This window comes from Microtus oregoni, unplaced genomic scaffold, assembly GCF_018167655.1.
Source record: "Microtus oregoni isolate MIOR12 unplaced genomic scaffold, Mior012 000024F_ref0000369, whole genome shotgun sequence".
Classification (NCBI taxonomy): domain Eukaryota; kingdom Metazoa; phylum Chordata; class Mammalia; order Rodentia; family Cricetidae; genus Microtus; species Microtus oregoni.
The window spans coordinates 26,078,561-26,150,649 of record NW_024543083.1 but is presented as its reverse complement, the minus strand read 5'-3'; positions in this window follow the sequence as shown (position 1 = coordinate 26,150,649).

The window sequence follows — 72,089 nt, the reverse complement described above, 5'->3', positions numbered from 1 at the left end:
TCTGCCTCCATGTATGTCTGCATGCCAGAAGAGGGCGCCAGATCTCATTACAGATGGTTGTGAGCCACCATGTGGTTGCTGGGAATGGAACTCAGGACCTCTGGAAGAGCAGCCAGTGCCCTTAACCACTGAGCCATCTCTCCAGCCCTAAAGATTTTTTACATTGTTGTCAGAGACTATTCTTACTTTCTCAGCCACCCAGACCGAAATAATCATAGAAACTATGTTAACTGAAAGACTTCTTGGCCTATTAACTCATGCATATTTCTAGCTAGCTCTTATATCTTAAATTAACTACTTTTCTATTAATTTGTGTGTATCACCACAAGGTTTTGCCCTACCAGTAAGGTTCTGTTAGGCATCAAGCATCTGTCTCCTGTAGTAGCTACATGGCTTCTCTCTGACTCTGCCTACTCTCTCTTTCTCTATCTGCTTGGAATTCCCACCTTGCCCTATTCTGAGCTGCAATAAGCCCAAAACAGATTCTTTATTAACCAATGGTATTCACAGCATACAAAGGGGAATCCCACATCATTACATATCCTAGATGCTACTAATTGGAAGCTTGACTTCATAGCTTTAATATTTAAATTGAGGAAGGTCAACTTTAAAAATTTAATTTACAGGATTTTTAATATTTTATAGCTTTATACATTTTAAAGATTAAGACATTTTTAAATTTCTAAATTTACAATTTAAGTTTTTATGTTTACCCCCTTGTGTTGGTTAATATTATTAATTGATTATCAACTTGGTACAGTCTAGAGGCCCCAAGGAAAAGAGCCTCTGGCACACTTATGGATTTTTGTAGATTGGGTTAATAGACATAGCAAGACCCACTCTCAATGTGAGTAGCCCAATCCCAAGGGCTCAGTCCCAGCAACATCCCTCACTATCTTCTTCCTGACCACCTCAAGCTTCCACAGTCAGGGCTTCTCTGCCATGGTAAACTGTACTGTTGAACTCTGAGCAAGATAAGCCCTTTCTCCATTAAGCTGCTTTTGTTGGGGTTTATTTTTAACACAGTAAAAGGAAAAGTAGCTAATTCATACCATAACTGTTGTTCTTCTATGTTTTGAGCTAAATTTTGTTTACACTTTACAGTAAATAAGAAGAAACATTTCAATTTTTTTCAGCACCTTATTGAGAAGAATGTTCTTCCTCACTAAATTACTGTTTTAATATCACTGAAAATCAGTTGACCATGTACATAGGTCCTCTTTCTTGGGATGGTATTTTTTTTATTAACATTAGAATAAATATTGGGCACAGTTTTTTTTTAATTTCCTTAACAACTAAATGAACATTTTATTTCATAATGTTAATATAGGAGTAACTTGAAAACCCAGATTCCTAATTGATATGACATTAATAATTATAATATTTGAAGAGATTAACGTTATATTTTCAGATAGAAATAAGACAGGAGAGTAGAACTGCCTGGGCATTCCTAGTGTCTCCTTTCAGCTGCCTTTCCTTATCCCTGAGGGACTACCTAATGGAACTGAAGTGTCACTCACACCTGAAAAAAGTGACCTTTTGCCTGACACCTGAAAAGTGAGATTGCACCAATGAAACATGTCGAAGGCCGTCCTGGTCGAAAGGATAGAAAGCATGAAGGCTTGTGGTTCCTATTGGCCTGATAGGCTTTGTGGTAGAATAATGAAGGGTAGGACAGAGCATGGCATGAAGAGGCTAGTAAGATCAAGGGGGGGGTCTGACTGCAATAGTCGCATACTGCAGGAAAAGTGAAGAACAAGGGCTTGCCCTGGCTAGTGTAGGATTTACTACATGGATAAAGCTAGCTTTGAACTCACGGAGGTATGCCTGCTTGTACGGCAAGCACATTGTTCACTACCCTGTCTCCCTACTCCTATGGTTTATGAAATCTAGTCCCACTGTGTAGTCGGAGTTGGTCTCTAACTATTAATCCTCCTGCCTCCACCTCCCATGCCACAGAGAGCACCAGGATGCCAAGAAAGCATCACTGGAAATGGGTTCCTGCCTGCATCAAGGGGAAGATTCTAAAGGGCACATTGAAGACCCACTTCGCTACAAATTAAGGAGGTAGTCCAAGCTTAGATTTAGACTAACTTGATTGGTAGATAAAAAGGAACCATCTAACCAAGGGGATGCCTTGATATTATGGAGGATGTAAGATGAACTCAGGACTATCTTTAGCAGAGAGAATGCTAAAGCCTGAACTATAAATGTTAGGCGATACCAGATCACTTTGGAAGCTATTATAATAATGTAGATTGAAGTAATTCTGATGCAAATTAAAATGTACGGAGTTAAACTAAGTTCTCTGTGCATAAGAAAAACAGTCCCCCTTGCTGTCATGACCTATTGAGGCAATTCTGATAGATATCATCAGCTGGACTATTTATAAACATGAATAATTCATTTATCACAGCTCGAGGTACAAGGAACTCCAAGATTAAGGCAAATGCATCGTCTAGAGAATGCCTCCTTCCTGGGTCAGAGACAGCTTCTCTGTGCATCATTATATGGCTAGAGAAATATGGGAGTCCTCAGGGTCACCCCAATAATTATATTAGTTATTGATGGTGTTCCATCACCCAGTCATCTCCCAGGGTCTCGTTCTTAGACTATCATCTTGCGGTTAGAATTTCAACATTTGAAGTCCGGAGGATATGAACACTGAGGTCACAGTGCTGGAGAATTGAAACATAAGAAAAACTTTTTAAAAATTTTTTTTCTTAATGATCTTTAAGTATTTTCCATTTTTAATCACTGACCATGAAAAAGTTGTATGCTCATCTCTCGTGGTTTGGGTGTCTACAACTTTCCATGGCATGCACTTTGAAGAAAGATAGCTTTTTAAAAATGGTTATTCATTTTTGTTTTGTTCATGAGTATTTTGCCTGCAAGTGTGACTATGTAGCCCAGGGGTGCGAAGTCGCTGTGGAGGCCACTGTGGCCCTGGAACAGTGGAGTGAGAGATGTTTGTGGAGGTGCTGGGAACTAAAGGTGGCTCCTCTCTAAGAGCAGTCAGTGCTCCCAACCCAGGAGTCATCCCTCCAACTGCCGGGTTTTGTTTTTCAAAGTTTCGTTACCAGTATATTGTCCTGGCCTCCCTGCAGCTCTCCTGTCCTTGTGATCCCCACTGAAAGAGTTCAAATGAGCCTCACAGAGCACAGGGCAGCAGGCAGAATTTATGAGAGAGGAGCAGGAGACACTCTCAAGGGTGAGAACGAAGTGGCCAAAGCGACTATTGCAGACAAAAACTCTCACAGGATGGCAGTGGGTGGTTCCTAAAAGGAATCATTACAACAGGAAATACTCTCGTGGGTGAGAACGATAATGACCAAAGAGACCACTGTGCTTGCCAGCCTATGTGTTTCTATAGGCATTATACCTTTTGTGGGAGTTTCAGAAGCAGACAGCTTTTCTTGGGAGATGCGTTTCTGTACAGGTGGCTCTCAGGCCCATTTGGATTAGGACTTCATGCTATGCTCAGAGGAAGAGGTAATGGTGTGAGCTTGTTCTTTATCAGAAAGCCTCTGGGCTAATAGTGATGGTTGAATCTTTTTGGCAGTTTAGGAGGGTCAGCAATAGGACTCGGAGCCCATTCTTTGGACCAGTGATCCAAGTCCTGAGGTTTCAATTCCTAATTTTGCAAGGAACTCGCTCCGAGGAAGGTGCCTCTCCTCAATGCCTTTCAAGCCTGCTAACTAGTGACTAACATTTGTAATTGACATATAATATCTATATATTCTCAGGACATCTCTGCAAGGGGTAGTGGCCAGGTCAGTGGAGCTGGTATAACCACCATTTGTTTGGGAGAGGCATGTAAAACAGTCTGTCTAAATCACTATTTTGAATTGCACACTTCACCGAGGTAAATGTGCCTTACTTCTATTTCCAGGCAAATCTAGAAGAGTGCCCAGCACGTAGTGACAAGCTGGAAATGCCAGCTGGGTAAAAATATTTAAAGATCAGAAAAGTCATCTTGACTCTGAAAAGGGTACTAGAAAATGGAAGGTGACTCACTGTGCCAAAGCATCCTGAGATGCTTCTTTGGTGGCTTGCACAAACACAAAGAAATCATCACCTTCCGTTCCTCAAATTCCCGAAGCTAAAGAGGTGCTAGAGATCCTGAGTGCCTCAGCCGAAAAGGAAAAGCTGCACTTGGTAATGGAGGACAGATGCTGAACACATCTGCTTTGTGAGTAGCCCAGCAGATGTGTTATATTTATCTGGACTACATCTGATTCAGATCACCAGGCAACAAATATTTATTCAAACTCTCTCTTTATTTAGAAGACAGTCGAGTCATGTCGGTAAGAGCGCTACCGCCAGGGTAGTGTATTAAACTACAAATGATCTCTATCACTATCTTAACGCTAAGTGATAGTTTATCATCGTGAATCACTCTTACCGAAATAATGGTGTTCGGAAAATGATCCTTTGTGCTTTGTTGACTTCAGCTGGCATCCCTGAAATGAACCACCTCTGGTGAAATCTGACACGGCAGGACCTGATGCTGGAGTGGCGCATGTTGCGCTCTGAAGGTTTCAGGCCATTTGCTCTGGTGTGCATCCATGTAGGCTATGTAAAGATGCTGTTCTGCATAGTTTATTTTGTCTCTCGGCCATAGAGCACTAAACCCTGGACATTGCTGTGTACTATAGGCTTTGAATTCCATGCCCATGGACCACAGCCAGCATCACACACAAAAACTAATGACCGATTGTTATCTTAGCCCCGTAGCTTGCATTTCCTTTGATAAGACTCTCCCAGCAAAGAGGTGGATCAGAACGTACAGGATTAATTAAGGTCAAATCCCAATGAAACGTGTAATCTATTTTTCTTAAGGAAAGAAGTTGTAGGAACCACAGGGTGAATTTTATAAACTAAAACCCAATTTTTAAAATGTTTAATTAAACTTAAAAGTTAATTTCATTCAATTAAAGAGACAGACACGGCATAATTTAAAATGTGCAGGTGTATAGTCAAACAGGAAACGTTCACCGTTTCTGTGAACGACTGTGATTTATATTGGGGATGAACCAACCCAAACATCTAACAGTCCAGGCATGTCTAAAACTATGATGACTAAGTTTATTAACATCTAACCCTAAAAATTAGTCTCTGGGAAACTGTTCAGTTTGGGTCTAGTAGTGTACCATTCTTCAAAGATGTGAGTTTCAATGGGAAAAGGTTGAAGAAGTCACCCTGTGGCTCAATGAACTCATTATTCCTGTTTCAAGGCTTTGTAAAACTGTCATTCTCAGATAATGAATCATAAACAATGAAAATAGTTTACTGAGTTCCTGAATATCTTATAAAGCAGGTTCTTTGGGGGCAGGAAGGGAGAGGGATCAGGTCATTTTTTGGTAATTGTAGGCGGCGTAATAACCAGGCTAGTTTAATATGAAACAGCAAATTATAATGAAGGGATAGCTTACAACACCAGGGATCCAGCAATGAGCAGGAGATACAAAAAAGAGAGTAGCGGGGCTCACGCCCACCAAATTTATATGTAAACATTAGCCCGAGGCAAACACGCCCTCTAAGGGGCTAGGCTAATCCCTACAGGTAATAATCCCCTGTTAAATTTTCCTATCGTATCATATAATGAGAAATGTTGCCTTATTGCTCCAGCTAAGACTTCAAGTACTGCATTGAGCAGGTATGGAGAGAGAGGACAGCTTTTTCTTGTTTCTCATTTTAGTAGAATTTCTTTGACTTTCTCTCCATTTATGTTGATGTTGGCTATGAGCTTTTTGTAAACTGCCTTTATTATGTTGAGGTATGTCCCTTGTATCCCTAATCTAAGATGTTTATCATAAAGGGTATTAGGTGTCCAAAGAGTGTTCTGCATCTAATGAGATGATCATTCAGTACTTGACTTTAAGTTTCTTTATAAGATGGATTACATTTATCAATTTACATATTCTGAACCATCTCTACATCTCTGTACTGGCTGGTTTTGTGTGTCAACTTGATTCAAGCTAGAGTCATCAGAGGAAGGAGCTTCAGATGAGAAAATGCTTCCTTGAGATCCAACCGTAAGGCTTTTTCTCATTTAGTGGTCAATAGAGGAGGGCCCAGCTCATGGTGGGTAGTGTCATCATCCCTGGGTTGCTAGTCCTGGGTTCTGTAAGAAGGTAAGCTGAGAAAGCCATATAAAGCAAGCCAGTAAAGAGCACCCCTCCATGGCCTCTGCATCAGCTCCTGTTTCCAATATTCTGCCCTGTTTGAGTTTCTGTTCTGCCTTCCTTCAGAGATGAACAGCCATGCTGAGGTGTAAGCTTCATAAACCCTTTCCTCCCCAACTGCATTTTGGTCATGGTATCTTAGTCACAGCAATAGAAACCCTGACTAAGACAGTCTCAGAGATGAATCCTACTCACTGAACATAGACACATAATCTTAGCTACTCAGGACCCATATTTCCCAACATTGGCATTGCAGGGATGATTATATACCTCTGCAGGGAAACTGGAGTACAGATAAGTTCAAAGAAAAATGACAAAGAAGTTCAATGGCCATTCCATTTGTCAGAATGTTTTGTCTGTAACTACTGTCTAACACTATAGTTAGCTGGAAATCTGTAAACCTAAATTGTGTGATGGTAAATGTAATCCTAAATTAAGATGACAGTAATCATATCAATAATACAAAATGATCTGAACAACTGATAGCTTTTTCTTCCACTCCACGTATGATTTTTAATTGAATTTGTAAGTTTCTAGAGATGTGGGAAGCTGAGAAAACCATCTAATGTTTCTGAGCTTCCGTTCCTTCCCCTGTGGAATGACAATCCCAGCAACTATCTGCAAAGATGTCTTTGCTAATCTCAAATCAGAGAGGCATAGCTTTCCCACGTTCTCCACACCACCCAGAAAAACTGAATAGTCTCAGTATCTATCCCCTACATATATACTAGACATACACATCAGAAGCAAGTAACCAACTCCCTTAAATATAGTCCTAGAATCTAACAGAAACCATGTTATAAGATCAAGTTTTTAAAAATAAATAGTATTAAGTATCCAAATCATCTATTCAGTCCCTAGTACCAACTTCCGCACGTTTTGTGGTCATAATAAGAGCTGTTGTCCTCACCCTTTGTTCACCACCAGCAGAAACTACCTCCTTAACCTGTGATCCAGAATAAATCTCCTTGTCTTTCCCTTGCTTTCATCAGATTTTCTGTGGTCATAGTGTCTGAGCAACCATCAATGCCCAAGTGTTCCTCTACTGGCCTACCGTCAGCGCATCCCTGCACCTCTCCTCCCGCCACTCACAAGCCTGTGCATTTGAGAGGGGATGTATCAATCTCTTCTCTTGCTCAAACCAAATTCTTGATAGAGGCAGCATAAAGGAAGAGGGATTTATGCCCTCTCCTGGCTCAGATAATATGACATCATGGCAGGGAAGATGCGATTTCTGATATTCCATCTGAGAATGATTGGGATTTGGAACTGTAAGACGAGATAAAGCTTTCAGTCCTTTATTTGCTCTGTCTGGTGTTTTGTCACAGCATATGATGGGTTAATATATGAGCAGTCCTCTGTTGGCCCACAGCCCTCTCATGCTACCTTCCGCGTCCACCCACCCCATTTGTTTGCTCTTCTTACACCACCAACGCCGTCAAGAAACAGAGAGAACCTGGGCCATAAGCAGTCACCATGATGACACTCAAGGCTCATCTTCCAGCAACCCACTTCTTCCAGCAAAACCCCACATACTAAAGGTCTTACAACCTTTAAAACCAATTCCACCAGCCAGGGACCAAGTATCCAAACATAAGAGCAGCCCAGACACTTCCCATTCAAACCATATCAGAGAGGAAAAACCTACATGCCAACCGATGTTGAAGGGGAAAAATCTCAGATTAGAATGTTTACATTGTTAATATATTTTCATATAAAGTATACTGAATAGAATTATTAAGTCTCAGAAGTACAAATGGATGGACTTTGAGTAGGAAACAGATAAGAAGACACATACCACTTAAGTAGGCATTTCAGTTCTCTATAAAGTAGACATTAAGAAAAATAAATGCCTGTCCTCTAACAAGGGTAGTAATAACAAGGGATCCCATCATTTTAACTGGAATTTGGGACTTTATGTTGCACAAACAGATGAGAAATGTCAAATAAAGTTCAAGGGCAAGTTATGCAAATGGAAAATTAATGGCTTTATTTTTCTCTGTTAGGCATCATTTCCTAAGTGCTGGAAGCAAAGTGTGTGTTTAAACCACATTTAGATTTATCTTTGACATCTTTCTAAAGAAAAATAGGAATTAAAATGCAATTTATGTATACTGTATTCTTGTACTTCATACTCTTTCCATTTGTTTAGCACTAATGTAGAGAGAGCTATTTTTTAAGAAAATGTCAAAGAGAACAAATTACTCAAAATGGTACTGTTGGTTCTTAGTAGGCCATTTTACTTTATGGTAGTGTAATGGATTCCCTAAATATTAGGACATATTTTTAACAATTTTTCAAGCTAATTTTCATGACTCATGATAAGAAAACTGAATGATTAGGAGAAACATACTGGAAAAAAAAGGAGAAACACTACACTTCTGTACCAACCAGCCCTTTCTCCGGGGCAACTTTAAATCTAAGTCAAGCCACAAATGAATTGAGACTGCTAGCCTCATGTTGTCCTTTGGAAAACTATGTATATCACAAACTCTGAATACATTCTGACATAGTTGGCAGCCACTCTTTGAAATAGGCTCTGAATCAACTGAGCATAGAAACTCAATTTGCCCAAGGATATACTGGCCTTTAAGCCAGTTTTCTCGGGTCGAACAGTGGAGAAATCTTCCAACATCTATAATTTTATGTATACTACAACTGTGCCAACCTTGGTTTCAGTCATAAGCTGCCCTTAAAATGATTATCTATACTGCTTAGGTACAGAAGTATAATAAATGTGCTTTTAAGCTTACTTGAACACATATTTTTAGAGGGCTGATTTCACTACATAGTTTCTGTTATTTCTCCCAGAAGATTGTTGGGTTTTTTTTCCCCGTTATCTCTCCAGCAGCCCTGGTCATGCAGAATACCACCTGCTGCTCACACAGCCCTGTGACAGCCACTGCAGGTTGCTAATGGTAACACGTCCCCGGTAAACTGATGGCTCCCGATGTCTGATCTCGCCCAAGGGTGCAAAGGGTCTGTTCAGAGAAGGCATGATAAAGCTACTTAGGAATAGTGAGACCCAAATTAGGAATAAGTAGATGTGTAAGCAATTATCCATGGACACATACTACCCTAAAATAATTGGAACCACTGTGCACATAGCTTAAAACTCCCTGATGCCTGCTATCAACTTATATCTTCACTTCTATGCTGGCTCTGTACAAATATTGGGGAAAAAAGCAAGAACACACTGTACATAGGCAGTAATTTTATATTAATACACTTTATTATTCTCTGATTTAGAAGTGATTTTGGAGCATGTCATTCAGAAATTTACCTTTAGAGAACTTCAATGTTAATTTATAAAACATACTAAAGCATAAGTACATATAAACATATATTGTCCATGCATTTGTAAGTGTAAATGTATACATACATACATATGTATATTGGGAGAGATTTGGGGACTATTGCCAGGATCTCAGAAATGGTCTACACACGTTTTGCCACTCAAATACCCATCAATTAATCCTCTGTTTGCTTCAAATATTTTCTCTGTGTTTACTTACTTTTTCTCTTGCTGTGATAAACACTATGACCAAGGCAACGTATAGAAGGAAGAGCTTATTGGCATTTATGGGTCCAGAGAGAAAAGGGCCTGCCTCCATCGCAGTGTAGAAAGATGGCAGTGGGCAGGCATGGTGGCGGGAGCTGGAAGCTGAGAGCTCACATTTAAACCATGAACAGGAAGCAGGGAGAGTAGACTGGAAATGGCTTGAGTATTAGGGTTCTCAAAGGTTTGTGTCTTCAGTGACACAATCCCTCCAACAAACCCACTGTTTCTAAACCTCCACAAGTAGTGCCACAGAATAGGTGCCAAGTTTAAGTGAGAATATGGGGGGTATCTCATTCAAACCTCCATGTTCTATTCCCTGGTCCCCAGAGTCTCACAGTCAAATCATCATGGGAAATGCATTCAGTTCAACTTCAAAAGTCCCCATTGACTTTCACACCAAGACATCTGAAGAGCAAAGGTACACTGTCTCTATGGGCTGGCTTTTGGCTGTTTTATTTTGGTTTGTTTTTTCATAATTTTTTTTTATTTCAGATATTCTAAAATGTTAACTGTGAAATTTTCAATGACCTTAAATGAGTGAGAAAACTAGCTAGCCAGGCTTACTACTGCTCAAGTTTATTTTATATTTTATCATAGTGACCCGCTAATATTGGTCACATAAATTTAAAATTTTATGCCCACCATCTTCAGTAGATGTCAGTGAAGACAGTACATTATCACTCAGAGTTAACAAAAGAAAGGGAGAGAGGACGTGTTCAAAGAAGGAAGGAAGAAAAGAGGAAGGAAGGAAGACCAGTATACCACAACCAGCCTGTGGACGGGTGTAGTTATGGCCATTAGAGTAATTCTCTTATCACCAGCAATGTCCACTGAGCTCTGGGAGGGGCTGCTCCAATGGCCTTGTGTATCCCTAATACGAATTAGACATAAGCAAGGGACTTAAATTGCTCATACTGTATCTTAAGTTATTCTAATTTCCTTTCCCACTCCGATTTTAATGTATCCAAATCATCTTTATGTTATACATGAAGTTTGAAAATGTCAGCCAAAATCCAAATTCCAGAATTTTATTAACAGCAAATAGTTGAGTCACGCACGTCGTTGTGAGAGCAGCAGAGCTCTATGTGTTCTCCAGGGCCTTTGCCTACAGGGATCCATCAGACAGTTAAGTACAACAGGTGCTCACCCATGGGCAGTCCTGGTTTGGGTAATGTTTCTCTCACCTGCAGTGGGTGGCAAACTGGGAAAGTTTGTTTCCTAGCTGAATGGATTAAGGGAAGGGGTTTGCTTTGCATCCATAAAGCATGCTGTGCTGGTGTCAAACACAATATAGCTATACAGTCGAGAAGCTCTTCGTATTATCTCGTAAGTGATAACACAAACCTGCATAAGTTGCATGGCACGATGACACCCCCCCCCCTTTGTAATACCACAAATCAAGGACTTGTCTCCTGCCTCCAAAGTAAAGCTTACAGTTACAGCTAACTGTGTATAGGACACTCAAGCCATACTTAAAATAAAAAGAGCTCTGTTCTTCTCAGGATTTTGGCATTCAAATGCCAGTACTCAAATACCAAACTCCTTATCAGCATGTAGACTGAAGGAAAGGAAATAAAATAAAATAAATGGTACATTAAAATTATTCAACTCCATCTACCTGGATTTACCTAGTCATTAATGGGGTGTGTGTACACTGAAGAGCCCTCCTTTCTCAAGCAGACAGCAGTGATACACATTTTACTCCAACCTGGGATTGCTAATGTGTCTTAAGATTTCCCAGAAAGCAATATTTATGCTGTTGAATGCCTTGATGTGTACTGTGAACTGGGTTTCTTTGAATACATTTTAGAATTGATTTCTTCTGAAGATACAGCATGTTACCACCGTAGCAAGGGAAATAATTAGATTTGGTCATAGTGCTTATCCAGAAGCGAACCCAACTCTTCAGTGACTATAAACAAATAAAGTTCAGAATAATGATAGATTTCAGAAAAACGAGCGATACATTAAAATGAAACAATGGCTATTTAAACCTAAAGATGCTCCTCGTTGCTGGATTTGGTGTTCTAAATTCCCCCTTCCTCCTCTGTCATCCTTTCTCTTTCTTTTAATCTGCTGTATAATGCTTCAGAACCAGTGCCCGCCTGCAGCGATATTTTGTTTTTATTAAATTTCAAACCCCGAATTTGCTCAACAGAACAAAGAAAACTATTTTGAAACTTTGATCATATCACCAAGTTTCCACTCTAGAAGGGCTATAAATTCTGCAGGCCAAATTCGGTCCCTTATTCTCTAAGAAAAGGTAGTCATTTGAATTCTGGGGGAATTGGGATTTTTGGGTGTCTGAGAAGTATCTAGGCCTTACTTTCAAATAATGAGCTGGAAAAGTGTATGGCCCAAAGTTAAGTCCTCCAATGAACTGTATATATGAAAGCCAAGCCTCCGTCTTCAAAGGCACCTCGCAGTGGGCAGAACGCTAAGATGAAAGGCTGAGGAAGAGAGAGAATGAAAGCTTAAACGTGTTTATTGTATAAGTAGGTGCAAAGTTTTTTTTTTTTTTAAAAGATCATTTTAGGATTTCACAAGGAATTTCTAAAGAGTTTTGTGTTTTATGAGTTAATAATTTGATTTGGGGTGATTTGCCCAGCTCTCTCTCCTGTTACAGTTTATAATTGTTTTATACTCTGTAATAGAAAAAGTTACCAAATCCAAGAAAACTAGAAAAAAGCTGACCTCTCCAGAAACAGTCTATGAATTGATTCAGACTAATGCCATGACCTTTTGATTTTTTGAGGTTTCTCCTAAAAGGCCTCCAAGGAGTAAAGCGCATGATATAGTCTTTGGGGGGGGGGGGGGTGGGAATAGACTGGTTAAAACCTTTGACAGAATAGTTTCAGAAAATACAAGCACACCTCACCTTGGGTGGTAGCCATGGAGGATCTGTTCCAACCGCACCCAGACACAGGCACTCAGCCAATGTCTAACCCATAGACAAGTTGATGTAGGATGTCAGAAAAATGGGTGATAATTTTACCAAGTTTGTTAGAGTTTCCGTCTCCAGGAACATGTCTGTTTATCTAGATATTCTGTGTTTGGGGGATTTGCGCTGGGACGAGTTTTTTCATATATGTACTGTTTGAAGGCAAGTCTCATCGTGTTCTTGCACTTCCTGTACTGGAGCATGGCACCTTTGTGACCCTGCCATCCCACATCAGTTATGTTCTTCCCTCCCACCCCCACCCACCCTGCAACACATCAAACTCCTTGAAAAAAGTAGGAGGAAAAGTGGCTGCTCTGACATCCTCCCATGATTGTGCTGATGATGTTGTCTTCTTCTCATCTGTATTGTGTTACTTGTTTACTGTACACACTCTGCTGAGCGTTGCCAACATATGACAAGCACCAGCAGGGAGTCGGCTGGAAAACCTGCCTTTGCCACAGGTGAGAGCGTAAACATAGATTCAGGGACAAACATTAACAAAACAAACATGGAAATTAAGATGGAAAGGGAAAGAGAGTGTAGAGTAAGGCATTGGTTGGTTGGGTATCTTGAGTCTCCTATTTGGACTACCAGACTCTAGATGGGCAACGTTCAATACAACAACTGTAGGAATGGCTTCAGTCTTTTGTGTGACTATTTGAGGTCTTTGAACTCATGAAACGTAAGAATAGTGGCACTTAGAAAGCTGACAAACTCTATAAAACTTAAGAATAAAATTCTCAGGTTGGGGAAATAGTTCAGCTGGTTAGTGCTTGTCTTATCACCATGAAGATCAAACTTCAGCCCCTAGGACCCAGATCAAAATGCCAGGAACCAGACATAGGAGACACATGATTACAGCCCATGCAATGAGGAGACAGAACTTGGGGTTCCCTGGCAAGCAGCGCTAGCCTAATTGGTATATTCTGGCCCAATGAGACAACCTCTCTCCAAAGTTTATGGTCTTCCTAAGGATAACAACCAAAATTGTCCTCTGACCTCCATGAACTACATGCACCTGTATATACACATATATATGAACATACAGCCATAAATACACATTAAAAATGAACTAAAACAAAATTCTCAGATTAATAATCTTATTTTCTATCCAATGTTCTTAGTCACAAAGGGAGTTGTGAAATTTAATTGCAAGCCTATGAAAAGAAACTCACTTACATAGCTAAGCAGGTCACAATGCAGAGAAATATCCATGTCCTTCTTTGCTTATTCCTATAACAGTGCCATTCCTTCCTTGTATAAAATAAGTGACTAGCAACAGCTAACACACATACTGTTGGCAGAAGTTTCTGTCCCACCAGAAGTTCCCACACTGAGGCAAAATATTAATTACAAATGTTCACCCAATAATTCAGGCTTATTGCTAACTAGCTCTTACATTTTAAGTTCACTCATATCCTTTATTTACCCTCTGCCACATGAAGGTACCTTTATTAACATGGCACATTCATCTCCTGCTCCCTCTGCATCTGCCTGGCAACTCACAACTCTGCCCTTCTTCCCAGCGTTCTCCTTTTTGACTCTCCTGCCTACCTTATTCTATTCAGCTATGGTCCAGTCGCTTCTTTATTAAACCAATTACAGTAACATATATTCATACAGTGTAAAGAAACATTCCATAGCAACATACTATCTATATTTAAATGTCTTTGGTTATCAAAAATGTCATTGCATGGTTAATTTGTTGAGTTGGGGTCAATAAATGTCTAACAGTCCATTCTTTTTTACCATGTCTTTCCTAAGGTTTAAAAACCTAGCCTTTTAAATGATATTTATTTGTTTATGAGATTCAAAACATGAATCAAGGCATGGAATTCCATTCACAGGCGTGCCGTCTTACTCCTCGTCATCTCATTGGTTGTATCATATAGAGGGATGGGAAGATTGATTGGTGTATTCACGCGATGTCTGCTAATCTATCCATTATCAAGATCCTTGTTCTTTTACCTCAAAATCCTAGTATCCTTAGTTGATAGCTGGCTGAGTCCAACATTCCATTAGGGCTGGCAAAAGAGTGATTTTATAAAGCTATCTTTTCTTTGATGACTCATCTAAATGCCGCCTATCAATTTGTCTGTAAGTCACAACCATGACACTCTTCTCCTAGACAACAAGAATGGCTACAATGATTTCTGACACCAAATGAAGTCACAGACCATGTAGACATCACAGAATTCACAAAAGCCTCGAGGCAAGATATTGAGCAAGATGAGTTATGGAGACTTCCTTAACAGTTATCAAAACAATGTCTGTGTCATTAGTTTTTTCCTGGTGTAGATGAAAAGAACAAGATCATACCTGGTGGCGAGTCTGTCCTGAGATATTTGGTCCTCACCCATATGGTGCACTATTTTTCTTCTCTTAATATTACGAAGTTGTCCTCCGAGCTCTCTACAGATTTCCTCTATTAGATTACATCGCAAAGCCACACAGCTAATGTTGAGCCGGTTTCTTGCTTTATATAAAAGTTGAGCTGGCAGAAAGATGAAAATTCCTTTCAAGCCCTGGTGTCTTCTGTCTTCCCCCAAATCAAGTCGATCCAGGAGAATTAAATGTGAGCTGAAATAAGCTTATCCCCTGGAAGGCCCCAGGGCAGATGTAAGGTTCCATCAAGAATTAGTAAAGGCTCAGAGAATGAAATAAATACTTGTTTCAAATATAATTTGGGGGACATTGTGGACTAACACCAACCTAATCTGGGAGAGAACAGAAACAAGTTCATCTTTCAAATACACAAGACTCTTTTCTACACTAGCTAGGAAATTGGCTCCTACCCACTAAACACAGAAGTAGCAAATGTGGTCTCTACCTGACCAATGGAGACTTCTCTTTGAGTCACCTCTGCTACCTTGAGACTGTCTGAGGAATGCAACCAAGCATCTCTCTGTTTCCCACTGAGTAAGGGCTAAAGAATAAATCCTCCTTCTCACTTCCTTGTGTCTCTGCCTCTCTCCTTTACCCCCTTTACCATATAAACCTTTTCTTAAAAAATGTCTTACATTTCAACACTGTTATTTTTTTAAAATGGGATTTTTATATGAAGGCTTTTTTCCACACTCATTGTTTCCATTTATTTTTCTTTTCTAGAAGCTAAAAACTGCAGAAGTGGTTTGGATACCCATGAATTTGCATTCACTTCATCGCATTTGTGAGAGAGGGTACTAGCTTTGGTGCCAGGGAGGATGAGGTTATGGTCATAGCTATTTCTCCAGTTTGCATTGGTCTCCCCTCTCCAAACTCCAGATTTCTCTTCAGTAAAATTAAGCTTATATTTACCTTTTGGAGTTAAGTGATGCATGGAAAATACTTGAATCAGTACCTGTAGGAGAGAGGATACTCGATAAATGACTCCATAGTAGCAGCTACTATTGTTAGAAAGAACCCAGTTACTAGAACTAAATAAACTCTATAAATTTGAAATTTTTACATGAAGCAAATACAGCCTTTGAATAAGTTCCACCTGTCCCATACTCATGCATGCGTGAGAGGTCATTTCCCTATTTGTTCTAACGTCTCTTTGCATTTTGCTACCTGGGACTGTACTGTGGGCTGATGAGGTAGGTGTCTCTGGGTAGGGTCAAAAGAAACAGTTTCAAACCTCCCAAACACTTCCCTATTGCCTAGCACAAATTCCAACCTCTAATGTAATGTATTGTAATGTAATGTAATGTATCCAAGCCAATATCTCTGGGAAGTAGAATAAGACATCTTTGTAGACAGAAGTTTCTATTCCACCCAGTCCCACAGCTGTTCAGTCCCAAAGAAAAACACAGAGACTTACATTAATTATAAACTGTTTGGCCTATTAGCTCAGGTTTATTATTAACTAGCTCTTACAACTTAATATTAACCCATAATTCTTATTTATGTTTAGCCATGCATCTTGGTACCTTTTCTCAGTAAGGCATTTTCATCTTGCTTCCTCTGTAGCTGGATGACCACTAAATCTCTGGTATTCCTCTTCCCAGAATTCTCCTAGTCTGGTTGCCTTAACCTATACTGCCTGGTTACTGACCAAACAGTGTTTTATTAAACCAATATGAGTGACAAATCTTTACAGACTATTATCCCATAGCATCTTTCCTTTTTTTCTTTTCAAAACAAGACCATGAATCTAATCTTCTTTGTTTAGCTTTTTTCCTGATCATTGTCCATAATAACTTGTAACCAACACACTAAACAAAGACAAAGATCCATAATCATCTATCAGCTTTGATCATGGAGATGCTGAGAGAGCTGTGCTTCTTCGGTTTTGCAACCAGGCTCAGCTCTAGACATGGATATCAACTATTTAACTACTTTGGGCTGTTTGGCCTGTTCTCTACAGGCCCTTCCCTAATTTGATCTAATTTTGGCTCTGTTGTGAGTCCCAAACTCATCACATAGACAGGCAATGTCCCTTCCACCTGTCACTCCCTTCACCAGGATGATTGAAGGAGCCTACACTATAGACTTCTGGACTCCAGCACATTGGTATAAACATTGCTATAGGCTGAATGACTTCTTTATGGATTGCTTTGACTTCTCTGTTTCTCAATGCATAACCAATATAAGACTTTTAGTTAATACACTATATAGAACCCAGTCTCAGTGGTAGAAGCCAGTTACACCCAATCTGTACAGTATTTGGGCTTGTGAGTCTAGATGTGTCCCAGACGAACCAGTAGCTCCTCATGATGATTTATAGTTAGCATTAAGTTGGCACGATCTAAGGTCATCTAGCAGACAAACCCCTTGGCATGGCTGTGAGAAAGTGTCTAGAGTAGGTCACTTGAGATAGGAAGATATTGTCTTGCTTCCTGTTCTCGTGATAAAATGCCCAGCCAAAAGCAAGTTGAGGGCAAAAAGGTTTAATTTGACCCACAGTTCAAAGCTGAAGATTATAGTTCATGATGGCAGAGGAGCCACAGAAGCAGGAGCTTAAGGCAGATGGTGATGTGACATCCACAGTGAACAGCAGAAGGCGTGGGTGCTTATTTCACTTTCTCCAATTTTTCATTTTTAAGGTTGTTTTTTTTTATTTTACATATCAACCACAGCACTCCCTTCCTCCCCTCCTTCTTCTCTCCTCTTCCCTATCCAATCCTCAGAAAGGGTAAGGCCTCCCCTGGGGAGGCAACAAAGCCTGGCACATTAGGTTGAGGTAGGACCAAGCCTCTGCATCAAGGCTAAGCAAAGCTTCACCATAGGGAATGGGCTCCAAAAATTGAATTATTACCATTGTGTGTGTATCTGTGTGTGTACACATGCATGCATGCACATGTTTGCATTTATGTGATGGTGGAGTATGCATGCCACAATGCTTTTGTAGAAATAAGAAGCCAAGTCTAAAGACTAAACTCTCTCTTTCTACCTTTAAGAGGTTCTAAAAATGAAACTTAAGCCACCAGCTTTCACAGCAAGAACCTCTATATAATGTCTCATCACAGTTCAAGAAAGTATTTTGTATCTCTTCAATATTTTATAGCTATGTAATTGGGATGCCTGGTTTAACTCCTCTTGTTATCATGTGTTATCAGTCAAAGTTTAAGGCACCTAAGTCTCTGGGCTCTATTGGTCACTTTTATTGCCATTCTACCCAAAATACCCGGCAAAAGCCATGTAGGAAAGAAAGCATTTGTTTTCCTCAATATTTCAAGTGATTCTGTCCATCCTCAAAGGAAAGATGCTATAGGACAGCCAGTACATGTCACAGCAGTCAGAAGTAGAGGAACGGACAAGCTAGAACTGAGCTGCCTTTGTTCCATCTAGGCCTCCAGTCCAGGGGCTGGCGCTGCCCACAGTCAGGCTGAGGCTTCTCCTCGTCAGTCACTTCTCGCTGACAAAGTCATACACGCGTATATTCCAGACATATCCAAAGGAGATCACTAATCTAGGCATTTCGTAATCAAGTTGACAATAAAAAAAAAAAGTAGCTATCACATGAGCCTTCATCTTCGGACGACTGATATTCACCGAGAATAACATTTTCTTGCATTTGATTTCCTAGAATTGCTCAACACATTTTCCACCCTCCTATCCAAGGCCTCAGAAATCCTTAAGTATAACCGGCACCATGTGCACTAACTAAAAACCTCATTAAGATATTCTAATGCGAATGAAAAGGAATTTAGGCTACCTAAACACACAAAAATAAACTTATCTAAATTAAGCCTACTAGTGTTTTACAACAAAGAAAATGCATAATAAATTAGTAAGAACCAAACCAAATAAGGTACTATTATTTCCTTAATTATAGGAAAGTGGAAGGTCTACTTCTCACTTTGCAGAAATCTCATCCAGGTGGGTAAACAGTGCGCAAGCTTGGATACCACCTGACAAGAAACAATTAAGAAACTCAGTGTTTAATTTACTAATTTGTTGCCTGATTTAAATTAAAGATAAATTAAGACGTGTTCTTTATTTATTAGCAAGATTCCGGTAAACAAAATTTAGAGGAATAAATAGAATTGAATTTCTTTGTGACTGATTTTTAATTATGCACAAACAATGAAAGACAGCTCCCCCAACTTGTTCCCTTTAGAGTGATTTCAGAAAGCAAATCTCCGCACTATAATTGGTAGCTTTCAAAGAACACCTTCATCTCAAATATTCATTATTAAAACTAAATAACATTCTAGGCAGCAATTCTGAGTTGTATCGATTCGTAAAACGAAATTACTAGACATCGTTTTCATATTCATATGTAAATAAAAGCTGAATGTGAAATTTCCAATATTTATAAAACAATTATAATTAATGAACAGCCACTGTCAATATCCACAGCAAGTTAATATGCCATGATGCTAAGAGTTACAGGGTAGCTGTAATTAAGCTTGTTAGGTTACCAAAAATTATTGGCGCTATTGCTGACTTTAGAATTTTCTGAGAGAAACTTTATCCCAACTATCAAGATAAAAGAAAAAAAACTACTCTTTTGTCTATCATCTTACACCTTTCACTTCCTGGGGCTCAATCTGAAAGGCAATGCACCTGCTTAACATCAAGCAATTGTTAGAACTCTCCTTGAGAATTTTTCCCCCCGTCGGTGATTCATAACCACCTCCTTTATGTGAGCCTATGATATATCTTTTAAAGTCTACGTTTTCAAGTTATTTCAGGGGCCCACCTAATCAGGGTTCCAGAAGCCCTGTGGACTTGCCTTGATCTCCTCCCGACTTGGATTTTTGTCTCAGCATCTTGCGACCTTGTCTCCTTCTCACAGCTCAAACTACGGGTTGCAGCATTCACTGGTCCAAAGGAGTAGGTCTGTGTTTGCTTCACACTATTTATTTGGAGAAGTTAAATAAATAAATAAATTTTTAAAAAACCATATTCATTGTGAGCTATGAAATAGATGCAGCCCCAGTAGATGCCAAGAATCTACAGAGGCATCTAAAGGTTTTTAAATATTAACACTCCACGGCTGCTTAGTTTTAAGGATGTATAGGAAGTAGTAATATCAGTCCTAAGAGAAAGAAGATCTAAACAGACAAGAGCAAGCCCCAAGCACATAAGGCTCAAGTCCTCTCTGTTTATGCTTTCTGTGTCTTTGCTCCTTGCCTGATGCCTGGTGTCATCAAAAAACAATAACTGTCATCCTAGTACTTCAGGAGATGAGGGTAGGAGAATGACCAATACAAGACCTTGTTTACAGAATGGTTTCAAGGCCAACCTGAACAGTTCGGGGAAGCCCGTTTCAAAATTAAAAGTAAGAATAAATTTTGGAGTTATAACTCTGTAGTACAGAAATTTACTAGCACCCTAGCACAGAAAAAAAATATTTAACCATTAAAAGCAAAGTGGAAAGGAAGAAAGAACAGGAAATACACAATGTTCTCATCTTTAATGGCAGAGGAAACACATCTGGCAGGTTCCATGGATGGTAATGTCACAGAAAAGCATTGGCATGCTCTTATTTGACAGGCTCTCATGCTTTTGTCCTAAAGAGGCAGGGTGTCCAGTGGTAAGGAGTTGGCATCTCTGCTGAGGGCATGTGGGTCTGATCGGCTTGGATGAATTTGATTGTAGTAGAAGCCGATAGCTCTCCTGCCATTTTGCTATACATCTGTAACGTTGTATATGGAATGTAGGTCAGAAGGGTGTATGGGTTTCACAGAACTCCCACAACCAAGAGCCACGGACGTCTCAAGTCAAGGGAAAAGTGGACATGCTCCCTCAAAGGGCCACTCTATCATTTCTGCTGGCCTCAAACACTTCTTGGCCCAGTGGTTGCCTTTTCCCTTGGTCTCGCATTATTTACCTTACAAATGTGTCTGTGTCAGAATTCTTTAGAAAAGTCACTCACTCGTGTTGCAAGGAAGCTTAAACTAATGACTGCATCTTACTAGGACCAACTACCAAGATCTTATTTTTAAGTAAGGTCATGTTTACAAGTATGACGGGTTGGAATTCACATGTCTTTGGAACACACTGTTCTTCCCAGAACCAGGTTGTACTTAAGAGTATGGTTCTGGCAATGGGGGAGAGATGAACACACTATCTGTTCAGGTGTTCAGCACAAGGTATCGCAAATTGAGATATTTATAAAGTAAAGAAGCTTATTTGAACAGATATCTTGCAAATAAATGTTAAAAAAATGAGTAGAAAGTGTTTTTCTAGTGTTGAGCGTTTTTTTTTTTTTTTTTTTTTTTTTTTTTTTTTTTTTTTTTAAATAAAGTTAACTAGCTCCCAGTTCTGGAGGCTGGAAAATACAAAGGCATGGCAGGTGTATGAGAGAAGGTGAGGACACTGGTGCCTCTCACAGCAGAAACGACAAAGATGACCACATGGATACCCTCCCTCTAGAGCAGTGGTTCTCAACCTCCCTAACGCTGTGACCCTTTAATACAGTTCCTCATGATGCCATGACCCCCAATCATAAAATCATTTTCATTGCTTCTTCATAACTGCAAGTTTGCTACTGTTGTGAATCATAATGTAAATACCTGTGTTTCTCTATAGTCTTAAAAATCCCCTGTGAAAGGTTTTACCCAAAAGGGTCACGACCTACAAGTTGAGAACCACGGCTCTAGATGGTCTCAATCCATCCATGACAGTAAAACTCTCACAATCTAAATACTCAAAACACTTCTGTACTGAGAATTAAGGTATCAATGCATTTTGGGGGCGGGATGGATATTGCTCTGAGCTCACTATAAACCTAGGCTAGACTGGAATCTGCAGTCCTCCTACCTCAAACTCCCATGTGCTGAAATCACAGACATGCACCAACATGCCTGCAAACACATGAACTATTGCTGAACATATTCCATGCATTAGCCCAAACATGGAGGACTATATAAATAATAGGTTTGGATATAATCAATTTGAGATGTTTGTTACCAGCAAAGTGGGGATATCAAATGGGCAATTACAGAGTCATCAATCAAAGTCCAGGAGACACAAGCCACATCCAAGCTAAGGAACATGAACTGGAGAGTTGTCAGTAAGCAGATGGACAGTGTTTAAAGTCATAATTCTGGACAAGTTAAAGAAAACTGAGTCTTTTTTCATTCCAAAGGAATGAAAGACCACAAGGTCATTGGCAATGACCAAAAGAATAAGAGGGAAAATAAGGCCAGGACCCTGCCACTCATCTCATTGGGAGCTGTATATAGAATAAGCACCGTGACCTATATGTTTTTTAAACATCTCCTCTCTAATCCCTACAACGCTGATGAGCAAATGTTATCCTCATTTGTTCAGACGAGTGAATCCTCATTTGTTCAGACGAGTGATCTCAAGCTCGTAGTATTTGAGAAACAGAAAGAGAAGAGGTGGGGAGAGAGTTTCAGGGAACATGACAGTGTGCTGAACAGCAAAGACCCAGCCTAAGCTGCTCAGCGTCATCTCCCATTCTTTCCTCTCAGGAGCTCTGCGATCCTCTGGGACATGCATCCCTTCTCTGTTCCTCAGAGCCCTCCGCTGTTGAATAGATGCACCAGTATTTGCACCGCAGGATTGCATTACCTACACTGGAATCAAGACTCATATTTGAAGGTCTTTCCACAGAGCATACGCTGTATCATTGCCTGTTTGTTAGATAAATTTGTGGAAAACTGAGTAAGCCGAAGCTCACCAGATTCCGTTCCAGCGGTGGAAACCGAATCTAGAGCTCTGTGTGTTCAAAACCCATCGAGCCTCCATCCTATCCCAGTGAATGTGACTCTTTCCTTTACATTCGCATAGATTAATTAATCTAATTAGGGAAACTGATGGTTTGGAAAAATGGAAAGACAGTTCTTAAAGATGTTTGACTAAATGAGAAATGAAGGTTTGAGAGGATGAGTTATCTTGAAAATGCGAAAGCAATGAGCAAGAGAACCAGCAGAAGGCCCAAGCCCCATTTTTTTTTTTTTTTTTTTTTGTCTCTATCTAAGTCCCTGCTGTAGGTTTCTGATGGGAACTGAGAAGACCACTGGCTTTGCGTCCCACCTGTCCTACTGGCATTGACCCTTTCTGCAGTGTGTTTGCCACCACCTGAGGGACGGCCATGAGGAGCTGACGGAAGTCCATGTCGAGGAAAATATCAGTGTCAGCCTAGGCCAGTTGCAGAGTTCAAACTAAGAACAATCAGCATCAGATAATGAAATGAGAAAGTCAAGGAGACTCGTGACTCTGTGAGAGAGAGTTCCTGTTGATTATGAAGAGGCTAAGTCATTCCCAGGAAAGGCGTAGTGAGCTGAGGGGAACAAAGCAGTTCTGAAAGGCGGCCTGCAAGCCAGGCCGACAGATGTGGGGCCTTCCGGGATAATCACGCGAAGAGCACATGGATAGAATGAAGCATTGCCATAGCATTAGGAGAGACTTAAACCAATGAGGGCAGAACCGTAGCGCTAGAAACAGTTGATGACTCCATTGATGATTCCACTGTCTTATCACAGCGAGTGGCCCAAGTCCACACCATTGGTGGCAGGCAGAGCCTGGACTGTCCTTGAAGAAACGACCTTGACAGATTTCCTTAGGGAGAGAAGGCAAATTATTGTCTGACCGGCTTTTGAAAAGAGAGGAAAGAGTGTAAATTTGATACAGAATGTTCTCATGGGGGCCAAACACGAAAGGTTACTGCCCTACCTGGAAGGTAAGAAGGCATAAAAACCTACTCAGCGACAGGGAGGCTTGAACCAGCATGGCTTTCTGCTGAAACCAAATAGAAAATCTTGGGAAAGGACACACAGGGTGATGACCACAGAAGGGAACGGGTGGAGAGTTTGAAGCCTGTGTATTTATACTAAAAAAAAAAAAAAAAAAAAAAAAAAAAAAAAAAAAAAAAAAAAAATCTATAAGAGCAGAGACAAACTATTTTTTTTTAGAAAAATTTAACTATTCCAGATTTCTGTTGAAAAAGCAAAATACACAGTAAATTAAGCCTGATTTTGTCCATTAAAGAACTCTTGGAGGACTACCATGCCGCAGACTAGGGAATTCAGCTTGAAATTTACAGCGCTTATATAGAGTTTCTCCTCCATATTTCTTATGTTTGGATCGCAGTAATGAAGAAATATGGAAGCCGTCTGGAGGCCAAATAATATCTGTAAATTCCCATGGATAGAGCCTCTCTTTATATTTCAAAGTTATGAAGTTCGAGTCCCGTTATGGTTCTACTTTTATTAGTTTTCCCCCCATCAATGCAATTACTGATTGATTAATTCTTATTGGTTTTCTAAAGTAGAAAAAAAATATGGCTGAAATAAAACACTTTAAAGGAAGGGGAAGAAAAGTATATACAAAGGGAAACTCTGAGGGAAGGTGTGGAGCCCGTACCCCAGCTCTCTTTGCACATGGGCTGTGAGAAGGAGATTTGACTCAAATGGAGGTTCAGACAGAGTTACTGCCGAGTGGAAACAGAGGGAGACCAATGTTGTTTCCCGGGATTTGGGCCAAATAGGATCAAGTAACATCAGCTTCACCTAATGAGCAAGTGTGTAGAATAAAACTCTGCTCCAGCCTTCTTCTCTTTGACCCATGAGAACTGAGACTCTGGAAAGCAAAATGACTTGCTTGGTGTCACATAGGTAGAATGATAAACCCAGAATTCAATATGGAGTACTCTCTCCTCTCTCTCTCTCTCTCTCTCTCTCTCTCTCTCTCTCTTCCTCTCACTTTTCATTCTGTTCTCTCTCCCTTCTTTTTATGCATCTTCCCTACAATTTCCATGTCTATCTTGTCCTGCTATCATCAACTAAAAAGGAGAGAGATTCATTGGTTAAAAGTCCATAACTGATATTATAAACAATAGAGAAGTGCTGGCAAGGTGGCTCAGTAGGTAAAGGTGCTTGCTGTCAAGCCCAAGGATCTGAGATCGATCCCTGGGAAATACACAGTGGCAGGAGAGAACTGGGGCCCACAAGATGACCTCTGACCTCCATATACCCACTGTGGAACCTACCTGTGTGCTCTCTCCACACACATACACATTATACACACAAAATATATAAATATCTCTAAAATGATAGAAGAGTAGACTATCCATTCTCCAAAATCAGAGGTAGGTTTTTGTCTCCAAGGGACAACTTGTATATTAACAAATTTATCTCTCAGGTAGATGGCAGTCTCCTCTGGGAATCCAGATGTACCCCGACTTCAGTGAGTTGTCTCCCATGTAGCTCATCTCTCTTGCCAGGCAGACATTACTGTGAGGTCATGTAGGAAAACTTTGTCTTGTAGGTGAGCCCAAACCAGGGATTGAAAAAAGACAATATGAATAAAATAAGTATCTTAGATAAACATATTTCCTTATATTTAATTTGGAACATGAGAAATTAACATATGATGGCTATCAGAATGACTAAATTATGGAAATTTTAGGTGCTTATTCAATATATGTTCCTCATTTCCAGTTAGAAGGCTTGGTCAATGGTAAAGTTTGATTAAATTAGCTTATTTACATGGTAATGAGATCCTAAAACTCCGTATCTCTTTTTCTATATATCTAACTTCTAATTTCCCATTTTCTTCGCGCTTTAATTTTTGTTTGTTTATTCCTGTCTTATTGAGACAGGGTATTTGTTTGTAGCCCAGAATGTCTTAGACCTTACTATGTACCCAGACTGGCCTCAAACCAGCAAGCCCATTCCCTCAGTCTCCAGAGTGCTGAGATTTCATGCATGTGCCACCATTCCCAGTCCTAATTCCCAAGTTATAAATACAAACTATCCAATATGTATTTAATGCAAGCTAAAAAGAAAAATATGCAAATGTTTATTATACAAAGGAGCAAGAAACTGTTGGATCAGATACAGTGATTTCTATTACATACAATAGCATGTGCCTTTAAGTCTCATTTTTTATGAAAACCTAAAATCTAGGTCTATTTTTTCTTCCAAAGTTGTTTTTTTACATTAATGAATTAAATATACTCAAGAGAAATTCACTAGACTCAGCATGAAGCTTAGATCAAGAAGTTAAAAGTTAATGGAAAATGTAAGAATGCTACCATGAAGGAGGAAGCCTATGACTCCTACACCAAGTGCATGCTGGGAGTTATACCTTCATACTTCTCCTCCTTACAGAATTCCAATCATCTTTAATGTCATCTCCTCTCTACCATATATGTCCAAACTTCATTCATGCATTCCTAAATAGTTTCAGGATGCATCCTATTATTATAACAGTTTATATTCCTCAAAAACATAATAGGACTAGTTTATTTATTGGGCTAAATAACATACTGGTCTAAATTCATTTGTTTCTATTTGCTTTTGGTCACCTAAAAGAAAGTCGGATTTAATAAGCTATTGAGGACCTCCTCTGGTGTGGGAAATCCTTCTGTATATGTGTTGATTTTATTGGTTAATTAACAAAGAACCTGCTTTCAGGCAATGGCTTAACAGAATATAGCCAGCCTGCAAAATTTATATAGAGAGAGAATAGGCGGAGTCAGGGAGAAGCCATGTAGCCACCAAAAGAGAGGGATGCAAGCTGCCAGCCAGAACCTTGTCAGTAGGCCATGAGCCTCATAGTAAATAATAGAAATGGGTTAGCTTAAAATGTAAGAGCTAGCCAATAAGAAGCTAGAGCTAATAGGCCAAGCAATGATTTAATTAATACAGTTTCTATGTGAATATTTTGGGTCAGGGCAGCTGGGAACAAACGAACAACCTCCCCCAACACTAGCTAATAAATATGGTCACTCAAATGTACAAGTGTTCCCAGCAGCTGGGAAGGAGGATGATGAGTTTGAGGCCACCCTGGGCTACATAATGAGATCCACAGTAACCGGTGTAAATTCTGGACTTCAAGAGCATACAACACAGGTCTCTATTCAAATCTATGGACATCGTAATATATGATAAGAGACAAGAGAACATGTACAGGTTATAAGAAAATTGGATGATTTCATACATTCTATGTTAAGAAATAACTTTACCACCAAGAGTACCTAGGCAAGAGAAAGTGTTAAATTGCTTCCATTAGTTCAATGGATGTTGGAGGGAGTTTGGGCAGATAGAGGAAAGAAGAGAAGGCATTAAAGAGATAACTCAACTGAAAGATTGTAGGGCACTAAATTAGGAGAAGATAGTGATAGTCCAATGTGATGCAAAAAGATTGGGAAAAGGGGGAGTCACCGCAAGAAATTAAGAGTCTGTATTTTAGAATAAAGCGAGAGAAGGGCGCTGTTGGCCAGATGCTTGCCTCTCTGCTTCCATTGAGGGGCCCTGTGGCTGAATAAGAGGAGCAGTGATGAGTTGATCCTGGAGATGGACCCCATATGTTTTCATTATGGACTGAACTGGTGAGGAGTTGCTCAATTTAAGATAACTCTATAGAGTGGAATCAAATTTCAGGTGCCAGAAAGAAGGAAGGAGCTGGTTGCCTGGAGGGGCGGAGCACACAGAAGACCTTGAACCTGGGAGAAATCAATAAAGCCCTGTGGGTGTAGCAAGCAGGAGGGAGCCAGACTGGGGCCCATAATAACCAGCGGTGGGAGCAGAAGGAGAAAACAATCTGAAAGGTAGATGATGGCCGTCGGAGAAATAATAGGAAAGGCAGGAAACGGTGATTTCGGGGGCGGCGATTAAGCAGCGTGAAATCAGTTGAGGCAAAAAGACAAAAAAAGAAAGAAAAAAGGATCACGTTGAAGAAGAACTAATATCCACTGTGATATTTCGAACTCAAAGAAAGAGGTCAGCAAAAATCGTTCCAAAAATAAACCTTGTCTGTAATGGGATGGGGGGGGCAGAAAATCCGATTTTTAGGATGTATGCTTTGGGGAAGGGGATGCGCAGTATTAAAACACAGGGGCGACTTTAAAGCATTTGAAAGAATGCCTCCTTTTACAAAGAATGATTACACGCGGGCCGCTTCCATTGAGTCAGGCACTCTTCCCGAGAGTAACTTAGGCACTTCAGGGCTGCATTAATCTTCTTCGGTCCCTGGAGCACCATTAAGTACAGGCAGCGGTAATTTACTAAATTGCATACTCGAAGCCTGAAAGAGTTAATGCGGCTCCGAAAGTGCCTAACATTTACCCAGGGAGTAATTTACACACTGGAAGCATCTGGCTGAATATGGATTCAATTGTTTACTGTAGTGTGGGCCTCACAGAAAGGGGGTCACATGCTTTCTCTTATTGAAAAGTTCTAGGGAACAATTTCTTTCATTTAAGAAACATCCACCTACTGCCACATTCTCCTCCCGTAATCTGTTTTTATAGCGCCGAAAAGAAAAGATGGAGCAAGAAACAAACTTGCGCTCTTTGATTTGCCAAGGCAAACGACTTGATTGTCATTTCACCTTTGTTAGGTGATGGCTTGGTCGGGGTGAGTGATACAGGCGTGGGGCTCAGCCTTGATTTCCTCTCTGGAAGAGGACGTTCTATAAATCTGTACAAATGTTTGGATTTTACCTCTCAGCATGCCAGAGGGCCTTAAGGAACGCTGTCTAATAAAGAACAGGAGAACTGGAAGACATTCACACATGAATCAATGCCAAGTTATTCTGAGACAGGGTGCCTCAGTACGCATGTTCCGGACTGTTCAAATGTCAACAGACCCAGTCGGTAGGTAGCAACGGCTTTTAAAGCCCCCTGCCTGCGTTACAGCCAGAATCACAGAGAGAACCGTAGCGAGAGAGAACACTCAACCCAGAGAGATCCCGTGACCCAAGGGGAAGGAGACCCATAAACTGATAAACAGACAAGTGCGTGTAGAGTTCCAGACATTATGAGGCGTGCTTCCAAGACAGCTTTTAACTGCCAAGATAATGATGCTGTTTCCCAGGATGACTGAAACCCAAGGCTGGGGTATAATTGCTTGTACATCTCCAGCGCTTGCTTATATTCACAACCGGCATCTTCCGTGGCAGACACAGAAATGCGCGATCATCTTTATTGACATTATGTCCGTTTGTTTAGGAAACCTAGTCTTGCTAAATCTTACAGTGCCTTTTGAAACCTGGGCTCCTTTTGGGTCAAAGTTCATTTTAGCTCTTCAAAACTCGTACTAGGTACAGATCTGAGCAGGAAATTTAACGCTAGAGCATTTGGTTTTTAAATGATTTTCTGTTATTTACTTACTCTCTTTTTATTTACTGCCTCTCTGTGCACACAGATTGATTTTTTTTTCAAATAAAATGTTTATTCTTTACGTCTAATTGAAAAAAATGTGCTGAAGCACAAAATAACTTGGTCTTAACAGAAAGAACGCTTCACAAAAATCTCAAATTTTCCTGCCCTTGGCTGAGCTATTTTTTTTTTTTAACGAAATGTTTTCATGACACATGGTAAGATAATCCCTTGCTCTCTAATCTTTGAAAAGAGAAATAATTTCTTTTCTCTGATTTTTTTCTATCTTATGAAAGTATAAAATTCTTACACATACGATAATTATGATTCTGTCTTTTGGGAGACGAAATCATACTTCCACTGCACCTCTTAGTTTGTCTGTTTTCATTTCTCTTTTGCTCCTGCCCATCGTACTCCCTTTTGTCCTATGGGTATCCTGAGGTCCTGTGAATACCCCAGGAGACTCTTTCATCCTCCTTGGTGTTCTGCGTTTTTGCTCTATCTTCAGAAATTTCTGCAGCATCCTCTCCTTGCTGACAGCCCTTGGGCCACCCTCTTTCCCTTCCCGTCTCTCTGCCCTGCTAAGTTGTTACAGTTAGTACAAACACAAGTATATACATGTGCCAGATCTGGAGCATAGATCAGATCTGTTCAGTCTTTTAAGCTTGAAATCCAAAACAATTTGTAGAAATCATATACATATTACAGTCCCGCAAAATATATTCGGCCAGAAATGGTATTTTGACTTACAAATTTAAAACAAAAATTAGAAAGAATGAAAACTTGGCTTCTTTTCTTCCCTAGAATTTCTGAGAGTTGCTCTCACTAGGTGGAATCATGCATTCAATATTATTTACCAGTATGATGTGTGTGTGCTGTTTCATTTCTTTGGGATAGAAAAAAAAACAATCTTTTTGCCAAGGAGCATAAACTGTGTGTTATTTGCCCACTAAGCTGAAGCCAAAATAGTCAAAATAGTCAAGCTAGAATGTTCTAAAAAGCAAAGTAATAATCAGGAAATTATGAAGTAAACATAGTGGGGATTATTGTGATAGTGTCACACTAAGGCATATATATTTTTAAAAATGCCAAAATTTCACCAGCCTTTTAGAGCTTGCTTTTTGCCTAAAAGGAATCATATGTGAACACATAGACACCCTTGAAAGAGAGACAACAATTTGGCTATAAATCTGAGCATGGGTGGATTAAAGGAACAATAACTCTGTAGAGAAACGACAGAGGAGGCTTAAAAGGAAAAGAAGAGAAAAACAGAATTATATTGGTAACGAATGATCTTCATCAAGTTGCTGACGTGGCCAAAACTGACTGCTACCCGTGGAAGCCTTCAGATAGGATCCTTAAGGGGGGCACACTTTCTCACTCTCCAGCTCCTCGTCTTCCGTTGCAGTGCAGCTCACTTCTTTCAGAATGGAGGTAATGACTCTGTACACAAAGTCTGCACTCGCTGTTTTGAAAAATACCCTGATAGAAATTTGCATAATTTTCCATGCCCGTGTTCATAAGAAAAAAGTATGCAAGGTGTTTGAAACTGCAGAGCCCCCAGGAGATGCCACATTCCCCTGAAACATCACACGCTTTTATGGCTAGCAAGCCCGCCAAGGTTCTTGGGGAGCAAAGGACAAGAGTCTACTATGGGAATTGAGGACACGTACTCTTCATCTGCAAAAGGCTGAGACTGCTTTATTGATATCAGGTCATTAATCATCATTAGGTAAAATAATCCGCATCTCTGAACTGGGTAGAGATTACTCTCTTGGTTTTATGAATGAAGGGAATGGATCGGAGGTTAAAAGCCTGATCCCAAACCACATCCTCCCACGCTGCGGTGAAGCTGATCTACTAAATCCTAAGTCTATCCACTTTAGTTTCTGCCTAATCAAACAATGAGAGGAACCCTCACCCTGGACCTAGGTGTGTCTTAGAAAACTGCTTGGGAGTGGAATTCGTGTCCAGCAACTGTGTTTTTAAATAAACAAAAGGCAAAGCAAGCAAACACATATGGATCTTTTTGTAGCGTAATTCTTTTATAATATGCTACCCACACTGTCACTTACCTATTTTAAACGTCTTGAGAATAATTTCACTGCTGTTTCTAGAGGAACCTGAGCCTGTGTGTCATGTTTTATTGGTTCTTTCATTTTTGAGACTATAATATAATTACATAATTTCCCCCTTCCCTTTTTTTTCTCCAAATTCTCCCATATACGACCCCTTGTTTTCTTTCATTGCTTTCTTTCATTGTTTTGTGCACATATATGCATATTTCTACAAAACACACACACAAGTAACACTGCCCATTTTTTTAATGTCCTTTCTAGGTAAACTGTCCTTTTGTCTTTATTCAAGGGCCTCTAATGACATGCATCCTTCTTTTTGTTCTTTTAGACGTTTTTCGTATGCCTCACTCCGTAACAGAACAAATAATTCTGCCTCTGTCCACATTCCAGACCTGACCCACTAGCCAAAGTCAAACCCGTTGACTGGACAGGCTACAGATACACACTATTTTATTAGAACTCTAATTGTCTAAATGAATGTAGATTTCTTCTTCCTATAGATTTTCATTATTATTTTGAATAATTTTCATGCAATGTATTTTAAGCACATTTTTTTCCTTCCCCAACTCCTCCCAGATCCTCCCTGACTCCCTATCCACCAAACTTCATCTTCTTTCTCTCTCTAAAAAAAGACAGCCAAACAAACCAAAATAGAAAAACTGGAATAAACAAAAAATTACAACCAATAAGAACAATAAACATAAAAATTAAAAAAGCATGCAAGAAACATGGAATCCATTTTGATTTGGCTCACTACTCCCGAGCGTGGAGCCTGCCCTGGAGTGTGGTTGCTGTATTCAGTGACACTCAATTAGAGAAAATGCATTCTCTCTCTTTCCCAAGAGGCATCAATCTGTCTACTTCCCATTCCCAATGCTGTTGTTTTGTCTGGTTTGAACTTGGGCAAGTCTTGAGAGTGCCATCAGTCTCTGCAAGCTCGTGTGTGCATCTGCCCTGTTGGGTGTGGGGGGAATCTCTGTGTTAATTCCCATCTACTGCAAGAAGCTTCTCTGATGAGGACTGAGGGATGTGCTAAGGCCAAGTCTGGTCCTGGTACCCTGACTCGGGTCAATGAGGAAATGAAGGAGGAGCAGACACGTGTGCAGAAAATATGGAATCAGGTGGATTGTGTGCACTCTGATGAAGTGGCACCAAACTCCACAGCAACCTGTAAGCTCAGTGGGCTTACTATGTATACAACAGAGGAGAGGGATTAGCTAGTCTTGGTTGGGGTCTCCATATAGAAGTAGTCTCCTGTTGTAAACATGATGGAGGAGGATGCTGTGGTTGCTAGTTTTCGCACACATTGGCCAACCAATCGTCACCACTTGTACTTGGACCAGATGAAAGCTTCGCCTCCCCAAACCTGACTCAGGAAGAATGACCTTGCCAATCTCCCATGGCTCTGAGACATTGATCCCCAACATGGTTGTGCCCATGTCAACAACATACATTTACTCAGGACTCCATCTCGGATCCCCACATTCTGATCTGTGGACACAGTAATACATCATCCTGTGTCACTGCATTGTTCATTTAGCTGAATAATTGCAATAGAGTTTCTCCTAGGGCCACGACGGTGGATTTCCATTCTATTCTATGCATACTAGTGCTCCATAACTTGCCTCTTCCCCTGGCTTCTTCCTGCCTCTCATTTCCACTTTCTGTTGAACCGAAATGATTAAACATTAGATTTCCCTCACCTTTCTTCTCTTGAAAATCAAAAGAACGTGTATTAGTTTGCTTTCTATTGCTTTGACAAAAACAGCATAATTAAAAGCAACTTCATTGATATGTCCAAATCACAGTCTATCACTGAGAGAAATCAAAGCAGAAACTCAAGACAGGAACCTAGAGACAAGAGCTGATGCAAGGCCATGGAGGAGAGCTGCTGAGTGGCTTGCTCACCATGGATTGCTCAGCCTGCTTTCTTATACCACCTAGGACCCCACCTGCTCAGGGCTGGCACTGCCACTGTGGGCTGAGCTCTCCCATTCCAATAATTAATCAAGAAAATGCCCCCCAGACCTTCCTATAGGCCAATTTAGATCACAGAGGCATAGTCTCAATGGAGGTTACCCCTTTCCAAAAAACTTTCTATGAAGCTGGCCAAAAGTAACCAGTACAGCATTCATTTCATCTCATTTCTCGTTTTTCCCATTTTTCTAAAAGAATGAATTTTTCCACAGCATCATAAGTCAACACTGTGTTTCAGGGTATCACACCACCCTGTATTTTCTTTCGCTGCCCCACCCTTTCATTATCTTTTATGTCACCTAAATATTCAAGCTCTGCTGTGTTATTCCCAAGATGCTCAGGAGCTTGTTTGTCTTTAATCCTTGTCTTTATTACTTTCTCAGGACACTAAGGAAGGCCTTCATATCTAGATCTAGTGGAGAGAGGTCCCTCTGTGACTCAATCCCTTGACCTCTCTTCAGCATCCCTCAAATCATTGCTCTGACCCAGAGCCTTGTGGGATGTGTGCTCTCCGTCTTGCTTGAAGTTCGTCTTCTCATGTTCTTTCATACCCTCCCATCATTCATATGCAAGTCTGGAAGTTCTCTGTCTAATTCCCTTTCCCTTTACATGTGTTCTTACGAGTCACACCTAGAGCTGCAAATATTCACAACATTAACAGGGACAGGAGCTTAGATATTAAGTGGAGATATAGGCCCATATCTGTAGACAAAAAAAAAATATACTTGTTTGTGAAATAGCTAGCAGGAAAATATTAACAGCTAAAGAGTAGCAAAAATATTTGGCAAAATTTGAAGAAAAATTCTGTTTGGAAAATGGACGTATGCTTATTGGATCCCCCCAAAGCACATGATCTCTGAATACACAGCTGCTACAAATCTCTATTTCTGGAAGCCCTGAGTGAATACGGAACCAACCCACCTGTAACAAAGCTCAGAGAATTCAGACCCGAGCCTGGTTCCCTTCTAGTGTTTCATCTTCAGGTTCCATCAGTCTTTCTGTCTTTGTCACTCCCTGTTTCCTCTTTCACCCTTGATCTCAAACTACCCTTGGAGCCAACTTTTTTTTTCATTTATAGCTTACCAAAATCAAAGAGTTAGAAAGCAGCAAAGGCATATTTTAATTGTATCTGATTCCAAATGCACTGCTTATGCCAGTGTCCCAAACCTCCAGAAATCAGGAAACATGAAAAAAGTTTCCTTGGAAATCGTGGGAGGGAATCCAATAAGATGAAAACCTCAGGGGCCCCAGGCGATGGATAAGTGAATGTTCACCCTTTGCCCTATGCTACACCTCTGACTGTAGTGCTCAACAATCTTGTTCTCAGTTTGATACAGAGTCAAAGGAATTGTGTTTCCCACTCAGGTTGACAATCCTTTTTCACAGCCTTCGCCATTATTCATTTGATCCCTTGCCACAGGTTGCAAGTGAAACCCGAGTTGCTGCCTTCTCTCTAAATATGCATACCGCGCTGCCCTTCAGTTTGCCATTTAAAAGGAAGGACTCCTGCAGAATCACATTTTGGTCTCGCTATTTTTCTAAATTTCTGTCAGACAACACCACAAGGAAAATGTCATAGCTGAAGTACACATTTCTAATTCCCCTTGGCTTGGCGGTGCATGCAGTGTGTGTGTGTGTGTGTGTGTGTGTGTGTGTGTGTGTGTGTGTGTGTGTGAAAGAGAGAGAGAGAGAGAGAGAGAGAGAGACAGAGACAGAGAGAAAGAGACAGAGACAGAGAGAGACAGAGAGAGGAAGAGAGGCAAACAGAGGCAGAGAGAAAGAATCCTCCTCCCAAGAGAAAGAATAAACTTAAGAAGGGCAGAAGGAAGAAGCGAAGTCCCTGCTAAATTGTCTTGGAAAGAGCGTGGTGTCCTTGGTGAAACACGGAGAGTGATGAGCTAGACAGAAGACAGAAGACAAGGGGGCAAGCAGAAACAGAAACAGGGTAGTCTAGTAATTAAGTGGGGTAGAGGGTTAAACAATGAAATGAATATTTTTTTACATGATAGTCAAAAGAAATTACAACTCCCAGCCCAATTTGCAAAAGAAATAGGATCTGTCCCTTGCTTCTTGCCCTGCTGGCCCTGATGCCCCTGCAGTGCGTTCCTGTCTCACTCCATCTCCTCCTTCCTTCATGGTGGAAGGGACCCTGCAGGAAGGAGGCCTCACTTGTTGAACTTCCTGATGGCTTCTAATCCCCCTTGCTTTATTTTCTGTGCCTGCATCATCGTATTTCCTGCTGTGCCGTCATTATCATAGCCTACTTCTCTCCCCAAACTGGATTGGGTCCTCTTAAATTGTTCCACACGGGGTCCTTCATTCTCTCAGTAAACCCTTACCTGTCACTTCTGCTAGTCCTCCACCAAGTTTTGATTCTCCCTTTTTCTTTCTTTCTTTCTTTCTTTCTTTTTTTTTTATTTGGAGGGAGCAAGCTTTGATTCAGCAATAGCTCCTCTTCTACTTCCTCTGCCTTTGCCTAATGGAATCTGAAAAAAAAAAAGAGGAAGAAAGAAAATTATTTGGTGACTGTCAAAGTCAGGGGTGGTTCTGATATTTCTTTTGTTGTCACTTTTTGTGAGGAAGAGGAGGGAGAGACAGAAGTTTCTCCCAGCTTCTGTGTGAAAAAACAAGGTGGAGGAGAGTTGGAGGGAAGCCTGGTACTGTGTCCTAGGTGCTGTGTGTAGTTACTTGTTAGGTACTCAAGGGGGAGCCGGCTCTTAGCTTTACAGCATCTTGTCCTGAATAATGTGGGGGCATTTATTAACCCTGAACACAGACACCTCTTTCTGCCAAAGATATACACATGTCCTAAGACTATGCACACTAGAATCTTCAGTTTTACAGGTTTTCCTACATAGTGGAGGTTACTTGCTAGTGATTAAGACATTTTTGCCTAATTGCTCTTTCTCTCTCTCTCTCCCTCCCTTCCTCTCTCTCTCTCTCTCTCTCTCTCTCTCTCTCTCTCTCTCTCTCTCTGTCTCTCTATCTCTGTGTTTGTGTGTGTGTGTGTATTCCTTAGTCACATCATGAAAAAAATGTTTTGTTGTTTTGTTGATGTTGTTGGGATTTTTCTGTTATTGTTTTGGTTTTTTTTGGGGGGGGGTGTTTTGCTTTTTGTCTGTTTGTTTGTTTAAAAGAATCTCTGACTGGTCAGCAATTCCCAAGTATCTGCCTGTGTCGTTCTGTGCAGGCCAAGTCTATACCTGGTTTTTTTTCCCCCATGGGATCCATGGGTTGAACCCAGATTTCCTGGTTTGCAAACAAGGCAAGCATGTTACCAACTGCGTTGTCTGTCCAACCTTTCTTCCTCTCTCTTATGAGGTTCATAATCTTACTGCATTTGTTCTGAATCTTAATACTCTTCCATACTCTGCATGCATTTATTGACATAATGAAGGTTCACCGGGGCTAGCCTTTGTGTAGGTTTTGTGTAGATGGGACACATCTGTGAATTTCGCCAAGAAATTGGAGTAAAGCGGAGCATCAGGAGTGCAGGGCTGCCCAGGGAAGAATGATTTCCAATCAAAGCAGAAATCTACAGGGCAGACCCTAAAGAAGCAAAGAACATCTCAGTGTTCCAGGTCATGAAAAAGGGTGGAATCGAGGCTGGAGATACTGTGTTCAGGAAAGCTGGGCTTGTCTATGGAGCAGAACTGGGTTCCCTTGCTGGCACAGAGGAGAGACAGATTGTAAAAGCCAGAGGAAGGAAGAGTTTGCTGTGAGATTGTCTCTCCTAGACATGTGAGAAGTGACACCCGTTAGCATACAACAACATGTCTGCCTTAACAAAACCTAAGTAAGGATAGCACCAATGCATACCTGAGCATGGTGGGAAGGAGCAGGGGAGCAGTGTCTGCCTCTGGGGTCCTCAGCTGCAGACAAAGAACTACTGGCAACTAAGTAATGCTGGAGCAGGAAAAATGATCTTCCTGACACCAGTTGGTTATCCGATACCAAATGGTCAGTCCTGAAAACGTACATACCAGTAATGCTATATGGGCAGAGCATATTGTGTTTATCTATTTAAGAGTGGGGTATGTGTGTATAAAAAAAATAAAATAACTAAAGGAAAAGAGACCACAAATTTGAGAGACAGCAAGAGGGAGCCCATAAGAAGCATTAGAGAGAAGAGCAGGAGGGGGGAATCATATAGTTAGATTATAACCTCAAGAAAGGAAAGCACGTGTGTGAGTATGCGTGCCAATAATAAAAAGGGGAGATAGCACATTCTCTGACAGAACGGGAAGAATAGAATACCCATTGGTAAATGTGGATTGTATGAAGCCCGATTCCTCGGCTGCTAAAAGCTATCTTTAGACATTATCTTTACTATGTCTGTACAGTCATTTAAACTAACAGTTCTCAAAAAAAAAAAAAAGAAAGAAAAAAGACGTTTCCAATATTCCGGTTCATGTTCATCTTAATCAGATTCATTTTCTTTTAATTCATGCTTAAATTTGATGCTATTGTTCTGATAAGGAGATTGATACAATACCAGACTGATGTCTACATGCCTAAAATGAAAGGTCTAGACTGTAATTAATCAGTTCCATTAGCTACTCTGATCATGAACGATCACCAGTCTCTCTGCATACAACTATGGGCATTAATTTGCCACAATATTCTAGGAGAAGAAACCTACCCCAACTGCACTTATTCTGAGATGTGTATTTGGAAAGTCAACCGATAAGTGATTTGAATAATTGAGTAGCAGCTGGATCACAATCAGGTACAGTTAGATGCGTGGGTAAACGTTTTAACGAGAAATGCAGTGTGACTGGTTAGAGATAGGTGATGCTCTGACTAAGGGCAAGCTTGGTCTCATGGAGCACAGCGCTGCTTGACTGTGTATCTAAAAGTAATTTGTTACTAAACGATCAATATTTTCAGTCTAATAAAGGCTAGCCTCTGCATACTACATATGGCAAATCTCATTTGGTATGCATGTGAAGTCCTAGCAGCTAAAAAAAGGGGGGGGGGGAGGGAGTCTGGGCTTATATCTCTCCCTCTTATAAAAATATGTGTTCTCTTAAAATACTTTAAAAATGTACTTAAGCTTAACTCAGCTTAATCACGTGATTAACAAAGAAATTTAAGTATTGTTATAAGCATAGCCATTAAAATTGGTGAATGGCTATTTTCACATCTGCAAACTCAGGGTGGCCATGGACAGATTGCGTGTATGTCCGTGCTCAGTATGCCATTGCCAAAAGCTGTGCCTCTTTCTGAATTACTCTGGTTTCAGTTTTTCCTTTATTAATAGTGATCCAGTGTCATCAATCAGCTCAAAGAGACAAATGCTACATTCTAGCCCCTATAGAAGCCAGGGGCTTCGATCCTCAGAGAAAATTTCCCTATCCTAAATCCAGGGTACTAGAAAGCAAGAGTGATACAAGCCCCTCCGAAGCCACGGGAGAGACTTGTGTATAAAATCTCCCTTACCTGTTTTTCCCCCTTTGGGTTAATGTTGTGTGGCAATAAGCAGCAGGCAAGGAGGTTTTATCAATAGATCGCTGCTGCTCACAGAAGCCCACCAGCGGTCTCTCCCTTCCTTACAATTACAGCTACAGGAAACTGCAAATGACAAACTAATAATAATAAATAAACATTAACATCGAACCACAGCTTCCTCGCCATAGAGAGCCAAGTGAACAATAAAGAATGAAAGAAAAACAAAAGGCATAATGCCTGTGCCACTGAACTGCGGGAGTGATGGCGAACGGGCTCCAGAAAAATACTCATGAGCGGACATAGGCAAATAACAAAGTAGCATAAAATATATAAACCCATGAAGTAAATAAACACATAGGAAGAGAATAAACATAGAGATAGTCAACAAATCATTCACAATCATTTGTTTTCTCTGAGACAGAATTATACATATATGGGACAGACATTTTTGTATTTTCTAAAAATACAGTAGTGAGCATGAATTGCTTTCATGAATAAGAAATAATTTTGAACCAAAGCTTCATACAAATTAAATGCATTATCCAACACAAAGTATTCTCAAGAAAGACAGATAAAAAAACCGTTCCTCAAAGTTCAACTTTTAAAAATAGAAACAGACAGACAGAGAAAATACTTTCTACCCTGTCACTTCATCTTTTTCCATCCTCACTAGCGGGAAGGAACAAAAACAAACAAAAAGATAAAAGCCGTTTCCATTCCCAGCCTTGGTACGGGTTCACACCAACCTGTCTTTTCCATTTCAATAATCATGGCCGGCAAAGCAGTGGAAATAAGTTACATGAAGGGTTTCTGCCCAGCTGCTGTTTTAATTAAGCTGGGTCCCTGAATGACGCACGGACACAATCAGGTGGTGTGGAACCTGTAGCTGTTAAGTAATTGGTTTGAACCCAAGCATAGGTTGTGATCAGTTGTCACCGTCCCATGGCTACTCGTTGGCCCGTGTGAAATGGGCTGGTGGTCTCAGCCTAATTCCTCGGGGACCAATGTCAGTCTCATGAAAAGCGTTTCCTAAAGTTGTACTAATTGGTTGACTTTCCCAGCATGAACGAGTGTATAAAGAGATTGAAATCTAAAATAGTGTTCAAGCTTGGGCTACAGATAACAATGTCCAGTATGTCCCCATTTGAGGGGTTACTTCTGTCACTGGTCATTGTGGGGAGACAGGAGTCCACGGAACCTTAACCCAATCCCTGTGTTCATCAACGGTCCAAACTGAACCTACGAACATGGAAACTTTTGTGGACTTCTAAAAATCTTTGACTCATCCTTCACAGTCCTGCCTTCTACTTAGATGTCCCCAGGGAAATCTGAGCAAAGATATTTTACCAAAGGCAACAGGCTGAAACTGACTCTTGTAAACCTTTAAGAAATTCTCAAATGGAGAGCTAGCTTCATTATTACCAAACAGTGTGTGTTCATCACTTTAATTATGGGAAAAATCGATAGGGCATAGAAAAGAACATGGCATATTTTGCCTGACATTTGTGCTAGCTCACTTTATTAAGCATGCCTTTCTGAGCAGAAATAACAGGGTAGAATTTACCAAAAGACGCAGGACCGGGGAGCAAAGATTTCTCTTGCGTTCAGTTATCTCTCCTGCATGGTGTCTTCAGCACCTCACACAGCAGATTTTCAGTAAGTGAACATGAGAACAAATTAAAAAGGCAATAATGGATGCATCCTCCCATTAGTGCAACCAGGCAGATTACTAATTCACAAATATTGAAACTAGCACTGATTGAGATGAATGAATTTCTCATAACTTAATAATGCAAATTGTGCAAACAGCAAGGCCTCTAGCATAACCGGTAGGGCTGGAGAAAAGCCTGTGAGTGTTGACTGATGGATGGGTGGACTGCCAGTAGAACTATTCATCTTGTTGCTTTTTTCAGAATCCCTTCTACTTTCATGATATTTATTCTTAACTCCTCATCTCTTTCCCTTTAACATATTTTGAGTAAATGCTCCTTTCCTTAAAATTCTGCCCACCTAGCAATATAACCACCATAATTTGCAGGTTAATAATTTCAATAAAGTATATTTTGATCCGTGGCACACCGGGGGGAGACAGCGCCTTTAAATGTAGTAAACACTACTAGAAACAGTTTCCAAAAATTACAGCACGAAAATAATGCCTGGTATTACTACTTATCACGCACCAAAATTGAGTGAAATGTAAACCTCTTTCCAGAGGAAAAAAATAATCAATGAAATGTCCTTATATCTAGGACTTGTTGTCAGATAAAATATACTTCTTAAGACATAGTTTAAGTGGCTCTATAACTCTAAACTTCTACCATGAAGCTTCATTAAAGTATATAAATTAATACGACTGTCAGAGATGGCATTAAGTATTCAACAAGAGTAGACTTAATGCAATTAATAGCAATTAAAATTATACTTTTATGATGTCAGCCACCAGCATTGTAAAGACATAATTGCCTGTAAGGACTTTTATACCATATTTATCCTCTAAAACTGTCCAATTTATATGAAAAATGCCAAAAACAGATCCCATATGGGTACCATTATCTTTGCGGATTTTTAGAAGTAATCTGTCTTATCCAGCATGTGCACATTAGGCTAATTTGCTTTAATTAGTTTTTTCTCATTTTGTTAATCGGCATGTTGATGTTAAGTTTTTATTTCCGAGGTACAGATGCTAACTTCACTCGTTATGTTCCTATTAAGGGGTCAGTCTCCTTTGTGATAAGCAGGACCTACCCACTGAAACAGCATCATCCTTTGAAATATTAAATGATATAGCTTACTGAACATAAAAACTACGCTGCTGCAATGATAATCGTGAGGAGCTAGGATTCTAGCTAATTAATTAGTAGTTAAATACGAGACAAGAGTTTCACTCTCTCTGCTGTGGCAAGGCGTTTTGGTGTGGACAGTATCAATTAGGTGAACTAATAGGCTGGTTTCCAAAACAGTCATATGTGTCTCCTCAAAGTGTTCAGAAGAATTATCACAAGTCTAGTTCACTGGTTTGGGCTTGATTCAGGAGACATGTAAAATAATAAATTCTTTTATACCCCAAATCTAATCATCAGCCTTGCTTGCCGCAAATCTTACAAATATCTTTGCTGAAGCAGATATATTGAAATAATTTAGTAATTATTATTAATCATCCCATCTGTAAAATTTTCTAATGTTGAACTCCCATAAAGAAAATAATTGTATCTATACATATATATGCATACATCTATATGCAAAGAGGAAAGCGAATAATTAAAAACTGGCCCATCAGTTCTCTGGGGAAAGAATTTTTTATGCGAGTAATTTTAGAAGATTGAGCAGAATCTCCTGATGACACTTAGAAGCCTAAGGGGAAATATTAGGAGTAGGTTTGCTTTTCTGGAGTCAGTATATACATCCACATCATAAAATCTATCCCTGATGTTTTTATAATCATTTTTGCATCTTGGTTTATTTTCAGTGTTTTACTATGTTTGTGTTCTCACATTGAAACAGAGTACATAAAACATGCAATTTTTTATTGTAAAAGTAATGAGATCATAGAGTCACTTTAAGGTGTGAAAAGTTTATATACTAGGTGAGTGTTTATTCAATAGGTAAAATAAGTCAGGTGAGTTCAGATTATACCTTCTGGGAAATTTCACAAGAGTTAAAAATGTAATGTTAAGAAACTAAAAATGAGATGACTTGGGGATCTTTCAATAGGAAAGAGACATAGCAAAAATGTTAGTTAAACATATAATTATTTTACACAAATCATATTATTCATGCATGATTTTGTTCTCCACGTACCTCTGTCTGTCCGCAAAAGATATACTGTTTAGATAATAATGCAAATCAATGGTGTTTTCTTAAACATCAACTTTGCTCATTTTGGGTTTTTGCTTTATTTTCTGGCAAACTTAATTCGTACTTTCCTAAAAGGGACCTAAATTGCTTCCTTAAGGCAGTCAATATGTGTATTGATATAATCTATAAATTGAAAATGTTTGTGTAACTAACTGAAATATTTAAGAAATCAAGAAAATTGAAAGAAACAAAAACTCAGCTGCATAATTCATTCTCTTTTTTAATGATTAGTTTACAAGATTGAAGCAGTTTTCACGAGCAAGAATGTGTCACTCACACAAATAGAAGAAAGTAAATAACAGAAAGTGGAATAAATTAGTATGTAAGGGTCCTTCTCAGCCTATTACCTAAGCCTTTCAGATACAATTTGAATGTAACAAGTCCTTCTCTATTCCTTTTGTCTCAGTTGTATTATAAAGCACAGTGATTACTATTCATTGGGATTGAATTACTCTTGTTTATATTTAGTTTCTTGTTTCTAAGAAAAAAACAGAATGAATTATACATCTGCCTCTGTCCAATTTTTACAGTGAGCATACACTCTAAGTCAATTGTTCAGCAACAATGGGATGACTTCAGGAAAAAACAAGACTGTGAGAAAATGTATATGAGACCACAGCTTACTAACAGAATGCAAGCACAAATATTTTGCATTACAAATAATTCTGAAATTGCGACCAGGTTTTATTTGGAAAAGGCATTTATATGGAAGTTGGTTGTTTAGGTATACAATTTCCCATAGAAATTACCTTAGATGATTGTCCGAAACTTAATTAACCATGACTATAAATGAATTCTGAAGCATTCATCTGGTGTGTGTGTGTGTGTGTGTGTGTGTGTGTGTGTGTGTGTGTGTGGAGAGTAGGTACAGATTTGTATGTGTGTGTGGGGGGGTGTCTTTTCTGAACAGATCTTTTCCTATAGACCCATCTTTCTGTATTTTATTTTAAACACACTTGAAATCTAATAAAACAGATATCATCATGATGCCCCTTTATAAATGACAAAATGATTATGCATTTCAAGATTCAGAATTAGGTCCTTTGTTTCCAACTCTGATATGGCACATACCCAGACTAAGAAAGATTAGCAGCCAAGAGCCGCTGTCACTTTTTATGGTCCTCTATATGTCTTTCAGGAGACAAATGCAAAATTCTGGTCCCCCGTAACAAGGTTTCTACTGTCATACTAATATACCATAACCAAAAGCAACTTGTGGAGGGATGGATTTTTTCCATCTTATAACTCTCAGGTCACACTCCATCACTGAGGGAAGTCAGGACAAGAATTCAAGACAGGATTCTGGAGGTAGGAACTGAGCAGAGGCCGCGGAGGAATGCTGCTTACTTCCTTGCTCCCCATGGCTTGCTCAGCCACTTTCTGATACACCTCAGGACCACCTGCTCAGGGATGGCATTGCTTAGGGATGGATGCCACTATGGGCAGGAACTCCCACATCAATCATTACTCAAAAATAAATAAATAAACAAACGAACAAATAAATAAATGTCCTACAGCCTTGCTTACAAGTCAGTCTGGTGGGAGCATTTTCTCAACTTAGGTTTCTTCTTCACTAAAGACTCTAGCGTGCTTCAAGTAGAAGCAGCTCCGCTCTGACAACATCCTGACTTTAAAAGAGACTTGCATTTTCTTTCAAAAACCTGTCTTACCCAGAGCAGCTGACCAGTGCTGGTTAAAAGGAACCTGTTTTGAAGGTGGAAGATGCTATTAACTGAGAATCTGTGAGAATCTGTGAGATTCCATTAGCAAAACCAGGGAAATGATTTGACATCTCATGATTTTTGTCTTCACGCTTACCTTCTCTCTTGGGAAGGACAATTTTTTTAAAACAATTGAACAAAAAATTAGCACAACTATCAAAAACTATAAGGGTGATATAACCAGTGGTGGGGGGAAGTGGTGGGAAAAATGGATTCTCTTTAGCTCCGGGAGTAAGAGAAAATTTCCTGGAGCAGAGGCTTTCCACCAGAGACCCTCATACTGGAAGACTCCTCTAGCCTAGCAGTGTCAAGAAACAAAAAGAGAGAGGATGGAAAGAGAGGTGGAGAGGGCCAGAGAGGGCAGATTGGTCTGTTGTACTTTTTTTGTGGCATTTTGATGGACTGTCTCCTAGAAACAACCACCAAGAGCAGAGGTTAACTTTAGAAAGAAGGTATTTTAGAGAGTGTCTGTCTGTTATGGGGACAAGCAATGTGCAGGAACTCAGTCACAGTGGAAGAGAAAATGGTAGTGTCCGCTTATAGCTGACCAGGAAAGAAAGAGGACATCGGGTCCAGAGGTCAGATTGTAACCTCTCTTCTACCAGTGAGATCCAGTTCCTGAAGTTTCCACCGCCTCCCCTAAATAGCATCGGTGGTTCAGAATATTCAAAATGTGAGTCTGAGGGGGACATTTCGGACTCAAATCATAACAGTTATCCAAGGAACACTATTAGGGGAGTGGTGTGGTGAGAAATGGTTTGGGTCTTTTTTCCCCACCCTTCTGTCTGCCAATAGAGGATTCACCACAAGGCACAGTTAAGAATGGGGAGGAAATTGAAAGCTGAGAGACAGTTGTGGGTACTTTCAAGTTACTCTAGCAGAACTAAGGAGAGATGCCCAGGTTTGGGAATATTTCAAAGCAAAAAGAACAAAAAGTAATTAGACTTGCTTCACTGACTCTAAGATCAAAAATGGCCACTAGGTTTGTGACTTGTGACCCTGACTTTAGGATGGTGGCATTCCCCGGAAGGGGATTCTCTCTGGGAGAAGGCTACTTTGGATTGGCCTTTGTTCAGAATGGTTCATGATGGAAAAAAAAAAAAATTAATGTATGGTTTTGATATAAAGAAATATAAATTGGATGTGATCTTAACCATGGCAATAAATTAATAGGGTTGTACATAGATTTTTGAGACAAGCTGGAAGATAAATCATAATTACATATGTACATCATTTCTATCTTGATTTTAGATTCTTTCACTTGTTTCAAGCATGAATTGTCTGACACCTCTAGCTGATTTAGAGGTACCTAAGCTGTGCTGGTGTCTAGGAAAACAAAAATAACAATGCCCCCTGCTCCTGATGCCCTCTTCCTGCCCCTCATCTGCTTTCTTCTTTCTCTTCCTCCTCTTCTGCTTCTTTGAATCAGCCTGGTGCTCTCCCCGTACCCTGCGTCTGTTTCCAGAGTACTGAACGTACAGGTGTGTACAACCATACCCGGGATGCTCTCTTAACTCAATGAATGACTTTTGAAATTTGATCCTTGGTAATGTAGTATGGGGCTACCCATCATAAACGGTGTCTTTCAATAAAGAAGAAAGACTTGGGCCTCCTCCATGGGAGAGGGTATGTGCACACATGGTCATGTCTGATGTTCCTAGATTTCTGTCTAGAGTAAGGTTCATATTTAATATAATGAGATCATTCTTGGCCTCATGTTCTCTCAAGGGAGGCATAGATACCTAGGGCTTTCTGTTACCAATATGTTCCATTCCTCAAAAGGCTTTATCAAAGCACCAGGCACAAAGGAAATACTGATGATACACATTTGCCCAAAAACATAATGGTAAATTTGGTGGTTGATACATGGTCTCACTGAGATGACCCACAGCCTGAGAATGCGTTGCTGGGAAGTTTAAAATAAACCCTAGTCCTATGCATTACGGTTTACAGCATTGGTTGGTGGCTCAGTTTTCCTCAACTTATTATATATATATATATTGCATAGTGTATGTATATTAGACAGATGTGTGTGTGTGTGTGTGTATATATATATATATATATATATATGAATGATATACACATCATCAATCTACTCCATGAGTCATTGTTTTAAGGGTTAAATTACTTTCAAGTACACAAAAATATTCTTGGCTGCGACAGAATCTGCTCTGCCATTGATTCTAGGTGACTTGGGGAGAATAATGAGGACTGAATCATACACACAAAACTTATGAAGCAGTGAGAATACAGTGTTATGATGAAGCATGAACGTCATAGCTTTCCAGTAAGAATATGACTTGGTATTATTGGCATTTGAGAGAGAATGCACAGCCTGAGCTCCCAAATGTCATGCAAACCGTGAAAAGTACAAAGGAAAACTAGAATTTTTCAGTAATAAAAATAGGCTACATCTCTTTTCAAAATATAATCCGTCTGTGAGTCTGTATTGCCATAAGAAATCTAGTAAATCTATTTGTTAATTTTGAAATACCGATAGAGCAATAATTTATTCAAGATAAGAAAGAAGGAAAATACAATTTTCCATCTCAGAGTAAGTCCTCCAATTTTGGTACAAATTCATTGTGGAAAAGAATGGCAGTTCATTAACTCCTAGAAAATTTATGCTTATTAAGTATTTAATGAGGTTAACCTTTATGCTAAATATAAAATAATAAGAAACCCCATACTTTCCAAACTTTTCATCTATGGATAAAATCATCATCTACAGCCTTCACAAATTTTAATTCAGCGAAGCCTAGTGGATGATTTAGCTCTGGACTATCCGGCTCCCATCAATTGGTTTCCTTGTTTCTCTTTCATCGCACTCACGTACACAGAATTATTTCATTTCCAAAGAGTATTTTTTTAATCCAAGCTGGGTAGCTGCTCAATGAAATATAATCCAGCTCTATCCCTTCTGCAGCCAGTAAAATCGTCAGTCAGGGTTGGGGGAGCAATCTTTGAAATGATGAAATAGCAGAGGTGCCGAAAATAAGCAATGGAAAATCCTGCAAAGGCTAAAATAATACCACCGGGACCTCCTGGATCACCACAACCCTTCTCTGGCTGAGATTCGGGTCTCCCTGAGAATGGAGAGCTGTCCTTTGAAAAAAAAAAACATTCTCATATGGCAGAATCACCTTCCAAGGGAGCCCTGGCCTTTGAATGACTGCCTGATATTTATAAGGTAGTGACCGGTTACCCCTTTCATGTTGCCACGCATCTCGCTTTGATTCAAGGTGATCTGCTGTCGGAGCTGTCCTATTACACTGATATATTAACACACAAGGTCTAGGCACTAGTGCAAGGCTCCTCTTAAAACATCTAATCTGAAACAATATAAGCACGAAAATAACTTCATGAGAAATTACACATTGTAAAAGTTGATAGTGTGTCATACATCCTCTGTGAAAACAGGAGTCCATAGCTGACTTGAAAAGCCTGAGGAGGTTATCATTAGCTGAACTGGAAGAAAATGAAAGCACAGGAGGGAAACCGGTGGTAAGTTAAAATTCCTCAGAGTTACCTGTTAAGTCCAAAGCACATTAGCTTGAGTTTATCAGTGAAAGTTTGATTATTTAATAAGGAAACCCAAACTCATCATTTTGAACAGGAAACTTTTAAAAGAAGCCCAATTTTGGGAATATTTTGCAGAACTAAATCAAAGTGAGCCAAGGAGTGACTGAAGCAGAGGAAGGCAGTTTTCTTCTTTTCTCTTAAAAAAAAAATTCATGTAATATAGAACAAACCAAAAATTCTTGTTTGTTCCTAAGCTTCAGAACTAACAACCACCAACAGCGCCCACAAAAGCAGTTTATGTTCCAACAGCTCTCTACAAAGTCTCGCTTTCATCCTGGTGCAGAACCTGCTTGTGGTCAATCAGTTCAGCATTAGGTAGTGCCTATAAATATTTTTCCTCGCTTAATGGATCCTGGTGTTTTTAAATATGAAAAGAAAAATAATGTGCAGATTTGGCTGGCCATCGAAGAAACACACAAAAAAGCAGGATTAGCAAGTATGGGTGGTCATACGAAGCTATCATTTGTCTTGGCAGAAGCAGACATGGTCTCTGTTCCTTATTTTCTATGTATGCACAGTTGCTGAACGGGAATGTGGCTTTTCAACTCTGGTTTCTCACTGTGGGTAGTTCATCTCCACTGTGAATCTCGCGGGCTTATTTATCACACGTATAGAGAGTGTTAATGAAGAGGACTTTGGGGGTGTATCTGCCAGCCAGTTTCCAGAGAGGGTAAACTGAGCAGGGGAGACCTACCCTGAATGTGGACGTCATCACTATGTGCAGGGGTCCCAGAGTGACAGACAGACTGAGCACAAGTATTCAAACCTCTCCTGGCCCGTCAAGTGCCTGCAGCCATGCTCTCTCCCGACCCATCCACTTGTGAGCAAGCAGTCTCATGATCCTACAGTCACACGGTCTCCTGACCCATGCAGATGTGAACAAGCAGCCTCGTGATCCTACAGTCACACGGTCTTCTGACCCATGCAGATGTGAACAAGCAGCCTCGTCAGACTGCTGCCTCACTGTCTTCTCTATGATAGATTGGACACCCTCAAAATGGTGGGAGAAAATGATTTCTTCCGCCCATAAGTTCATTTCTGTCAGATATTTTGTTACCAAAACAGAGCAGCAGCCATCTACTAAACAGAACCTGCTTATATGTGGTAACTCATTCCAAATTCTTGTTTGGTGATTACCAAGCAAGACACCGAACCAAAACTTTCTTATAAAGTCTGTTTCTATCAGAGGCAAAGGGATTCTTTTCCAATATAATACTACTTAGTAAATACTACTTAGTCATACATCCGTTGACTGCTAGTTTTAGTGCTTATTTATTGTGGAAAGAAAGACGTTATTGTCGTAGTAAACACTGATGAACAACTTAAAGAATTTAGTTGCATGTTTCAGAAGCACACTACATTCCTTAAAAGAATGTGGGCAACTATGGGTGCCAATGTGAAAAATTCAGAGAAAAAAGAAACATCAAAAGCAAAAATAGCCTTCCCTAAAACGTCTTTAGTACATTTAATTCAATCTGCAAATTATAAAGTATTTCTAAAATGAAAAAAGAGAAAAGCCAGCTCAATGATTGCGCCATTAGATTCCATTCATATTTTGTTGCAGGCACCTGGAGAAAACTAATCATGCTCTCAAAACCACACTTCCTTGAAGAAGGCTTTCCACATCTTTGTCAAGTTCCCAAGTTCCAACTGAACTTCTCATCTTCCCCGTGCTGATTTTCAACCTGCCGTAGGGGAATGTTCACTGTGTTTCCTTTAGCCTAGGAGAGACATAAAAATCCCTCCCAAAGCAACTTCAACCCTTCTCAGAAGAGATCTGTACCAGAAATAAGACCCTTACAGAGAAAGGCGTGCCTTTCCGGAGGCAGGGAGTATGGTTGTTTCGCTTCACTCCTTGGTAGCTCCCAGGAAGCTTCTGATGCTTTAAGGCTCAGGTGATCAGTGAAGCCTGCGGGGGGGGGGGGGGGGGGGGTTGGGTAGATGGGATTTTTTCCACCTACTCAGTAAAGACCTCAAACTAACTGCCTCTCATGGTCTTTATGGCGGTGTTTCCCCCTGTTTCTCTCGCTTTCTCATTGAATTAGGTCTTACCTGTGTTCAACTCTTCATTAAGGCTGTTCTGAGTTTGGGGGTGGGAGTAACAGGAGACTCACTTGGTAATAAACCCAACATTCTGGACTGGTTTCTCTGTCGTTTGTACTGCTTTTCTCCAGGGGTGGGCTCCTGTCTTATTCCAAGTTAACTGTTGTTTCAATGAATAATTTGAGGTTTAACTTGGATTTTCCTCTTGAGCCTTTATATCATGGATGAACATGTTGAAAGAAACCAAACTGACACTTGGGCTAATAATGCTAATCATAAAATATGGAACCGGAGATGTGGGGTGTTTGTTTCTGTGGGCAAGGCCATCTGTCCTTTCTGGGGTCTCCGCTTCGACGTCCGTACTACTGAAGAACGTTCTCTCAGCCTGCACTTGAAACCATGTTTTAATTCTCAGCTGTGGTGGAAGCTCAAGTTGCCCTGGACTCTCCCTCTGGCCAGCCCTTCTTGCATAGTATAATGTTAGATTTAGGCTGACACCAATTTTGGCACTCCTGAACGTTTATAGCAATTGTCACTCGATCAACTGCCACATTATACTTGTTCACATGAGATGTGCTGGTTACTTGTTTAATTGGAGGGCCACTAGTGATTTGAATAATAGATATTTCTGGAAATACCAATACTATACGCACAGCATGTAGGTAAGTTAAGCACCAACTCTACCTGGGAGCCAGCAGGTGTTCTTGATGACTAATTTCCACATTTACTTTCTTGTAGTTCAGCACCTTCCTAATCACAATTATATTTCATACCCATACCATCAGGGTCCTTGAAGAGAATAAAATATAAATCAGTATAAGCAAGCAGACTACCCACATTTTTGTACAGTTTGAAATACTGTTGTCTAAGGAGACAGTCAATAATTCCTTCCAGTGACCTAGAGTTAGATAACATCATATACAGGTTTAGAGTGAAAGGTGGGCCTAATAGATTCCATGGATCACCAGCTTAAAACTAATTAAATATAGATACATATTTTTATTGTAAAATAGCTCATAATTATACGTCTTAAACAGTAAATTTTAGACATCGCTACAAGTTCTCCCGCCATTTGACTTTTTCTAAGCGATTTTAAGTATGTCTTTCACTGTTAAGAGCACAAGAAACACAGTACTGACTTTGTGTTCTTGTCATTCAGTCATTCATTGCGCAATCGTGGTTGACAAGGACACCTACACCTCACTAATGTTTGTCAACCAGTGTAGATGCCAAGGGCTACACCTTTTTGTGCAGGGAAGGATAGATTTTCAGCCTGCCCCTCAGGAATGCTTTTTATTTTAGGAGCCTTTGAAGTATCTGAGAACCACTGCCCATGTCTAAGGTGGCTGTTCTAGCTTAGATATCTCACGTGTCTTTACGCACCTTGTTCAAGAATATTGAGGAAGAATTATCAGGTGTTTTAAGTGTTAATCTGCTCTTAGTCTTGTTATCTTAATATCATTGAAAAGAAGGTCTATTTTTATAAATGAAGAAATGTGAAAAATACAGGATCAATAATTATATGGTGGTTAGCTCAAGTCAGAAATGTTTAAGACTTGATAAAAATCATTCTTCATGAAAGTATAATGAAGCATTGCTTTATTCTTTTAAACATAGTATCAAATTAAATTTTACTTTGGAAAAGAAAAATTCATATTATGCTTAATAATTCTTCTGAATACATATGCACGTACATATATCCACATATTTACATATAAGTGCCAAAATGAAAAATTAGAAGTAGCAATAAGCCTTACAGGAATGATCAAAATATAAATGATAAACATTTGACATTTTTTACAAAGATCAAGTAAATATACATATTCTAATGCATAAAGAATTAAATAACTGTTGACTAAAAAATAAACAATTCAAGTTCTTATAGTTTTTTAGAATGCTGCACTTTAATATGAGCTAAATCAAATATGACTTTGCAACCAAAAAATAGTATAGTATAGATTGTTATCCTAAGCACAGATTTGATATTCAACAACATAGTAAATATTTTTCTTGTTTTCTAATGCTTTTAGCAGAGTAAATAACATCAAATTTTATAGGCACAATATTATGTTGTGCTTTATTAAAATCATACTTTATTTTCAGTGCACAATACAGGAAGTGGAAATAGGAACAAAACCTTTCTGTTGGTTAGTATGTTCCTGTATGTCCTGGTAAGAAATGGAGGGAGACTTTGAACCTGAACATACTAAAATCAGACAACAAGTTTTGAGTTCACGTGAATCCTCACAGTCCTTCCCATGTGTGCCTTGGCTTCTGCAAGACCTCTGCCTTCCACATCACACTAACTTGTCAGCGGCCTCTTCTCCAACCACTTCGCAGAGTTATCCTTCTGTGCTCGACTGACGTGGTATTTTAAATGTCTTCAGGCTCCCACGGAAATGGCAGCTATGCCAGTGACTATAATTACCGCCTAACCTACATCTGAAATACGTCCTTATAACCTTGACATCTCCTTGGAAATCCAATTACACACTTGAAAATGTCCAGTTGTATCTCGATGAAGATGAAAACCGAGGACATAATCTTCCCCTTCAAACACCGGTGTTCCTCCAGTCTCCCCTTCTTGGCTGACAGACACCACACACACTTGAAGCTGCACACTCTAGAAGCGGAAGCCCTTCCCAACACCTCCCCCTTCTCACTTCTCCTATCCCGAGTCACTTATTTTACTCCCTATTGATTTCTTAGACTCAGTCTCCTTCCCTGTATCTTGCCAATGCCCTCTCCGTATTTGTCTCTTCTCTGGATTCCTAACACCCAAGTTTGCATCTCTCCAGTCCATTATCTGTGATGTAGCAAATCATAGCTTGATAGTCCCATACGCACACTTCTTAATCCTTTTTCCTAAAAACTGAAATTTCAGCATGAAATACAGTACTCTGTACCACGTGTTCCCTGCCCACCTTACCGACTTTGTTTGGGGCTTCATTGGCTTCTGCATGTCAATTATGACTGTATTGTGGTTTCCAAAACCAGTCAAGTGTGTGTATACGGGATGGGGAACACTCGTGTACTCCTGTAGAGGTCAGCTTGAGGACTTCTAGTCCTCCAGCCAGAACTGAGGGAAACTTCCATGTGCGGAAAAGCTCTGAGGTCAGAGAAGATCTTGTAGGCTCAGCATCCACAACAGCATGGATACAATGATCTCACCAGTAGAGGCCAATTTTTTTTTCTGCAAATCTGTTCTGGCTTTAATGAAGAGCTTCACCAGTCTCCTTGAGTGATATATTCTATACACATAATTTTGAAGATTCTGGTACTTTAAAATAAGTTTTTTTTAAAAAAAAATTATCACCTTATAAAACTAACAAACTGGTACCTATTTTCTATTAGCTTCTTCACCTATCATACAGAGCACGGTTAGCAGATATATGGCCGTCATCAGTGGGCCCATAGTAACTCCACTCATTTCCAAAACATTCTAGATGTGTTTGATGGTCCTTATTTATCACAGGCATATAAGCAGGCACCATTAGCCAGTCATAGCTGACTCGGATAAAACTGGAATTCATTTTCCATTTTAGAAATAGAAGGGAACCCACTTCCTCTGAAGAGTGCGTTGCTAATGTGTGGACTTTCGCGAGAGAGGAGAAAGGAAGACCCAGAGGCGGTGGCAGGCTGCTCTTCCAGTTCTCTCGCAGCAGCTCACTGGACTCAATTAGATTTATTAAATTAGCTAATTGTCATGTTGGAAGGCACAGGCAAGCTGATCCTGAGATGAGAAACCAAACAAATAGGTTGCAGCGGAGTGGATGGGGCACTGGGGAGGCGTTTAGCCGCGCTAAACTCTGGGAAGCCCATCCTAATGAGGTGCACTGGGGGCAGAGGGGTCGGCAGAAGTCTCCAAGCTCAGCGAGCATGCTGTGGGACCAAAGGCCTAGCGAGGCGGGATCAACGGCTCCAACTGACATGCCCAGAGACTAAAAAGATGTTTAATTAATGGTAAACTGTATCGAACCAAGTATGCCAATCCTGGCTGGATTTGCTCTGAATGCAACGGTCCAAAATGAGGAGAAACCTTCTGGGCCACGGACAGAACGCCGTTTGGGATGTTTCAACTAAGTAACGTAATACCCTTAGCCGGACATGTGCTTACCTATTTCCCTTGTCAAATGTGCCTGATTTTCAAAAGGGGAGCAAGAGGAAACCTTCCCCCGCCACACACACACACAATGACTGTCCATGGAAACCTTTATCCTATTGGCTGACGCCAGGAGCCAACTCTGGGGGCTGTGTGTGTAGCCCAGGCCCCTTGGGGACCACCACCAGCTGCCCTCCACCCTCTTACAAAGGCTGTTTAGTTGTCAGCGATGACGGAGGGCCCCAGCGACGCATAATGGCATCCAGGTGGTCTTATAGCTCCTCAAATCCCCCTTTGGCTTGTTACAATGTTAATATCAAGGGGAGGAATAAAAGTCACACTTAAAAATAGCATCGCGAACATCTTTGTTTTTCTCCATTTGGACTTCCTACTGGATTTCATAAAATGGCAGCCATCACCAAGTGCAGTCATTTCCTTTGCAGGTGTTCAAAACCTTGGAAATTTTAGTGTTTTGCATTCGTTAATTCATAATTTTAAACTTTGAAGATGACCATGTTCGTCATATTTTGTCTCCAGGCCCTTAGATAAAACCATGGATATTTGCAGGAAAAAAAAGTCTATTAACCTAAGCCTGCATGGCATTTGGCTGATATTGGGAAACACTTTAATTATTCCATTGCTGTTGCTTACTTTGGGAAGATGACGTCATTTTCAGCCAGGTAACAGACCTGAGTGGTGGCGATCCCTCTCTGATGGTCAGTTTAATATGTCCCGTGTTGAACTTTTTCCCTGTGGCATGAACCACTCATGCCACCATGCTGCGTCGGTACAAATGACTGAAGTATGTATGACGTGGAAGCTCGCTGTGCGGCAAACATCTTAGTATGTATGTGTTTCTAGTCTTTCTTCACAACCTAAATTTCTCCGGTTTTTAGTACAACTCTGAGGTACCAGAGATTACCTGGCTGACAGGTATCATAGACAGATGTTTTTCTCTATTTACAAAATCGTTCTAAATTCTAAATGAGCTCACGTGAACACAGCGCTGCTTCTGAATCTTCGTGGGTGAGTCAAGCTTTAGTACTCGGGACCTTTTTGTAGAGGTGGTTCCCACAGCCCCTTCATCTCTACTGATGTCCCTGCTAAGGACCTGGAGTTGATGCCATGGGTATTCTGCCAGTTGGCTTCTGTGGGAGTTTTGAGAAGAGAAAAAATTCAATATTGAGTTGTTATCTAGAGAATGTGCTAAGATCCAATATCAATATTCTCGCCTTCATTGTTCTTCTTAGGAAACCTTGATTTACTAAGCAAGACATTAGAACTACCTGGGAGACTCCAAAGTGCCCACCACATTATTCAGTTCAAGCCTCAGAAACTGCAAGCAGTTCCTTTCCTTTACCAATAATATGCCAGTCACATATGGAAAGCTAATGTTTTGTTTTGATTTCTGGGGAATTTTTTTATTGGTATGTTTTTGTTTTGATCTTTTTGTTTTATTTTTGGTTCTTAAGCTTTTTAATATGGTTTTATTCTTGAAACTGAAATTCTGAATGACAACCCAAAGATTTTTTTTAAAAAATATTTATTTTTTGAGATAATAATATAATTCATAATTTCTCCTTATGAATTAAGTCTTCCCATATACCCCTTCTTTCTGTCTTTCAAAGTCATGACCTCTTTTCCCATGAATTTTTGTTACATATATATTCCTAAATATATAAATACAACTTTCTCAGTCTGCATTATGTAACTTGTTATGAATGTTTTCAGGGCTAATGATTTTGTAGCAGATAACTAATTGGTGTGATCTTCCCTGAAAAAGACTATTTTTCCTGCTCTTGGTGGCATTTCTTTCCCTGTAATCAGAGCAACACCCATAAGTCTCAACTGCCTGCATGGGGGCTGAACAAGGCGGGCAGCCATAGATAGGCTGACCTGAACTGGGATTTTTCAATAAATTTAAAAGAAAAAATAAAGAAGAGAAATCAGCTTGCTGGTATATATGCAGAAATGGACTTTTTCCTGGATCAGAAATCAGTTTGCTGCTATACATATGGAAAGGAACTCTTTCCTGGACCATAAGAGAAGCATAACATTTTACATGGATATAATATTTAACTCACTCAGAAAGGACAATATGATTTCCATGAATCATTTCTTCACACTAAACTCTTGGTTCATTGGTTTAATTGTGCACAATACAGACACAAAACACATACATGTACACATATGCACATATGTTCACACAAACATAAACACATGCATACACACAGGCATATTCACACATATACACACTCTCAGCCTTACACAGAAGCCTAAGAAGGAATAAAATATAATGGGTTAGAATAAAACAATGTCAGCTTTTAAAGGGATTTTTATCCTGGTTCATACCTTGTATAATACCCATGAGAAAGGCGTTTTTAAATCCTCTAATTTGTCATAGTATTGATTTGCATAACAAATGTACATGAACACCCAAACTGGGGCGTCTTATGAGGCCACCAGCATTCTTAGAGAGACTGACTAAGACCGTTTCCCTCTGTTACTTCACAAATTAAATCACACTTTAGGATTTCTTTGGGATGTCTTTAGAGAGAAAGAAAACAGAACACAGGTCTTAGTGCTTCGGAGCAAGGTAAGGAGCTTATGCTATTCTGTCAAATGATAACACAAACCCCAGAAACCTATGGTGAGCTCTGAAAGTGCATTGTCTATGTCCCTGGAGCCGAAAGTGCTGCCCCAATCATTGGAAACTAGGGAATATCTAATTCTAAGTGAGGGCTTATTTGTAGAACCAGACAAAGGGCTGCTTAGATCTAGTCTAGTAAGGGATGTTTCTTGGGACTTTTCGATATTAATTAATTTATGTGCTATGATATTGAATTGGTAACTTTCCGCTCTGCAGTAGATTTCTGCTAAGAGAATTCTTTGCCGTCCATCCTCTGCAGCCGTCTCCTCTGATTAGCCAATACCACTATCTCAGAAATTTGTAGTATTTTGCTTTGTTAATTACTTGCTTAACTCAGGAGTGTGAGCTGAATGGGAGAGAGGGAATTGGCTGCGCTACAATCATTTGGCCTGTCGGAACTGATTTGAATGGATGGGGACTAGTTGCTCCTGAGAGCCTTTGTCCAAACCAAACACCTAAGAACTACGGAGAGGCAGCGTTTTAATCTGAACTTCGGCTCTTCTTTGACACGTGACTTTGGTTCCCCTCTTCCCTCTGACCTTTACATAATGAAGATGATAATATTGGCCCAGCCTAGTTGAAATCCTTCATGTGTTGCTGGCAGTTCTTCATACTGATGAAGCAGTTCCTGCATTAAGACTCTCTGGGCTCTGTAAATAAGATTGACTTAACAGTTGGACTCTTCTTCGGAACAGGGGTATAAATGAGGGAAGCAAAACCCACAAGTTGTCATGTACCTGGGGATACAATAATGGCTCTTATTTGCTGGCCGTTTCCTCATGCCAGACATTGCGCAATATCTCATTTGATGCTATGACATCTCTGGAAATATTATATGCTCTTTACATTAGAAAAGGAGCAGAAGCCTTAAGACAGTTGCTCAAAAGGCCCAGTGAGTGAGTGATGGGATCAAAATATGACACAAACATTACCACCTTTAATGATTGTGAAAAACAAGCCACGTTGAGAATGTAATGGAACGCCCTTATGCAGCCTTAATTTTGATGTAGGATGGAGTTAACCATCTGGTTGGTGATATTACTCCCTTTCAGAAACTGCTCTCAGACAATCCTTTAATTGATTATTGGATTGCAGCGATGGCAGCCTGGTACCCTACTTCTGGTAGGAACCCCACCCTTTGGAGATCTACCCTTCTACTCTCTAAATTGCTGTAAAAATAAATGAAAAAAGAACTCTCTGAGTCAGATCAGCATGCCTATTGTTTTCTGGTGGCCTAGTTCTTGGCAAACTGTGTCGTTGGCAAGGCTTCTGTCATCCAATGCTCACCGAAGCCTACACTGGGGGAGGTAGACGAGATGCTAAGGATGCTCTCTCCTTTACTGTTCGGCATCTTTAGTTCTATAAAAGCAATGCCCATCCCATGACTACAGCCACAGTGACCAAGTTCTATGGTGTTTGCAATAGAAATGTCTTCCTTGCATTTGCCAGTCCTATTAGGAAAAGATGAGATCAGAGAAAGCCTTGAAAAACCAAATAGGCATTTTGCCTCTAGTCTTGACCTTATTTCCATGGGGAAAATTACAGTATAAAAATATTTACTTGAGTTTTCCTGGTTGGTGACATGAGCCTTGACTGCCCAAAGAGAGACAGGCAGTTAACTGTGTTAATTACTACAAGGAGCTAATCAGCTCTGTTGGAAAATGTCCTTAGCTTCCCCTTTCCATGAAACACGCATCTAGTGGATCCTTTGGAACAATGAAAACATGCTTAGTTATATTTTAAAAGCAAACCCCAGAAGTTGTCACTTGATGCCCATCGCAGCCGTCCCAGGTGTTACATCTGCCAGTGGTTTTCTATCATCCCAAGATAAGATTAAAAAATCAGTTTTGTGTTGACTTTTAAGGTTCCATCTCTACCCATCTCTTCAGCCCGAACCCTGCCTGAGACTACATCCTGTTCACTAAAGAGTCCTGAGAGTTCTTTTCCACACCCATACAATCCATGCCTGGCCTTAGCTCGTGATGAACCTTCCTCTTCACTGGCAAACTTCTCTTCGTATTTCTACTTATTTATTATTTCACATACAAAACAAAAACAAAAAAAAAAACTTAAAAATACACCCAAATTCACAAGAAATTCTGTGATGCCCTCCAAAGAATATCATTCTTTTATGTCAAAGTGGTTACCAAACTTGGTAGTGTGTGTGTGTGTGTGTGTGTGTGTGTGTGTGTGTGTGTATGGTGGTGGTGTTGTCTGTGCACAGTACGTGCATGTTATTGTGCAAGTGTGCACACCTGTACAGGAGCAGTGGTGACCAGATCAACACATCAACTGTCTTCTATTACTCTTGTTCTTGAAGTTATTTCCTTGAGGTAGGAACAGAATCAAAAGCTCGTTTTTTCCTCTCTCTCTCTCTCTCTCTCTCTCTCTCTCTCTCACACACACACACACACACACACACACACACACTGGCTGTGCTGTACTTTTGAAGCACTTAGCATGACAGGAGACATGGATTAGAAAAAGGTATTTAGGCTAACAAACAATAAATCCACGTTTTAGTGTAAGCAGCCCTGCCCTGGGTTTCCAGTTCATTGTTTTATTTGTATTTTCAAAACCCAGCTTGTTCACAAGGCCCTCCAGAGAAGGAAAAAGAGTCACTTCCTTCCTGACCAATTTTTAAATACTGAACGTCATGATAGGGCTTGGGGCTCAATGTACAAATCAGAAAACGGTGTGGAAACATAAGTGAATGAGAAGATAATCGGTAGTTAATGTGGAAATGCAATGTGAGACTCCCCATCTTCAGAACGGCTGTTCGAACTGTATAAAAGTCGGTGAGATGTACAGACGTACGGTGTGGCTAATCTCACAGCCTGGCGTTTTCTATTTTCAAGCAATTTACAATGAAGTTTCAATAAAAAAAAACAAACATACTCTAAGAATTATTACAGTAATAATAACCCTCCACCCTTATAAATTAAAATTTTTAAAACGTTCCTGACCCTCAGTGGATAGTGGGTAAGTTGCAGAAGGAAACGAAACAACCACAAAGGGAAGGAAAAGTCTTTTGTTTTTGCGAATATAAAAGCATGCCCCAAGCAGATGCGCTGTTCTGCGCTCTGTCGGCAGCAGGCCTAATTGCCTTTCATGTAAATGAGTACTGTGTACCTTTGTTTAAGCAATAATTTAGGTCAAGATGAGGGGGTCAGTTTATTTGTTCCAACTTATCTGGGGCTTTGAAATAGCACTTAAAGCATCGTATGAAAGTTATTCCTCGGGTTCATTTATTTAAGAAAATGTACTCTTTGAAAAAGTTTTTGTTTGGTTTGCTTTGCTTTGCTTTGTCTTTTTTGTTTTTTTTTTTTTTTTTTTTTTTTTTTTTTTTTTTTTTTGTAACTACTGCCTCTCCAGTTATGGCTAACAACACCCGACTCCACACATCATGAAAGACTACAAAAATACTTCACAGCTTTATTGTAAGACACTGAAATTGCGGTGCGGGGTGGGAGTGGGGGCGGTGCTGCTACAAGTTTTGACATCTTTAATACTGATGGAAGCTTCCAGAATTCGAAATTATGTCGGAAAGGTAAATACGGACCTGGAGCCATTTGCTACAGATGCCTCCGTGCAATTCCTGTTTTGCTTCCCCGCCCCGCCCCAGCACTGGACCTTGGGTATCTGGGGAAAAAAAAAAAAAAAGAAGAAAGTTATTAGAACTACCCTGTTTGCCAGGCAAATTTTGGACATAGATTATGTCCCAGGGAGGAACTTCTGACTGACCCTTCTGGTTTATGACACCGGTGAGCTTAAGTGCCTGTAACTGATCGCTGGCGCCCTGCGCACGGAAAATTGTATCTCAGCAGGTTCTAGCTGGAATGGGGAAAAAGCTTTGTTCATTTGTCTGTGTGTACTTTGAACATTTCGTGCCAAGGGGATAGTTTGTGGACAGTGCACCACAAAGAAAGTGTATTTTTTTTAAGATCAAAAAATCAATTTTTCTGATTTGTACAAATCCCAGGTCCAAATTTCAGTGTAATCATCATCTATGGGTGTGTCCTCTCATGAAGGTGGTGTGTTATTAATAAAAGAACTTGGAGCAATTGAGGACTATGGAAGTAATGGAGTTACATAGGTCTCAAATATAGGCTCCTTCCATCAAGGGAACTAATTTCACCACTATTGTACTATTAAATTGCTTTATTCTACTCTAAGAGAGAATTTTACAGTAATGTACTCATGAGTATATGTTTTACTTCTAAGTGTTTTATTCACAATGAAGAAAATACTAAATATAAAGTATAGATTTGGTCCCCAAACCAAAAAATTAATCTAAGGTCAGAAAGAGAACGTTAAATGAAGGTCTCTAAGAGAAATCGTTTTCTGTAAGAATCTAACATAATCTTTACCAAAAGAAATGTAAAAGCCACGCATTGTTTTCTTTTCTATCTGTTTTCCTTATAAGAAACTGAGTTTTGGTGGCTGGGGAGAGGTCTTAAGTGGGCAAAGCCCTTGGTACACAAGCAGGAAGGCAGGATTTGGGATTCCCAGCATCCGTGTAGAAGTCAAGCAGCACACATGTGTAAGCTCAGTTCTGGACAAGGGTGGCTTCGATTCTGGGACTTTCTTCTTCAGTACTGGGACCTTCCTGAAGGAAGTCGGTAATCATATTTTTCAAAGCCTCCAATACTGTGTTAAAAACTTGTTTCCACCAGAAATGACTTGAAGCTTGAAGTCTTCATTATTCTGCGTGCATATGATGTCCAAACTTTGGATTTTCATCATGGCTGCTTTCACATGCGGTTGAAAAGTTGAGAGCAGAACCCAAATCGGCAAATTGAGCTTGTTATTAAAATAACAGCAGGGCAAACAAATTAGTTCGATGATGTTTCGGCTGAGAAATATTTAAGTAATGTTATTTCAATCAGCAAAATTAATAGCATTTTCTGGTCTCATTTACTGGTTTAATAGCAGGGTTTATCTTTGGGTAGCCAATAAACCTTAGTGTTTTGAAATTTTAGGATGTATAGAAAAATTCTGGGGCTCACTACCAATAGAATTAACAGAACTCTGTAAATTCTGCACATTAGATACGAACACAGCATTATTCGTGGACTCTTGTCACTAACCTCAACTCCAACATTTCTCTCCTATCATCTTTCTCTCTGCTTCATGGCTGTGTTTTGTTTATCCGGTTCTCTTGCTTCTTCTGTGTAGAGAGCAACCATTTCCAGTGAGCTGGATGCTGTTGCAAGCTGTATTCGGGGTGATGATCTCAAAATACAAATGCAATCAAGATGTCTCTAGCCTAAATCCTTACAGTGTTCTCCCTTGCTCTGGGGACAAAAATGGAATCCTCATCATTCCCCAACACTACTAATACTGGACCATTCACCACCCGCCAAGCTCCCATTGCATCGCTGAACCAATGGCTTTGAGCTCCCAGACCCTTTCAGTTCTCCAGACTCATTATGTTCCCACACACCCCCACGGGCTCGTGGGTTTGAAAACTAATCCCCAAATGGCTGTGCTGTTAGGGGAGGGGGTAGAACCGTAGACACTTGCGGACTCAGTACCAGAAGTAGTCCATCAGAAATGGGTCTTTATACAACCGTTTCTTTTCTAAGCCCAGTCCTGTTGCTCTCCCCAGAGGTGCAGGAATGTCACCTCATGCTCCAGTTACTGCATGTACTCACTGCCATGGCGGAAACTACACAACAATAAAGCACTGTTTTCCTATTCCTCGAAACACCCAACTATGAGCTAAAAATAAACCGCTCTTCTCTTTGCTTCTGTTAGATATTTTGTCACGGTACCAAGAAAAATAATAAGTAAAATATGCCTTTAGCCTTCTGGTTTATGAGCCAACGTTTTCCACATCCATTTTCCACTCTCGCTCCACTGGCCCTACAGAAGACCCCCCCACACACACACCTCCTCCTTCCAGGTTTCTATTGGAAATACCTCTTCTGCTACCGAAGCTTCCCGAAGCATCTTGGGTTTTTCTGCCTCATGGTTTTACATCATTTATCTTTACCGCGTGTATCGTGTGTGCCTTAGTGTGAAAATAAGATTAACACCTGTCTCTGCTACCTGAAGCCAAATGTTGCGTCTGGTTTTGCTTACCTTTATCCCTGATAAACCTGCACACCATCGGCATACAGAACAAAAGGAGACTAAATAAATACTCACAGCCCTTAAAGGACCTGCCATTCCACTTCTCTGCGTTCACCAGTGCAGCAGGATTGCTTGGATAGGTTCTGGAAATAGGCGCGCTCTCTGGCCACGCATCTTAGCTCAGATTCACATGGCGAGTGAGCCCTGCAAGCGTTAACTTCACCGACTGAGAGAATGTCTTAAATGTGTGATAAAAATTACACAGATTTAGTGAGCGATTTTGTTTGTCTTGTATGTCAAGATCAATTTGTGGTTTGAAATGGTTTTAGCAGTCAAGAGAGCTCAAAACGCTGTATGGGCTTACTTAATGTTTTTGTTAAGGTACTCCTTAATCTCCCGAAATGTCTCTTCTCCTGTGTGTTATGTGCTTTTAATAAATAGTGAATCTCACGTTTGTCTACAGTAAATAGAATGGGAAAAACAAAAACAGCAGGTGTGTGTGTGTGTGTGTGTGTGTGTGTGTGTGTATCAAGTACACTCTGACTTGTTAAACTGTAAATATAGCATACAGTATCTACCTCCAAACATCTCTATAATACGCACGGTAAATAACGCTCTGCATTCTTTTGTGGTCCACATTGCTACACTTTGTCACTAGATGTATATACACAGGAACTGATTGTCTGGTATCAGAACAATTCAGTTCAATGGCGTCCTTACAAAACAACGCTCATCTCAAAGCAAGGTGGTGCCTTTTTTTTTTTTTTGTGGCAACTTTAAATTCTGTATGCATACAGAGTTTGTCTATGATGTTACACTAATCAGTTTGCACAAAAACAATCAGCATCTTATTTTTGGCTCACCACGGTTTGTTTCATGAAAAAAAATGAACCCTGGGGTAGACCGCTGAAAGATACTAAGTATCTGGGAAAAATTTAATCACCCTAAAGTTAATATATATATATATATATATATATATATATATATATATATATATATATTGCTACACTTTCTACTTTGTCTGATTTTGTACTTTTTTAGCACACTTGCTCTGTCCTTCGTCATTTGTCTCAAGATAGCCTATGCTAATTGAGAAGCGAGTTGGTGCTAAAGACTATGGCTATCTTCATTTGAGTCCAATCAGTCTCAAGCATCCACTGACCAAGATTCATCTAAAATTCTCTCTCACCAATCAAGATTCCATTTCTGGTCTTTAAAAAGATATTTTTTTTTAAGACTTGAGCTGACTAGAGCACAACGAAGTATAATTTAGAATTTTAAATTGTTTTAAAATTAACTATGGTTATTTTTAATTTAGCATTTCAATTTTTATTTTGAGTAAAATAATATACAATTAGTTAAAGTTTTTGCTTTGTTTTCTTGTTGAAATAAGGTTATATTATAGCCCACCTTCACCATGACTCCATGGTTTTTCTGCTTCAGCATCTCCTAGCCATTTCCAGGAAATCACCAATGGGACAGACAAGTCCCAGGATAGCTATGAATAGAGAGACCTGCATGTTTTTGCATGAAAGCATCACAGTGCGACGTTTAAAGCTAAGCCACCCCTTGATTGCCCCTTGTGAGTGTTTACAAGTATGCTAATCATATATCTAAGTGCTTCAGACTTTATCCTTCTCCTGGCAAACCCAGCGGAAGGTATGATTTCATCCCATTCTGTGGAGAAACCCTTGAAGGCACAGAAATTTTAGCCTGACTTGAGGTCACAAGGACACAGCTGTCATATGCAAGGGCCACAATTTTCAGTTTAAAGCCAATGCTGTGCTTTAAACTTGCTGAATTTCCACAAGCTCCTCGAAAATATACATTGTAAAAGTTGATATTAAAATCTAGCTTCTTAAATATTATATAATGTCTCTCCAAGTCTGGAGTTCTGGGAACCGGCTGGAGACTTGCAACACAGAGCTGGACCATTGACCTTCCTTTCCCAACTGCAGCGATGCCACTATGAGTTCAGATATGTTTGAATCCTGTCTTCTTGGTTAAAAGGTGATTTTCTTGCTTGCTTGCTTGCTTCCTTTCTTTCTACCTTCCTTCCTTTCTTCCTTCTGTACTTGCAGATCGCCATATACGCCACAGCCTATGAGTTGGAATACTTTTGTCTGCTCAAGAATCTATTTCAAATATCAGGAAGCCTCATCCATTCTCCCCCATGCCCTGAATATTTTTTAGGATGCTTCCTCACCTAGGTTCATAAATAGTTAGAGGCTTTTTGTAGCAGCACTGCTGGGTACAGAGCCATCAGGGTGAAGAGTATAAAGGTTTTAAAATAACACACAACACACACACACACACACACACACACACACCTATTCAGCATCCTGCTTCCATTACCCACTATGTGGGGGGAAAATTGTATTAATCAACATATGAGGTAAACATGGATGATCTTACAGCATAGATGACTATATAGTTATACATCCTTACACACATACACATTCATTTTGATGTATATAGAATGTGCCTGAGAAAGCCAAGTATCTATGGTAACAGAATAAAGGATAAGTACCAGGAAGTAAGCTTATCTATAGCTCAAGTCACTTTTCCTTATCCATGTGATACCTTGCAATATACCTAAAATAATAAAATCATCCAGTAAGTATTGCTAAATAAAGCAATAAATGAAAAAGAATGAGGAGGGAGAAAGAGAAAGAAGGAGAAAAAGAAAGGAAAGGAAACGGAAGAAGAGATGAAAAGTGGGGAGACAGGGCGGCTTAACCAATCAGTAGTTCAGGTGACAGAAATGTAATACAACCCAGTCCTCACAGTCTTGGTCCCTGCTCTGTTCTGTAGTCTTATGTGCCTCCTTGATGCTCTTGTATTTCTCAAAGAAATCCCCATCTTGGATTACTCTAATCTTTTATCTTCCCAGTTGTTGGCTGATACAGAACTTCCTGAGAAAAGCATGAAAGATTCCCAAGTCAGCTCTGGATAAAGGTCTTTGTCCGCTCTCCCTGGATTTCCCCCTGACTTTCTGTGTCCTGTGTCTGAAACTCCTAACTGCACGGCGTGAACACTCTTTAGCTTCCTCCACACCTCTCACTTTGTCAAGTCATTGATTCTACCCAGGCCTGCCTTCAAAATAACTTCCCACCACCTCGATGATAATGACATTTCTCTTCTTCTCTGAACCAAACTTCCTACCTGCCCTGGTTCTTGTTATCCTACCCACCCCTTCTTCTGCCCTCTGTAGCCTGTCTCTTGCTACTGATCTCAGTTCCCATTTTGTGGTGTGCTCACGTTGACTGATCCACATCCACTCAGAAGCCTCTTGCATCTACCTAACAAAAATATTTACCTCTACTCTGTAACTGGCGCCCACCCCATTTCTGGTCATAATATGACTACCACCACCTCCTCCTTCTCTTTCTTCTCCTCCTCCTCTTCTTCTGTGATCTTTTCTCCCAGTCACCATCTGAAGAAGAGTTGTGTTGGAAGTTAGAGATAGTCTAGAATGTCAGATCTGGTGATTTCTTGCCAATTCTCATCTCTTCAAAGATTGGACACAGTCAACCAATTCTTCCTTCTTGGATACTGTCTCCAGCATCTCCAAGTGACTTCTTGTCCCTGATTCCCATCCATCCCAGACTTATTACTTCATGTCTCTTTTACTGTCTCCTTTTCCCCCCAAGTCCCTTTCAGGCAGATATTTCCTCAGACTGCAAGCCATCTTTTCCCCCATCTCTTGACGGGTTACACCCATTTTGGCTGGGGAGACAGTCACTCAGTGGGTAAAATGTTTGCCACGTAAGTGTGAGAACTTGAATTTACGTATCCAGAATTCATGCAAAGCTGGGAAAATTCTGGCGGAGGAGTGTGCTTTTGTAATCTGAGTACCCCTACCATATAATGGGAAGCCCATAGACTTACAAAGCACAGGAACAACATAGCCTGAATCTCAAACAAATTGGAAGGCAAGGGCCAACACCTGTGGCTGTCTAATGTTTACCATGCACATACTATACTGGCATATGTACACCTGAACTCACACATACAACTCATACATAAATGTGCACAAAAAGATTTTATGAAAAGAGCAATACCCACGTTATGACTCCCAACCTCATAATTCAACATTTTCAACTAACATATGAACCAGACATAAATCTGATGCCTCAGCTTGTGCTTGAAAATGTGCCTGCTTTCTGAAAACAGTAGTTGCTCCTAATTCCTCTTTTTCTGGTAATTACATCAACTACATTGTCAAGGATACTCGGGTCTAAATGTGATTTTTATTTTTTTTAATTTTAAATGTATTCTTTGGCAAAGCCACACATATATATAATGTATACAGATTATCTCTGGACCCATCCAGTCTTCCCAACTTCTCCCAGATGTGCCGGATTCTCCTCCCAACTTCTTGTTTTCTTGTCTTCTTCTTATTATTATTATTAGTTCTCTTTTTCCTCTCCCATCCTCCTCTTCTTTTTCTGTAAGCCATTTCTATAAAGCCATCATCCACTGGAATATGAGGTAAACAACCATGTGTCACACCTTTGGAGAAAACTCATCCTCAGCAGCTATCAACTTCCAAAAGCTGCTCAGCCAGGTACAGCTCATAGTCCCTGCCTTCCAGGATGGGATGCGGCTGGCTTGATCTTATGCAGATCTTGTAGAAGCAACCACAGCTGTTGTGGATACATGCCTGCAACAGCCCTATCCTGTCTGGGATGCACTACTTTGTATCAGTCTCTCCAACACTGTTTAAAATCTTTCCTCCTGGTCTCTGTAATGTTTCCTCAGGGTGGAGAGGAAGGAGGTGTGATATAGATGTCCCCAATTAGGGATGAGCCCCACAAAGTTCTCTGCTTTGAGTTTGTATGAAAATCGTAAGAAAGCTATCCTCTCCATAAAGATGTTTCTCTAATGGATAGTAAGAATCTCCTCTTCCTTGCCTTTATGACTCTGAGTCTTCCCTATTGTTTATTTGTTTGTTGCTGTTGTTTGCTTAGCTGGTCCTTAGTGCTTGGTGACAGAAGGAAATAAAAGGAACACAGAAATTTCAACTCACTATTTGACACATGGAAACAACTCCAAGGGGCTAAATATTAAAGCAAGCAACTCAGGGAATTGGATTGTCTTAAGTGTGATTATGGTTTAAAATGATTAAACGGCATGCAAGAATAAGCAGTTCCTGCAATTCAGTTTTCATTGACTTTACCAAAAAGTCAGCACTATGAGTTTGTGCCGTGGCGAATGTATGCCTGGCTTCTGGGAACACAAATGTAGTCTGTGGTGTCTCCGGTTCTTAGTCTACCCCACATCCTGCTCCTATGTACCTGGAATTAGGGCTTTAAACAGTACAGGAAGGTGGCATGTCTTGGGTAAATCCCACAGCCTCGTTTTTCGTAAAGATAAATAAGTCATGCAAAATTCTTCCTTCCAAACTGTGTGGAAAATGCCAAGTGACCGCGTGTGTGGGTGAATGAAGTCAAGCTTCACTCTACTCTGGGAGCTTCTTTTCCTTTATGGCCCGAGAGACTAACCCCAGGCCCTCAGGACCTCCCTCAACAAGGGCTCTGCCACTCGGCTATTTAATGTTGAAATATTATTTAATGTTCAAATAAGTTCTCACTGGGTTGCCTAGAGAAGCCCCGTCCAGCCTTGAATTTATCTTCCTGCCTCTACCTCCCAAATAGCTGGGGTTATAGGCCCTTTCTGTCCATCATGGTTTTTTTTTTAATAACTGATCATCAGTTTTTCCTGTTTCATTGTTAGAACCCAAAAACAGACCTTGTTATAACTCAAATTTTACTTTTGACAAGGTAGAATCTTAAATTTCCATGTAGAATATCAGTAAACCTTCCATCCAGTATACATCTTTCGGTGTCTTCTATTTCAGATCTACGCCTCCTCTAACACAAAGAGATTTGGAATTTCGGCGAAAGTGAAGAAGCTAGAAAACCCTCTTTGTAGAAGAGAAGGTAAGTGGACCTGGGGACCAGAGTGTCCCCAGAGGGGAGGTTTCCTACAGAACACAATCTGTTTGTGGTAACAAAGTAAGTTACATTGACAGAGTTGTCCCTACTTCTCTGCCTCTGAGCCTGGTTCTCATCGTCCACAATCATTTGTGTCTGGGATTCTTTAAAAAGCGCCATTGGTCGGATTTGCATGGGTTTTTTTTTTTAATCTCAAAAAGCATCATGCTTCTACAGTCCTTTTTTGGGGGGAGGGGGGAGATTAAATGAATGAGGACATTCTAAAATACAGAATCTCAGAACGAATCAGCTACCAACGTAAAACAGGCCTAGCACAATGGACTGCGAGTGTGTACGTTTTCCGCTCTTGGAAGTGAGTTGTTTGGGAGCTATCTTGTTCACAGCAAAGTCTTAATCCTTTCTGAGAAGCACTTACATGGCAACCTTTGAAAATTCAACTTGTACTTGCTTATGTTTCTCCCCTCTCCTTGATATCACTCGGTGTGTTTTCTCAATGGTAACCGCAATTTCAAGCTTCTGAACCTTGGGAGCAGATTCATTTAGAGTCACGTTCTGAAGGGTTTCCACAAAATGGGAAGTGTCTTCTGGCAAGAGGCTGCAATAGAATTCACAAGTGCTCTGCTCGGGATGTGTGCATAGCAGAATTTCTAGGAGAGCCAGGTTCTCAGAGCAAATCATTCAGAAGTCCCTGACTCACTGGGCTTAATGAGTTGAGGTCTGAGGCCCCTTGCTTTCTTCCAATTGACAGTTCCTTCTTTAAATATGATGCAACATTAAGTTCCCACGAAGCAGAGGGTTTTCTAAATTATCAATGCAAAATGTCACTACACAGGAACAGTAAGATTCTATCTGGAAAAAAAAATAAGTTACTCGCACAGTTTCTTTTCTTTGTTATGAATTCATATATATTATACCATTCAATGTAAAAATCGCTGCAGAGATGTAGAGGGAACACAGCTTAAAACTCTGTGACTACAGACAACATGGTTTTGTCAGTGGTATTGTTTTGTGTTCAAGTTACTAGATTTAAACTAAATGTATCCAAAAAAGAGACATTTCTTAGTATGTGAATTGGACATAAATTCATGAGTTGTAGCAAGAATTCTTTTCCTTTTCCTCCTGTGAAAGAGGACAAGATAGTTTTTTTTATTATTATTCTTTTAATAATAAAATCATGGTGGGTTTACTATGTAAAATTACAGTGCCTACTGTTGTTTCTTTTTAATCTCTCTGCCAGGTACCGATTTTTACGTTTCCCCTAAGGGTGTCTTGGAGCAAATAGTAAGAGAGTCCTTTATTAAGTGGCCTTGTGTGCCCACACAGTCATTGTTATATGCTTGGTGGGTAGTTAATCAAAACTGTGTGCTGGGTGCCATCTCCTGCACATGGGGTATCTCTCATCCCTAGCACATCAGTTTAGGAAACGGTGAGAGTTTTGTTTCATGTTGTTTTGTTTTGTTTTGTCTTTACGGTCATGAAAACAGTTCATAGAAGGTAGATTTTAATAATTTACTGCCCTATGTGTCCTCCATAACGGTTCTTGCAAGATCCTTGCAAAGACTTTGAACATGACCCTTTAGACACCACATACAGATCAATGGCCCGGGAAGTGTGCATACAATGTTTACCTGTACACTGCCTAAGGAGCAATGTGTCTAATTTGCTTTCCTGAATTTTTTTTTCTCTCAAACTGCCCTCCCATCTTCCCTCTTTGTTCACATGTGAATTGTGACAAATGACCCCCACCCCCGCAAAAGATGTCTGCAGAGTTTTGTGCTAGACATCAAGGAAATGACATTTTTAGAATAAGTTATTACTGTAAACGATAAATTCTCATTCCTAGAGAATTCCAGAAAGTATGTGCATATCTCCGCTTATTACTGACTGGAGTCAGACACGTCAGGCTGGAATGTGAGCACCTGTGTGTTTGCTGCAAGAAAGATGCAGCGTAAACTTTCCTGCGAGCAGATACCGGGTTCTCTGAAGACTGTTGTTGGGGAAACCCCTCCGAGTCCCTAGCAGCTCACCCTAGAAAACACTTTCCTCGAAGGCCACTGTAATAAGATATGTCAACTCCCCCCTTTTTTAAGTACCCTCTCTTCAAATGCTTCTCTTGTCTCTTCATGGAAACCATTCTCCCTATGCTGGGAGGTTCTCTAGGACAAGCATTTAGTCGGTGGCAGCTAATATATAAACTTGGATGGCTCAGTGTCCCTCTGAGATGTGTATAGAAGGAGAACACTTCATGTTCTGTAGAATAGCTCAGCTGCTGCCTATAAAATACCCTCATAAGCATATATTCCGGTGAGGAGGCAAAAGCAGCATCTACAGACCTCCAACCTCTCCCCAGATCAGGCAGAACAGCAATTGGCTTATTGGTGTTCACCGGCTCTGATTTAGACCAATGAGAAAAAATATTCTATGTAGTTTTTCTGTGTAGCCTTGAGTGTCCTGGAAGTCACTCTGTGAGGCTGGCCTCAGGCTCAGAGATTCACCTGCCTCTGTCTCCCCTGAGCGCTGAGATTAAAGGCGTGCTTTACCACCACCCTGTTGAGAAAAATATTTTTAAGGACCTTATTTAAAAAAAAAACACCTGAATTTGATGGTCATATACTCTATATTTTGTAAAGATACTCAGATAATTTGTTAACCCTCACAAACAAGCTAGGTATAATGTCTCTTGATGATCCCAGTACCTTGGAGGAAGAGACAGAGGATCAGGAGTTTGAGGAGAGCCATGGTTAATTACATGGTGAGTTTGAGGCCACCCTGGACTCCGGAAAACCCTGCTAGACGAACAAACATAACACAAAGAACAATACTCAGGAGCATTTCCCAAATTTCAAAACCAGAGAATGGTGTTTGACAAAAATGACACTAGCAACTGCATAATCACATGACTTCCCTGGCATGATACTTGCTCTCGTTGAAGAGTCAGTGGGAAAATGAAAAACTAAAATAAAATATTAAGCAGACTCCTTCATAAATGGGTTAAAAAGACACCCTTAACTACCGAAAGTCTTAGCCCAGGGTATCCTTTTGAGTCAGTCAGCGCTACCTGTTCCCATGTCTTTATAAAAATGAAGCACAGCTATATAAACCCTTCAGCTTACACACACCCTAGTCCTTTGTTTTTCCTGCTGTGCTGACCAAAAGGAAAAGGAGATACAAAATATCTGCACAGAGCTCAGACTGAGTGTTCCCTCCCTCCTTCCCTTCCTCCCTCCCCTGGGATGCTGAGCTGATTCCATCACTAGTTGGTGGATAATCAGAGAATTGGAGGAGAAGAAAGGAGCAGCATAAATTAACAGTGTCAGGAAACATCAGGAGCCATTCCGATGATTGTAAGGAGTCCGACGTTTGTTGTTGGGGGGAACAAACATCAGAATGGCTG